Source organism: Amblyomma maculatum, chromosome 1 (assembly GCF_055883805.1).
Source record: "Amblyomma maculatum isolate TAMU_Amacu chromosome 1, ASM5588380v1, whole genome shotgun sequence".
NCBI classification, from domain to species: Eukaryota; Metazoa; Arthropoda; class Arachnida; order Ixodida; family Ixodidae; genus Amblyomma; species Amblyomma maculatum.
Window position 1 is genome coordinate 143,574,622 of NC_139344.1, and position 72,089 is coordinate 143,646,710.

General features: G+C 45.0%; 1 protein-coding gene across 1 annotated transcript; it reads right to left on the minus strand.

Moving 5' to 3' along the window:
* Positions 1-10,781: 10,781 nt before the first annotated feature.
* LOC146204213 (annulin-like) lies at positions 10,782-53,730 on the minus strand. Its single transcript, XM_084589159.1, has 16 exons — positions 53,440-53,730; positions 40,184-40,396; positions 39,654-39,787; positions 35,593-35,731; positions 33,484-33,602; positions 32,731-32,841; positions 31,184-31,358; positions 28,556-28,694; positions 26,970-27,076; positions 22,504-22,669; positions 22,320-22,399; positions 16,631-16,776; positions 16,199-16,343; positions 14,045-14,205; positions 13,492-13,631; positions 10,782-11,652 (listed from the first exon to the last, which is right to left on the minus strand). The coding sequence occupies exons 1-16, from the start codon at positions 53,486-53,488 to the stop codon at positions 11,454-11,456; spliced, it is 2,223 nt and encodes a 740-aa protein (XP_084445285.1). The 5' UTR covers positions 53,489-53,730; the 3' UTR covers positions 10,782-11,453.
* Positions 53,731-72,089: the final 18,359 nt, after the last annotated feature.

Consider the following 72,089-nt stretch of genomic DNA (forward strand, 5'->3'; position numbering starts at 1 on the left):
AGACGGAGTTGCAGTTGGACGTTTGTGGCGTTGACATTGCTTGCAACTGGCAACGTATTGTTCAACCGTCGAGCGCATTCTGGGCCAGTAAAATCTTTCTTGAGCACGGTGGAGTGTTCGAACCGATCCCAAATGCCCAGAAGTTGGATCATCATGCATAACACGCAATACGTCCGTGCACAACGTCTTGGGAACTACGAGTAGGTATCGCTGGCCGACAGGCGAATAACTCTTTTTCCATAGGAGGCCATCACGCACACAAAAACGGCTTGTAGGTACGCTGGCTTGGGCAAAGAGAGGCTGCAGACTGGTATCATTTTGCTGTTCCGTTTTGAAAACATTCGTGTCGGGGAACGCTGGCTCGAGGGTCGATATATAATTGTCGAAATCGTCGCTTTCAGGTCCAGTCGTGGCCATTGGCATGCTGAGTGAACTGGGTGCACCATGGCCTGGAAAGGAACCTTCTCAAGAAGTGGAACGGACACGGGGACGAACATGGCAGACAAGGGTGGAACTACTGTGTCTTCGGTAATACTAAAAAACTGTTTCTTCATCACGGCCACTTTCAAAAAGTGTCGGCAGATGCGAGCCATCAAAATGAACCTCTTGACTTCGGCAGTCCACGGTAGCGCCACAAAACTTCAAGAAGTACATTCCTAAAATGATGTCATGCGTAGAGTGGGGTAAGACTACGAATTCGGCTTGAAAAATTGCACCACCCACAGACACTTGCGCACTACACACACCCAGTGGCCGCAACGCCTCTCCACTCACACCACAAAACGTTGAAGCACGGTCATATTCAAACATCAGTTTGCGTCCCAACAAGCGCCTAAACTGATTACTCATCACAGACACAGTCGCACCCGTATCCACCAAAGCTAATGTATACACACCATCAATAAACACACGAATTTTGTTTTTGAGCATTGCAGTTGGTGGGATGTTGGCACACAGCACATTTCCAGCGGCCTCACCCCCATTGGTCGCGCTGGTTAGTTTTCCTGCTGAGGCGACATGGAGCGCCGTCGTGGTGATGGAGAACGACGCGCACGGAAGGCGGGTGGTGGAGTAACACTTCTATCAGATGCAGGGGAGTGGTCGCGGATATTCTGGTTATGGATGTTGCGGTAATACCCACGCTGAGTATTTGATTGTTGAAAAACGGGATTGTATTGCCGATTGTTGGGTACTGTTGGAAGCGCCGGACGGTTATAGCGAGGTGGGAACCTACTGCGGCAGTATCTGGCGATGTGACCTTCGACGCCGCAGCGGTAGCATATCGGCGGGGAAGGTAGAAAATGCTGTTGCGATCGTTGCGATCAAATATCATTGTTAACCATAAAAAAAAGGAACAAGAAAAAAAAAAACTCGGCGTGGTCGAGTGATTAGCGTGGAGAGCTAGCGATTGAATAGATGCATAGGTACCGATTTCGAAGCGCGTTAAGTGCTCTTTTTTTTACCTTTTTTTATGTACCTGACTTGCTTCGTTACTTTTTACCTTTTAATTTTTATCCCAGGCCTTTTTGTCTCCGGGCGAACAGTGCCGCCAGTGCGGAGCGTGCCAGTATGCCGCGTCTCAGTGCGCCCAGTTTCCAGCTTCATACTGAGACCATAATCAGGTATGGCGCTGGGGCGCTGGGACCAAGTGGCACTGGCTTTTGCAATAGGGTCTATAGCACTGACATGGCACTTTGAGTTCTTCGACCACTCTGATCGATGCTCAGTGGCGTGTTTAGGCCGAGAGGTAAACAACCTCTCGCTGTAAAAAAAAAATAAAACAAATCTTGGGAGACGCTTAGGCACTGCCTAAGAGTTGAAACCATAGTGTGCTTGTTTTTCCGACAAGCCACAGTAGAAGTCTCACTCCTCGGTGGGCACCTACACTTAAAATAAACGGTATGTAATTTAAAGTGCGTGTACTGTCTGTTCCCTCGCAATGTGCGCTCCAAACTTTGCCAAGCCTACTGAAGAGAACAAATCCCCAGCCAATTCACTATGACATTATATACCTACACCACTTGGCTGTTGCTGAAGGCTACGCCAAAATTTTACAATGGATTCCGGTTCACTGCGGCATTCTGGCCAACGAGAGAGCAGACGAAGCGCCCGCAAAGGTCTACAGCATCATAACTATAAGCGGATCTTTTTCACAAAATCAGATGCCCCAACTTCCCAAAAGATGTACCCAGGATGAGAAGAACCGTGTCAGGAACTTGCCAAGTCATGATTACCTCTTTCCCAATTCCATTGACCCACGTCTCAAATCAAGACTACCACTCGGGCTTCCGCGTCATCTAGAAACAATTTATCATCGTCTCTGTCTTAATGTTGCCTTTGCGAACAGTCTACGATACCGTTTCAAGCAAGCAGACAGTCCGTATTGTGACACTGTGTCTGAATATAGACTTTACTCCGTATTCTCTTCGAATGTCCAGTTTACTCCAACGAACGTGCGCATTATGAACAATACATGCACTCTGTCACTCAAATGCCACTCACAGTGGACTCTATATTAGGTCCTTTAGGCTGCTACAGACAGCAGCGCCGTGCAATGACATTCTTATTTGCCTATTCAGAAGCTATTAGTGTTCACTAACGAAATTACTCACTCAATTGATCCCCCCGCTGTACAAGCACAGTACTGGATCTCCGCCTTATCCAAAAAGCCATTCATCCATGTTCAATGACCACACTCTTTTCTAACCCTTCTTCAATCTTTATTCCCCAATACACCACCCCCTCCCCCTCCCAAGCAGAGCAGCATGACAGCGAATATTCATGCCGGCTAACTCTCTGTTTTTAAAGAGCTCTCTCTCTCCCTTTTCTTCCTATCGTAAGCGAGCCTCTGCCTTGGCAAGCAGATCGATGCTAAAAATGTAAAGCAAAATTATATGACACCACCTTCAATGCTGCACAAAGACCCAGTTGAGCCACAAATTTCGCAAGAAATCAGGTGCACATTTTTTCCGTCACGTTTGTCTTAGTTATGGGTTACGGCGATGGCGACGCCTGCAAGTAAAATCGTGTGCTCTGAAGCGAGCGATCGCGTGCCCACGGAGAGCTCAACACCCCACTCATGGGCACCATCGCGGGTACTCACGACAAAGAAAGATGGAGGGAGCGCTTTTCACCCTCGCGCGTCACGTGGGTCATCGGTGCCATCCGAGTCGCATTCGGCGCTAGTCACGCGATGAATGTATCGTGCTGGCCGCAGGCTGTTCTCGAACACCAAGGCCACGTCAGACTGGTGCACTCATTGAAGACATCGGCGGCAGTCAGCCCTCACTGTCTCATCTCGCTGCAGCTCGGCGATGTTTCGGCCATGTGCGGAACCGACACTAGCGGCACCGGCGGCGCTTAGAGGTGACAACGCCGACCCTTGGTACCATGCACTGCAAAGCTTTTCTTGAAGCCTGCTGCGGTGCTCGAGACAACTGTGGTATCCGAGTGTGGAGCGCGCCTGTTATAATGGAAACTGATGTAGTGTGCGCTGCCCCGATGGTGCCACATCGTCCCTACAGGTTCAAGTTGCAGCAGTTACATTCACCGTGGAACCACTCATGTTTCATGCCTGGCTGCTAAGCAGCAAGTGGCTATATGTCCAGCAATGGTCTTGCACCCTTCGCGCGGTGCTGCCCAGCGTCGATCTCAACGGCTCAATAGGCAACGTTATGGTCTTCATCCATCGTTAGAAACGGCGTCGTAATTTTGAACAGATCAGCTATGTCGCTATACTCCGTCACTGCAAGATGCTTGCGCCTGACAGCCAGAACAGCGAGCGGGTTCACAGTGGCCGTAGTCGACGCCGGTCACATCGTGGCCGTCGTCTGCACCAGAGCGATCTGCGCTGCCTTCGGGGGGACTGTGGCCGTCTCGTGCTTTTGACTCTAGGCTACACTGCTGCTCTAGCCCAGTCTCTTGCACGAGAGTCTCTCGATGAACTTCGTGCAAAAGGTTACCTTTAAGCCTCTGAAGAAGCGGAGGACTTCGCCGACCTACGCCCGGTTCTCGTCCGGACTGGCGCTCGACCACTCCAGCTCGCTCTGCTGTTGCATGATGGTCCACCGCGCTGGTATCCCTTCCGTGTCATCGCACCACACCTGTTGTACGATCCCGTAATGGCCGGTGCAGTCGACGGCTAACGAGTTGTCTGTGTGGCCTTCGAGCTGGCTGGAGGTGAAGATAAAGCGAGCGCTGGCACTGGCACTCAGAGGACGTTATGTGCGCCCCCTGCTTCTTCGCTCAGCCCCAAATTTTGCGAGATCATGTACTTGAAGCTGAAGGCCGCCCTGACAACCAGCTGTTCGAGGACATAAGGATTTTTGGACGCGTCCGTATTTCCACACAGGTGGACCTGGTAATGGTGTCGCATATAATTACAACAAGCTATTGTCCTTTCGGCTCGTCTGCTTTGTGTTTTTTATGTCCTGAACACGTAAATAAAATCTAAGTTCTCGAAATGCTTATCTCGATTTCTGCTTCTAATGGCACCTGCTGTGCGGTCTTCATTCAATGTGCTTCTGATATTTACTGGAATACTGTTTTTCAAAGAAATGCTGGATTTATCCAGAAACATCAGCTTTTCTATATCAAGGGGATGACCCTCATGGTGAAAGTTGTGGGCGATTCCTCTGTCCCAGGTAGACGCAGGACAGACACACACAGCTGACCGTGGAAGAAACATCTTTTATCTCACAGAAGGGGTCCATGCCGATGCGGGAGGTCAGGGTGTCGTCTTCGGGAGCAGCCAGGCAGCGGGAAGCAGGAAAAATCCAAACGCGAAGAGTGGAACCCAAGAGAGCGCGAGACACCGACGCGTCTCGTTTTGCGTCTCGTTTTATGGGGTGCCAGCGGGGACCGACTGGGGACCGGTTTACCCTCGACAGTTGAGGGAAGGGGTTGCCAGGAAGCTGCGCGCATTTCAAATACGATGCGGCGCTCCGCTGGCTTGTACGTGGAGCAGGTCCCCACAAAATGAGCTAACGCAAACACGGTTTGGCGAGCTAGCTATAGCTTTACATGATGGAAACAAAGCGCGAAATGACGTCGGTCACAGATAAGAGAAAACTACACATCTTAACTACGAAGCACGTTGCCTGCTGCACGTGCACGTCTCCACGTTTACTCTGCGTCAGGCGTCTTTCAGCGCTTAATTCACATCCTTATCAACCATCGTGGTGCCTAAAAGGCGAGACGATAAGCTTTCCTAAACTTTGAGGGCTGTGTGGTACTGATAATTTTGCTCTCCAGACATTTTTGAAAAATTGGGTGACGCTCAAGTTCGGCCTTTCGAGTAGAAGCGAAGCGCCTTGAACACCGGCTTTTGATTCCGCGAATACTTTTATATTTTTTGTTTCACTTGGTCCTCGGGAAAGGAAGGCGCAGTATGTCTGACTCCTCAGTGGGCACCAACACTCATCAGATGTACATGTGTCCTCGATTCGAATCCCTATCGCAAACTGCCCTCATACTTCACCAGGAGATAGATGCTAAGCGGAAAGTGAAATGATATGACACCACCGTAAACCAGGTTACTGAACCGGAATTTCTTCGGGTTTGTTTCTACCGTGCCCGAACCGCTTCAAACGGGTCCGAACGGGTGAGAAAAAAAAATTCTTTCTTGAGCGCTTATCTATATCACTGGCAATTGTTTTATCTGGCGTATTTTGTAAGTTGGCAGGGCTCTCTTTCATTATAGACCCTATTTACTATCAGATTTGGCGGGAGAAAGGAAGCTTCTGCTGACAAGGAGCGAAAAAATATTAAAATAATGGAGATAACTTGGCAGAAAAAGTGGGTCGCAGCCATGCTCCAAATCGGTTCGGAGCGGTTCCTCTGATTTGTTCCGGTTCAGCTTCAGATCTAAGATGGCTTTAAAATTCGGGATCGGTTTCGGTTTTCATTTCGGTTTCTGTTCGTTATCCTGTCCTGAACGTTGCATAAAGAACGGTTGCGTCACATTTCTGATATGAAATCACGTGCATATGCCCCGAGCCCTTAGCTATTACTGCAGGCAGCCGTTCGTATGCGGCCATATCAATTTGCTTGTACCGCACAGAAATCTTGTGTCCTTTGTTTACGCTCAGTGTCACCGAAGCGCGTCTTTATATATATATATATATATATATATATATATATATTTTGTGCGGGGTTCTTCGTTTGGAGTCTATGCGGCGCGTGATAACCTTTTCCGGTATGTAAGCGCTGGCGGAATTCTTGATGAGCTCTTAGGTATGTTCTTTCTCCTTTGATTACACAGTCTCTCTAAAACGCACGTGATGGACCGACGTTGTGAATTTGTTGTTTCTGCAAAAGGCCACTTCTGTAGTTGATTGTTAATTGAAGGAAATGATAGGCACAAGCCGAGTACTAACTGAAGGGACACTCACTCTTAGTGACGTGCTTTGCATTGCCTCTTTTCTAGAGCTTTATTGACTTGATGTGTCCTATTGCACATCGGGTTGATTTGATCAATGCTATTTTCCTAATAATTTGTACACAGTTCATGCGCATAGAACCAACGTTACCATAGAACATTGTTTCAGTGTTATAAATACCATGTCGAAAAAAATTGTTAACTGACCTTGTCGGTAGCTTGTTTGGCTTGCAACCCATTAGTCGTGAATTAGAATCTCGCTTGCGATCCCAAATTTTTCTCTAAGTGAAATGTATTCCATAAACGAAATCAATTGCTTTATAAATTTAATCACTTCAGACATGCGCAGCTTTTAATTCGTATTGAATGCCATCTTCTAAACCCTTTCATTCCACGCGTGGCGTGGCGTGAGGCGAGGAGCCCTTTCGCCTTTTGCAGTGGTTGTTTCACTATGGGGCTGAAACATGTAGGTTAACAAAAAGGGTTCTGCTCAAGTTGAGAACAACCCAGAGGGCTATGGAACGGAAAATGGTGGGTGTAGCGTTAAGAGATAGGAAGCGTGCTGAGTATGTCAGAGAAATAACTCAAGTTGTGTGAGATGGACAGAGGTGACATCGGACTAAGGAAAACACCTAAACAGGCTCCTTATGGTATCTCATAAAAGAGACCAAGAAATGAATTTAATCAATGTTTTGAAAAGATGGCAATGCCAAAAAAAAAGGAAAAAAAAAACGAGAGACAAGGACCGAGACGAGACGGCAACGACAGCGTCGAACGTAATTGTCCATTGCTACATTTATTGTCCATTAATCACGCATATATATCTTCTGTGCAAACCGTGGTTATCTTCAACACATGCGCAAGTACGTCAGCTCTTTGTCGCACAAGGTAATAGATGCGGTTCCTGAGCGTCTCCCAAGATTTTGCATGCGACACCTTTGAGCGCACGCTATAGGTTGCCGGCATAAAGATTATTACCGAAAGGGGGAGAGCACTCTTTGGGATTAATACTCTGCTTCACGAGTTGTGTGCTCGACTGTGAAAGGTAAGGCCGGCTTGGACCAATGAGGATGTCGCTGCCTACGCGATAATGTGCGCGTCATTTTGATTGGTCCATTTAAGTCGCCCTCACCTTTAGCAATGCTGCAAACACTTCTGAAGCGGAACACAGAATCACCGCATCCACTTCTATGTTACAGGTAAATAAGCTTTGTGTCAGTGCTTCTTGACAGCGTTCTCCGGAGCGGGGAGTCCGAGACTCGTTTGGGCGCTCGTCAATCGGCTCGTAAGAGCAGGTGGTCTTGGTGCTGATGCCGTCAAACAAACGCGCTGCACCGCTCTCTTCCTTCCAGCGCGCAGCTCTACAAAGGCTGCAGGGACTGTAGCCGCTGCAGGCTGAAATACGCGACCATTTAGTTAGTTTTTTTTTTTTAATAGTCTTTGTGAGGCTGTGGTGTTGCTGCATGTTTTTATGGTTACCGCAAACGGCGCTGAGTCATTTTACCTCGAATAATCATGCACATATTCAGCCGCAACCACGAAAAACTTGTATCATAATTCGATTTCGTTAACTGCTAACGTGTTAACTAATGTAGTGCTTTAATAAATGTTGTTCTCTACATTCAAAGTTTTTTTTTTCTCTTGAATCCTAAAAAGAGCGCTACGAGAACAGTAACTCTAGCATGACAGACGGTAACGTAAGTCGAGGCTTGGAAATGTCATGATTTACGGCGTTATCGCGTTGGGTACGTCCGATTTCATGCTTCAGACGCAGAAAGAATATAAAAAGAGTGGCATTTCAGTTCTCCGGAGAGCCGTAAATTAAAGATCGTCGGTGTTTGCTTGTTTTTCGATCCCGCGCGTCTCTGTGTGCGTGCGTGCGTGCGTGCGTGCGCGCGCCCCTCTCCCAATCGCCATATTCGCGCTTGTGTCTTCTATGTTTCTATGTACATACAATGTCGCGCTCAGTATGAGTTGCAACACGCGTTGAGCGGTCTGAGATGATTCTATGACGCACCCCTTGACAGCAGTCGGTCGGGAATATGGAAGAATTGGCGGTTCCAGGAAACGACCTCGTACCCTTAAAGGAAATAAGCTCGCTAGGTACAGTCGCGGACAGAAGGTTATGGACCATGTGCTGGCGTTCAGCCTTCTGACGCGTTAATTAACAAAGCAAAGCTCATTTTTATTGCATACGCTTGTAGTATTTACTTTTGTCTTTGCACGTGAAAACAGCAAACATATTTATTTCCATTAGACGACGGGATAGAAGCGTGGTCCATTTTAGTCTGCCCGCCACCGTACATTTTCTCCAAACAAGGCCTTCTACCTCATCGAATTCACAAAGGGGATTTTGTTCCAATTGGTACAACCGGACTCTAAAAGTTACCTAGATATTTCCTGCCAAAGGCTCGATTAACTCTTCAGTGCAATTTACTTCAAACTTATTTCAATTTGAAGCTGGCAAATTAAATTAGCTGACCGCGCTTCAGTGCAGTCAACCTTTTTGCGACCAGCCGAAATGGTTTTGGAAACCATATTCATTTGCCTCCTAATAAACTCAGATGACCCAATCCCCAGTCATTCTTGTCAGGTGAACGCTTTCTAGCACGCTGCATTCTTTCTGAACCCAGTCATGATGTATAACAAAAGAAATAGTTTTTGAAGCTTTGTTTCGCTGTTCGGTAGAACACGTTAGCGTGCTCTAGTCATAGAGATTCTTATCACGTGATTTCGCTCGCGCACTGTGGAAACGTTTCTACCGAGGCTTGACGAATATCAAACAACCCAGGTCTTAAAGCCCTTTCGGGAAATCGGCATGACAAGCTCACATAACCTCATCACTAGTGATCCTGGTTAGGTGATTAGTTGGGCTCGAGTAGGTTGGTAGCATTTCGTCGTCCGCAGCGGATGGTTTGTTTTCTCGTAAACACAGCCACGAAGCTAATAGAGTGAATAAAATATTACGATATTTTTATCAAATATGCAATGATGATTATTTTGGTTCTACTGAATGTCCATTTAAGTCAGCGAAGTGACTACGCAAAAGAAATTAATTGTATGCTTTTATGACCTCCTTAACCAAAAATGTGATGCACATGTCATTTAAAATGCCCTAAATAATGTGTTCGAAAACACTTAAGTGCTGCATTTGGTTCTTATAGGTGAGGAAACGGAGGAGGAGGAGAAAACATTTATTTACGATGATATGATTTGGGAAGGGAGGTGCGTTTCGTTGTGGCGCTGAGTGGCAGACCCTATTCCGGGACGCCATTGGCACCCGCCGCTGCTCGAGCTCTCTGAACCAGGGCACGCTGGGCCTCCAGGTCCGAGCTGGACAGGGCCGCCTCCCAGCCCTCTCTAGTTGGCTGTTTTATAACTTTTATATTCGTATTTTGCTGGCAGGCCCACACCATGTTGTATATACTGCCCGGAGAATTTGCACCTACCCGTGTATGTCGGGTCTACGTGTTTTAGTATGGCGGGATTTAGAAAACACCCGGTTTGGAGCCGTCTAAGGTGCCACTCCTCAGATCTGTCGAGACCTTTGGCGGGTCCCGGGGGTGCCCTCCTGCAGAGGCGTAAATAATTTGTAATGTCCGCATAAGTTATGAGAATTGTAATATAATTTGTAATTGTAAATAATTTGTAATGTCTGCATAAGTATGAGAACAATACATACACATTTACGTAAACGGCATTCCGATACCAGAGGTGAGCACACTTCGGGTATTGGGTTTGCAAATTGATAACCGGGGTAACAATGCCACAGCCCTGAAAAAATTAAAGTTCACCTGCGAACAAATTAGTAGGATGATCGGCAGGATATTCGGCAAGCACGGTGGACTTCTTGAAAAAGAAATCGTTCGCCTGGTTCAGGCGTTCGTCGTTAGTCGTGTGGTGTACGTGGCGCCCTACCTCAAGCTGAGGAAGAGCGACCGTGGCACGCTCGACTTCATGATTCGGGCGGCGTTAAAAAAGGCTCTAGGACTCCCGGCCAGAGCGTCTACAGAGCGTCTGCTCCATCTTGGGACCCATAATACAATAGGGGAGCTGATTGAGGCCCACAGAACAAGCCAAATTGCTCGGTGACCAGCAATTTGGCTCGGTGACCAGCTCGGTGACCAGCAGCGGTCACCGACCCAGTCGGTGACCAGCACCGGCAGGCAAGTCCTCCGAGACCTCAATCTAGGGCTCCTCCCCACCACAGAAAACAGAGTGGACATCACGGAAGTGTCGAAAAATACTTTGACGGTTAAGCCGCTACCCAAAAACATGAATTGGGAGTATAATCAGGGAAGGCGTGAAGCCAGGGCAACATTTATACAAAATAACTATGGCAGTAAGACCGGCACATATTACGTGGATGCAGCGGGTCCCACTGAGGAAACGGAACAGTCCGTAAATTTGCTTTTTACTTTATTTGCCTTTCCTTGAGCTGAGACACAATCAACCATTCCAGTTCTACATTTAGAACATGTCGTAAAACAGTATCGCGTTTGTGGTTTGTTTGCTTTTTTTTTTGCCATTTCAACGCTGTCGCTCCCAAAATGTTTACAAAATAGGTGTTCACATACACTGGTCTGAACCGCCAGTAACAACCAAGTGCGTACATGCAATGAACCGTGCGGGTCAGCGCACAGTAGTGCAGGAAACAAAAGTTAGCAGCAACAGCAATTATATACGTGAACGACTTCTCACCCCATACGGTAAAAATACGAAAGTGCTAGAAATACTGCAAGAACGAAGGGAAATGAGTAAACTAGTTGCAGCCTGGATCTCTACCTCGAAGAACAGCAAGTGGAAAAAGTTAGGAAGGAAAGGACTGAGCAATGTGCTTGGCTGCACACATATCTAGAACTCAGACATTGACTGCAATATTTCGGTGTATGGGAGGGAGGGGGGAATGGCAAGCATAGGCACAGCGCAAACACAGCACCACACTGGAGGCATCGGTAGCCCAAAGCCGCGCTCACATGATTTTCTCATTGCGCGAGTAAGCAGCTGGAAAGCCGAATACGGGATCACAGAGCTGAACGCCACTCGGCTCAAAGCGTGAACGGACTGTGGTTTTCTACTCGGCGGTGGCGGTGCCGTTCGGTGCGCTTGTGATTTCCGGGGTAGAGTCGTCACCAGCCTTGACGACAACCTCCAAGAAGCCCTCCACGTCGACCAGCTGCTGCGAGGAAAACTTGGCTGCGATGGACCTCGGTCCGCTCGTGGATGGCGTCAACGCGAAATCCATCCAGGCTTCACTCATCTGCTGCACAGGTCTGGAAAGTAAAGCAAGAGGCCGATATGTTGTCAGAGATGAAAGGACGAGCCCGCCGAGCGCTTAACGGCAGTAGTGCCATTTGTTTTGCTGAGAAAAGGGAAGGAAGAGCACTTTTTGTGTGTTCTTACCGTGTGTGTAAGAGAGAAATTTTAATGCGAAAGCATTATTAGGCTATATCGTTGGGGTCTTGTGTACAGAATGTGTCCGCAGCCATTATGTCGCTCTCATAAGAGGTAGGATCAAACGTATGGTAGTGATCGATAGAGGATGATGTGGTGATACTGCAGAAAAAAAATTACTTCAACAGGATGATTAGGTAATTATTGAGAGCCAAAAACGTAAAAGTAAAATAAATCAGACGTCGAAAAAGCCATACGGCTAATGTCGACGTCCAAGGGGTTTGACGTCACGCCAGCCGGAAGTAGATGTGTTTCTGACTCAATGGGCCATATCAGTAGTGATCAGAAGTGTGTAAATAGTATGAATTAAAAAGAATCTGAGATCACTGCAGAATCTACACTAGAGAAATGTTTAAACCTGAGCGTTGATGTGTTGTCCGGAAGATATATCAGCGAGATTCCGCGAGTGACAGGTACTGCGCATTTCCTTTCTTGTAAACCCGTTATAGAACGCCGGTGAACTTTGATGCGCTCAACAGAACGTTGGCTGTGTTCGAAATAGGGCGCGCGATGTACCGTGTGGAGCAGCAACGCTCACGCTTTCGCATTTCTCCACTGCGGATCCTGCAGTGCTTTCAAAATTTTCATTATCTTGAAAGCAGCAGCGCGAAAAAACAGGGACGTGAAAGGGGACAAGACAGATGCTAACTTGCAACTAAGGTTATTGAAGAAAACATGAAATATATACAGAAGTATATATGTTTGCTTCAAAAACTTTAGTTGCGAGTTCTCGCCTGTCTTGTCCCCTTTCACGTCTCTGTTTTGTCGCGCTGCTACTTTCAAGATGACATCTTAACAACTCACCCCAATCGCCGTCCTTCTGCATAAATTTTTAACTGCTGCGTCTACTGAGTCACCATAGTGACCAATCGCAACAGTGGAAGAAAAAACTATGGGGACGCTTCAATCACCTTAAGTGTGGAATGCAGTGACATCAGAAGCAATGCTGTGCCATAGGTTCCTTTCACTGCAGTCTGATACAGTCGTCGTCGTCACCACTCAAGGCGCCTCCAAGCTTGGCCATGTCACGGCCAAAACACCTGCCAACTTTGCTATGTCACGTGGACTTGTCACGTCGAGCACCTCGCCGAAAAATCGATACTAAGAGCTCATGTCATGTTACTTGGTTACCTGATCGCCGAGCACTGATTGGCTGAGCGGTCGATGATGCCACATGGTCACGTGACCTTTCTTGATCACCCAGAAAATTTTGCTATGGAGAACATGAGGTTTATGGTCTGACAACTCTAAGAATATCCCTTAAATGAATACGGATAACAATAACATAAAAATTAGAAGAGTTCAAAGCTGCTAAAAATATTGAGCGAAAGCAATAGCTGCTGGTGACCGAGTATTCTTCTAATTCTTCTTCTTCTTCCCCAGCCCACGCATAAAGCCCCGCTTTAACCAAGCCGTATGAATGTTCCTTAGTGGCCTAGAAGGGTAACGAAATGCTAAGGTCCTGGCAGGCTGATTCTGACATAACCGTCCCATGTGAAACGAGAGACCCAAGTTGGCAGCTCCTGCCAGCTTGGGGTAGTCTACGGGGGTCGTATAAAGGTCAAAGGTCACCGCCGGGCCACGCTGACGGCTCAAACTGCGGGCAGTATTGCTTTCGCAATAAAAACTTCAATACAAGCAAGTTGAAGCGGACTAACTCTTTCAGGGCAAGGTAGTAGGGTCGGCTCAGTCCAGGTCCCTCGATGGCGAAGAAGCACCGGGTCAGTCTGACCGGCAGAGGGTTCTGAAAGCTCGCGCTGAACTTCTGTCTCTTTCCCACGACGACGTCGCCGTATGCCTGCACGAGTGGTGGGAGCACGCGCAGAAAGGGCAACCGTCATCTCCGGTGAACGAGCAAGGGTACGAAGAAGGGTGGCATTAATATTGCGACCGCTCATTGTGACTTGCCGCTTTTCTTATTTTTGCGGATCAATATGTATGGCATTAAATCGTGCACGTTTCATCTTGCCAATCGCTACTGGGGCCATTCAGACTGGAAATATTCACATATTCTGGCTGACCGCTGCCTATTCATGCCATTCCAGCCCGTAGTACGTTCCCGCATTAAGAGCGTGCATCAATTGTCTCTTTGTAATCACAAACCCTAACGCAACTACTGGCGGAAAAGCCAGCCATGCTCATAAGGATGAATTTGGGGGCCAAACGGGAGACGCGCGTTCAACACGAGGCACGAAGATCAGAGGAGTTTACCTTGATCTGAATATCTGGCATGGTGAGCATAAAATCTTCTTGCGTAATGTAGTCATACTTGACTTCTGGAACACTCGCCATCATAGTGACCTTGAACGACGCTTGGTCTGACACATCTCTGTTGTAATCCCTGTATCCTATCTCCAGGGAGAGCATCTCCTCTGCAACGAGATAAAAAAAAAAATGACATTTCGCTGTGCTGCCACCTCCCGCCATTCCGCAGTCACAGCCGAATTCCCGTTCAATCTTGGATTAAAACAATTATGTTTCAAGAACACAAATGACTGTAGATCACAGCGCATAATTTTGATTTGATTTGATTTACTTTTACGAACAAGTAGGCAGAAAGTAGTTGGGGAAAACAGAAGGAAAACGTTGCACAGAAAGCAGATTGTAAAGAATAGAAAGCAGGTTGAGGGTAATGAGAGTACATGGTATATTAATAGTTCTAGCGCAGACGAGGGGAAATATATTCTCTCTTTCCCGCATCAGTGTGAGCAGGACTTAAAATTTAGCTGATGGGGCTGTTCATTAGAAGAACTGCGAACGCTCGTTTTGCCTCCCACGTAATTAAGTACTCCGATGAATTTGAGGCTTTTACTCAGTCTTTGAATCTGCTCACAGCTTCCAGAAGTCATGCAACAACATAAAAAAAACACACACAAATTGCCATTTTTTATATCTGCGTTTGAGTTTTTTCTTCTTATTAAAAAAGAAACCTGGTGGGTTGCAAGATAATAACATTATGCTAATTAACTGCATGCTGAGGTATCCCTCCTCATGCCATTTCGTTTCTCAAGGATTGCGTAGACATCCCGCATATATATCGCAGGTGTCATGGTTGAATGTAACAAAGATTTTAAATAAAGATGCAGTGCTCTACCATAGCGAAACCAAATGAGAACTGTTGAGGGTCGCGTTACCTAGTGTGTAGTATTTTCTTCCTCGTAATTTATTTCATGAGTAAAAACTAACTGGTTAATCTTTAATAAATGGCTTGAAGAAATAAAAAGACATTTCAGGTAGATAATAATTAAAAGGCTAGCATATTAGCCTTTACTAATAATATTCTTCATAGTACGAAATTAATACTGCAGACTATGTCACGTAACTCTCAACAACACTCAGTTGGTTGCCCTAGGCTAGAACACTTCGCCTTTTTTTAAAAGCTTGGTTTCATTTAGCTGGGACACCCGGTATAGGACACGCAGCTCCTAAAATTCTACCATAAGCAAGAGTTCTGTGCGTGGAGACCTAATAAACGGTCTCGTGGCCTTCACAGTCGAAAATGCGGTTTTTCGAAACAGCACTGCGCGGCCGCAAAATGACATTTTCTAGAAGTGTATTTGCGATAACGCCTTAGGTGATCTCATTTCGTGCTTACTGCAGTTCTGGCGCAATTCTTACCTCAATATCGACCTGCAGGCACGGGTTTAAAACCTGCACTTGAAACAAGAGAGTACATTCTTATACGCAGATCGTGATATTTGGTTATGCTTAAAAGCTTGCCTGAACTGTATAGCAACAGTCACCCCGAATAGACTCACTTGGGGTCGTTGAACGCTTTCTAGCAGTAGTTGTACAAATTTGTCCTTTTTTGTTTAAACAGATGCCTCACAGTGGCGCAAGCAACTTCAATTCAAAAATAACACCTTCTAGGAACATTTACATGGAGACGTGAGCCAAATATTTATTTGTTAATGAATGTGGAACTATACGTTCGGCACGCTACGAATTCCCAACGTTGAGTATTGACGAGTCAAGCAAAATGATAATGGCAGTTGGTCACAGGTATGCCGTCTTGTTGTCATGGGTACACGTCGCTGTTATGCCTAATGTTGCGACCCAAGCAATCCTCGCTACTCAACGTACCCAGAAATTCTGAATTAATTCTTGGAGGTTTTTTCTACAATTTCCTTTTTTTCACGTATTGCAAGACTGCATCATACTAATAATATAGCTGCAAATATTTTCTTAGTAAATTTGAAGTTTCTTTATCCTATTTATTGTCAAAAACGTACCTCATCGGCAGCCTTGAAAGGCAATTTACCTTTGTTTCCTTACAATTAAAGTGACGTCACAGAAAGCTTAGCTTGAGACACCATTCGACAGGATGCGAACCGAGAAGAACGAATCCAGGTTAGGCTCACTTACCGGCACCTGGCTGCAGGTTGATCGGAAAGTGCTGGTGCTTAAGCGCTCTTCTTGTGGTCCCGGTGTAACTGACCGTCTCTATGCGCAGGATGACCTTGCAATTGTACTTCTTGTTTGGGTTTTTGTTGATGGCTTTAGCACGCACCTGAAAAGCAGAGCCAGAATATGCGACTCTGATCGTTATAATAGGTTCAATGCGTTCCAAATTATTAAAGTGCAAGTTTCTTTATCCCATTTTTCTACGTTTAATTCCTTCTAATCGCAACAGACTAGTTAGAATGGTGTGGCCGGAAGTATAGTGACACACGGACAGAACTATCTCAGTAATCGATTCACATTTAACAACTCTATCTCACTTCTCTTTACTCCCTTCAATTACGGGGTTGTACAAGTTATACTCGCTTTGTGTCACAAAACATACGCAAAACGTACTTTTATCCCAGATCCGACAAGCACGTCCTTGATGGGCATGATGGTAAATTGCACATCGTCCATAGCCGCATTCAGATAGAACCGAGAGTAGGCATGGTTGTTTTCTCTTAGCGCTTTGAGAACAATGTCCCTTTCCTCTTGGGAGCCTGCGTGGCAAAAAAAAAAAAAAAAGACACCAGTTAACGAGCTTCAAGTAAAAGCCATTAATTATTCTCAAAGCGAAAGTCTATTTGCTGCAAGCAGGAACTAGACACCTCGTTTACCTTCTGTGCGTGATCATGGGAGCCATTATTAATTTAGAGTTGTTATGGGAGTTGCTATTTTTGAGTAATGTTAGCTGGGAGCTCAAAGATTCATCAGCAATAGTTTGCCGAGGTTTACCGGCTGTCGGAAATAATATTTAAGCGTGCCGTCTTTGCAACCGCGTTTGTTTTAGTGGTTTATCGAAGCCCTCTCGTAAGTTTTAAATCTGTCTAGGGCAAAGCGAAGTCCTGTCTTTAGTTTTTCTAGACCATTTGGTATTTAGGGATACCGTAAGAACCCCATTATACCGCTGAGAAACATCGTCTGGGTACCTTTGTCAAGGATGGTACATACTGAAAGCGTTGCTTCTATTATTAATATATTTTCATTTCATCGGGAATCTACCGAACTTTGTCACTTTGCCAGCAGCCTCACTATAGTCAAACTCATCCCAGTACTAGTTATGAGGATGTTTTCGGGCCGGCTATTTCCATAGTATTTAAACCTAGCAACCTTCTTATCCCATTCATTACTGCCTTCGATGCCACCGGGAGGCAAGTCTATACGCCAATTTTGGATTTATTGCGTGGAATAGGGAAAACTACAATCGAGAAACACAAAATTTACGCGAATGTTCGTCGTACCCAGCCATAGGCGGACTTGAGCGGCGGCGGCACGCGCGTAGTACACCTGCGCAACGGGGGTGTTTCCAGTCTCTCGCTGCTCTACGATAGTGGTGCTGCCACCCTGCCCGTCTTCCGCGATCGAAATGGCTGCTAGAATGCAAAGCGCGTTGACGCTTTTGGTCTGAGATCGCCTTTTTGGTGCGCTACAGACTGGCTTTGCGTGTGTAAGGACGTTAACTAACTCCATCTGCTGCCCCGAGGAGAAACGCATGCCTCAAAAGAAAAAGACTGGTGACAGTGAATGCGCCGCTGAAGGTACACCAAAAGTGCGACAAGAGTAGATATTTCACACTAAAGTTAACAACAGCACATACAGTGGTCCAATGACCATCCTGACTCTCCGACAGGCACGGGGAGCCACCGAGAACAAGGGGCACGTGCGGAAGTAAGCAGAAAAGCGTTCATAAGTGATATGACGCCGCCGCTATGGCATGTTTAAAGATAGTGCACGCAGGATCAGCTCGTACTCCCCCTCGCTCAACCGCTAATTGAAATTGGCTGGCAAAGCGCATTGCACCGCATGGAGACAAGAAAAACTGCGAAAACAGAAAACAACGCGCTGGCTCGTGAACAACAAGAAGGCTCGTGAGTTTTGCGCTTCTGCAGCCTTGCCATCACACTTCTGATGATAAAAGGGCGTGCTTTCTTCTCATACTATATAGTAAACAAGGCGCCTGCAGAAAAAGCAGCTTTTGTGCGATCTCACGGAGCTCACCGTTAAGCTTACGCTCAGTACGCCGCCCTTTTAATTTGCGACGCACAAAAATTATCACCGGAGGGGTTAGATTTTGAAAAAGCGTTTAAACACAAGTCATTAAACCGTTTTAACTGAGAACATATACTGTTTTCCAGATCATAATGTGATCAACTTGACATAAATATATAAAGTGAGGACTACATGCAGTTATTTGAGGATTTCACTGACTCCATGAACTTAGTATATTTCCAGGGCAAAAAGAATTCGTTTAGTGAAATCATGGCGAGCAGTGGCATAGACAGAATTATTTTTCGGATCGTAAAAGCAGGCGAGAAAAAGGACGAAAAGACGCGGTGGATGCACCACTAAGAAAATTCCGGGTAGGGGGGGGGGGGGGGGGTTGTTTTGACACTGAAACACATCCCTAGCTACGCCCTTGCGGGCGAGTCATATTATCCAAGTCACATCGTAAAGGGCCCCGCCGGGGTGGCGCAGTGGTTACGGCGCTCGACTACTGTTCCCAAGGATGCGGGATCGAATCCCGGCCTCGGCGGCCGCTTTTCGATGGAGGCGAAAAGCAAGGCACCCGTGTGCTGTGCGATGTCAGTGCACGTTAAAGAACCCCAGGTGGTCGAAATTTCCGGAGTCCTCCACTACGGCGTCTCTCATAGCCTGAGTCGCTTTGGGACGTTAAACCCCACAAACCAACCAACCAACATCGTAAAGTTACCCGGAGCTTAACTCCGCTTAGACCGATTAAGACGTGCGAAAGCATCATTGGCATGGCTTCGCTTGGCGGTTAAGAATCGAAAGACAGGCACGCCTCTAGTTGATTTCATTTCTGTGGAAAAGAAGGACGCAGTATCTGTCTCAATCCTCGGCAGAAACCTACTCTAAAAATAACAGCGTGCAATAGGAGGTACATATGTCATCGGTTCGAATCCCCTCGTAAAAAAGCCTCCAAACCTACAAGCAGATGAATGCTAAGTGTTAAGCTAAATGATATGAAAGCACCCTGAACGCTGCACTGACGAGGGTTGCGTCACTATTTCGATAGGAAATTATGTGAAATATTTGTTGCCACCTCCTGCTCACGCTAATCAGAAGGCAAGTATAGCTTTCACCCTAAACATTTACATGCCAGATTATTTATCTAGCATATATTACTTCTGAGGCATTCATCGTTGATATTACTGGCTTAAAGGGGGTGTCGATGCAGCACACCCTTCGAAACAATCCGCACATATGCGGCTAAACTGGAAGCGAAGGCTCGCTCCCATTGAGTCTGTATTCCTCTTAATCTTCTTTAAAGAGCTTGTTCATTCCGGCATGAGCCAGCCTTCGCGTTCAACTTACATGTAGCGAGGGATCAGCATACGAAATAAATCAAATTACTTCCCCATTTAAGGTTTCGCAGGCCGTACAAAAGCGTGCACCACTGCTGCTCAAGTGCAGCCCTGACAAAGCAAACAAATAATTTGTTTATAACAATGCGTATCGCACTGCCTTGCCTATATTTCTAAAAAAAATATTAAGCGGAAAGACTTACTATGCTATGTTGTGTCGTCAGAAACTGAGGCCAAAAACTGAAGACAAAATGTGTCCGCAAACGAAAAAGAAAACATGCTCATTGATGAGACGATTAGCGACAAGAAAATTAGGGATGATGGCATTAAATAGGAAATAGGTGATAATGAAATTGGTGATACGAATATTAGTGATCATGAAATTAAATAGAAAATGGGCGATAAGAAAGTTATGGATATAAAAAATAATTATACGAAAATTATCGCTCAACGAAATCAGTGAAAAAGAAATTAGTGATAAGAAAAGAAATTATAGAAATTGGTGGTAAGAATGCTTTCGCATTTCTCTATTGCGGGTTACCGTAGTAATTTCAAAGTTTTTTTTATTGTCTTTGTACATCGGCTGCCAGCTTAGAAATCACATAAGGTATAGTTTTCCAAAGGTTGAGATAAAGATAAATTGAGTGATTATAGGCCTGCTCTGCGAACGTCTCAATCTTGTAAATTCCTGAGTACATATTTTACCAGACACAATTGAATTTCTTGAGTCCAACAAATTATTTAATTTTCGCCTCAGTTTCAGACAATGACATAGTACTCTAATCTAGCAAACCTTACGTATGACATCGCTCAAAGCAGCCGTTGTGGATATCAGGATGACGTCGTATCTAAAGACCTATCTGAAACATATTCTGCACAGCACTTCACTTTATATTCCGGCGAAAGGAATCCGTAATATTATATAATCAGAGTCTTGTTTATAGCATCGCCATTTTTCTTCTTCAGCTGACTTAGTTCATACCCGTCAATGGCGTCAAGTCCACCGCAATCAAAGCAACGTCAGGTGTCCCCTAATAGTTTTGTTATGGGACCATCCTTGGTTTTGGATTAGTTGATTTCACATGCGACATCATCCATAAGATTCATATTCACGCCAATGACCTCGTCTTCTATTACCCAATGACAGCTTCCAGTATCACAATCGCGTTTCTGACTCATTTTCAAGTTTCAGTGCCTGATGCGTTAAGCGGCGGATAAGGCAAATTCTTGTCCACTTTTGGCAACGGATCATCTCCTCCAATCTTCAGTTATTCATTGGACGGATGATTGCAAAACCAAGTTTCCGTGCCAATATCCAGGGGTAAATTTTACGCTTTGCATGAAGTGGTCTGTGGATATTGATTCAATACGCGGCAATGCTGTGAAAAAACTTTAACTGCGCCGCACGTTGTGTACCCCCCCCCCCTCCTTTTCCGAACCTTCCTAAAAACGAAAACAAAAACTTCTTTATGTAGGTAGCTTTCCCAAGCATGCGCCCGTAGTCTCTAGCCCGCAGGCAGTAATCGGATATGAGACAATTGACGCTTTGCTCCGGCAGACAGTTTAACTGGGTTTTCCTGCTTCATGACCATTGTTTCTCCCCTTCTTCCGCACTGTGAATTCAGTTCTATTTTCATAATGCCGTCACATCGATGCTTCGAGATTTTTACGCGGTACTGTAAATTTTATTTTTCGGCTGTCCCTAACCTGTAACCCAATGTCCCCTCTACCATCCTCCTAAAGAAGGTAACATCCGCCAACAGTGCTCCTTCTACTCGCATGCGAGCGTATTCAAATGTAACTCTTTCCTGCGAACTACAAAAGAATTCTGATCACCTTATTCAAGTACCCGCGTTCTTCCCCAGAACAAGTTTAATTCGAAGTGAAGCTCTTATTGTTTATTGAAGACTCTGAGGCAGGTAGTACGCAGATCTTCAACCGAGCTTCTCACACTGTTCACCTATTCGGAATAATGGCGTTCCTCCAAACTTCAGGAACGGCGAAAGAGGGGAAAGAAACCCTGTTCGATGTGCCTGCACCTAGGTTTAAAATTTAGTATCTTTGTTGATGGACGCGCAAAATCGACTACATCTCAGGACACGTACGTTGGCTACAAAAAAAAAAAAAAATTCCAGTCAACGTAGCACATAAGCTTCCGTCGATAGGAACACATGTCGATCGGCGAACTTAGGGAGGACGTTGCCGACTGTGAGATGTAAGGGGAAGGGATATAAGGCAGAACGAGAGAAAGAAGATGGCTAGGCCGTATGAAAGAGCACTGAACAAGAGTTGAGGGGGAGACTCAGTTCTAAAGCCGAGCCAAAGTTTCGACAAGATGACTTGTCTTCGTCTGGGCAGCGCAAGTGAGGGCAAGGGATGAAATAACAGCATCTCAGAAATGAAGGAGGAAATATCTTTCACTTCTACAGTCACCTTTTTGTGTTTTTGAGGTGATAGCTTTATGCGATAGCTATATATCAACAGTCTTATTGATAGCCTTAGGAAAAGGCTGACTCGGCGCTGTTTCTCAAATTCAGAGAATTGTTCAGTTATTCATTCATCACCAAAGCAAGCCACTCAAGCTGAGGGTACGTGTCCTTCGTCGGTGTTTGTCTGAGAAATTTTCGCACAGTTTGAACGAGCGCAAACGAGGCTGTAGTCAGCACGAAATGTTTGGCATCACAATGAATCTCCGGACATGTTTTCACTGCACGTACCTTCCTGGAACTTGTACTCGTGAGTGATGTCTTCCCTTTCCCATCGACCCACGGCCTTCGTGCTCATAAGCTGTCCCACCCTGGAAGCATAGAAGAGATCACACAGTGAAAGTTTCACTGAAGGTAATTAAAAGGCGCTCGAGTGTTTTAAAAAGGAGGGATTTTTGTGGTTTCGGAAACCTACTGATTCGTTATTTTCTTCACCATCTTAAGGGGTTTCCTGGGGCTTTCGTAGAACCAGTAGGTTTGGTCAGCGTTCACTTCAGCGAACACGAAAGTGCAATCATATGGCCTTGCAAGCTCTCCCTCTTTGATAGCCTTCACACTTGCGGGTCCACAGCTGAAAGTACCTGCAACAGTGATACTGGCAGTTTAATGGCCGTAAGCATACCTTGTGCATTGCTTACAAAAATGAACGCGGATGTACTTAAACACTCTAATTTAATCCTATATTTGTTCTACTTTTCAAACGCTCCTAATAAGTAGTTTCTGTTACTGTTGCTTGTACTATGAGCGCTATGTTGCTGTCGTTTCCGTTGCTGCCATGTGGCACCTGTGCGCTCACATAACGTCAAGCGCATGCAGCGGCGCTAACAAAACGAGTTGTAAACAACAAGCTGAAACGTCTTTTAAGTTAAACATTGTTTTTTCGCTTGACACTGTACCACTGAGGTAGCAAGGCTACTTCGGAACAAATCATCGCGAAATGAGCCCACATCATTTGATATGTGCTGTTTCCTTCGCTCGGCATCAATTTGATTGATCACTATATAATTCCGTCGTAATCATCTCAGGTGAGTTGCAGTTTGCAACTGCTAATGATCATAGTGGCCTGGTTATGTTTCTGCGCATGCTTTTAAATATTCAGGATCCGTTTTTTTTTTATGTATGGCCCATTTCAGGTGCTAAAACCAGAAACAATTTACTAAGCGTGCGATTTTCTTGTTTGATAACGTTATTGCCAGCCGCCAGAGCAGTGGCCGAACCTATGAATTCGGTGACAAGAAGTGCTCGCCACAAAGGGTCAGAACTAGGGCTATATATGTGGATCCCCTCAGAGCACACTCATCTGCAAAGAAAGGTATCGAACAAAGAAGAATGATTAACTAACTGCAAAGAATTCTGGCATACACACGTGGCTTTGAACGAAACGAGAGCGTGCAACAGTCTTAAAGTAGAAAACTCAAACTCTGCAAAAAGTACAGGCGGCTCTCTACTTCATATGCTGGTTCGGATGCAATAATGGCGTAACAACTCACTAGAAAAGCGGCTGATTGATAGGTGAATGCAATATAACTCCTATTACATTTCTGATCGAGTAGCGTGCATCATCAAATGAAGCGTACAATAAATACTGAAAAAGCCCTTGTCTTCTTTGAAAGTGAGATGGGAGTAAAAAGTGACTACCTGGAACACTTGTCGCGCCAGTAAGACATATTCTTTTTACTCTCAAATAGTCTCATTGAAAGGAACGGGTACATTATCGAAGTACAGCGCCAAGTTCCCTTTTTTGTTGGCTTGTATGCACAATACATTATCCGGATGGAGAAACTGGCGCAAGCCCAGCATCCTCTTGAAGTGTACTAAATTGACGTATATATTGCACTAGAAGACAGGGAGAGAGCACTGCTCATTATGGCATACGTGTGAAGGAAGCGGCAGTCACAAAAACAAAAAAAAAGCACAGGAAATCCTTCTTTATTTTCCTTTGTCGTATTACTCAAATCGAAATTATTAAGTATTCATTTTCCGGCTGAAAGATCATTGACTAAAATGCAGAAGAAAAAATAACCTCAAGCCGCCGGGGAAATACGAATTTTTTACCGCCCACGCCTAGCAAAAGTGTTCGTTGCTGGATTGTTTTCAGTGACATCTCTGCAGTGAATCGACACTAAACCCGCACAAAAAAGTAGAAACGACCCAACCACGTATATGAGACCATGAAATGCGTTTGAGCAGCATCCTTCCCTGTGGAGCTTTATATCTCAACAATTAGAATAGTAGTCGACCAAGAAAATGCAATGAAACAAATATGGGCCTTGTATGAACTATTTAGGTGGAGGCGCGGAGGCTGTTGCCCCGTACACCAAAAAGAAGCATAATATGTGGCACATTTACGAGGCAGACGGTGAAACGGAAAGTTAGGCCATGAAGGTTAGAAAGTTTCATTTTTCTAGATTTACGCAGTGAAAGCAAAGTGTAGAAAGACTAACTTCTGAAAACCACACAATGAGCTGCAACCTGCGATTAAATATTCCGCATAGAATACAAGCGAATCAGCATATAGCACAGCACTATTCAAGAAAATAAACTGACCATTTCCTCTCCCCACCCCGAGCTCTTCATCTCATCCATTCGACCGCTACTTAAAATTAAACTTAATGCTGTTTATACACCAGCTGGGGGATCACTACCGCCATCGAGATGCAACTTCGTGTCCCCGCCTCCCCCCCCCCCCCCCCATAACACTGCTCCAATTCCGCTGTCACTGTGTCTTTAAATGGCTCTCAGACATTACACGAGGACACAAAATTGTCCTATCTATCTATCTATCTATCTATCTATCTATCTATCTATCTATCTATCTATCTATCTATCTATCTATCTATCTATCTATCTATCTATCTATCTATCTATCTATCTATCTATCTATCTATCTATCTATCTATCTATCTATCTATCTATCTATCTATCTATCTATCTATCTATCTATCTATCTATCTATCTATCTATCTATCTATCTATCTATCTATCTATCTATCTATCTATCTATCTATCTATCTATCTATCTATCTATCTATCTATCTATCTATCTATCTATCTATCTATCTATCTATCTATCTATCTATCTATCTATCTATCTATCTATCTATCTATCTATCTATCTATCTATCTATCTATCTATCTATCTATCTATCTATCTATCTATCTATCTATCTATCTATCTATCTATCTATCTATCTATCTATCTATCTATCTATCTATCTATCTATCTATCTATCTATCTATCTATCTATCTATCTATCTATCTATCTATCTATCTATCTATCTATCTATCTATCTATCTATCTATCTATCTATCTATCTATCTATCTATCTATCTATCTATCTATCTATCTATCTATCTATCTATCTATCTATCTATCTATCTATCTATCTATCTATCTATCTATCTATCTATCGGTCTGTCTGTATGTCTATGTATCTCTTTTTTTGTGTGTCTTTCTGTGTAGGTATTTATGTATCTACAGTCATGGGCAATATGAGCTATTGAGCAATGTGAACTTGTAGAGATCAGTGATCTTGTAAAGAAACTGGCGGATGGGAGTAATCACTAGTTACGGCTCCTTTTCCTCTGCTGCAATGAAGCCCATGTCGGAGCTATTCCCTTTTCGCCTGCTGCTTTTCTTTCCTCTTTTTATTATTCTGGCTTCAAGCACAGCTTAACAAGGTTAATGCTGTCTCTCCTGCTTCCGGGCCCATGTTGGCCTACATTTCTTTGTTCCTCAGATAAATATTTGCGAACGTCACGACCAACACCTTTAGGGTATGTAGACGTTAAATGCATTCAGGGTTGCATTAAAACTTGCTCTGGAACCACGCCAACAACCTACTATTTGCTTGCTGACCGGTTGGCTCATATGCGATGATGACCTTCCTAGTATTACATTTTTACTCGAGAATGTTTCAATTACTGTTATGGTTAACCCGATTGCCGTTCTCAACTCCATCCATGCTGTTCTTCGATTCATCCTCTTTGTCCTTACTCCAGCTGCAGCATCGAAGTTCAATGTACCTCTTCTGCTATAAAAATCTCTACATCTTTCGTACCTTTTTATTTGACTAGATATAGCTCACTTACGAAGTTTGATAAAGTTTTGTACAATTCAGAATATCTTAAGGAATCAGTATTATGCCTAATCGGCTTCATCCAATCTCGGGTCGACCATCATCTGTATGTTGAAAAGCCAAGTTGAGGGCTAAATAAATTATTTGATATTCATCATAAGCAAGGTCATGACTGCCACCACTTTCCTGGAACGGTTGCCGTTGTCGCTGGTCCTGGAGCCTTTCATTATGCCTCAACCACTTTTTTAACTTGACTGCTCTTTTTTCCTGAGTGTATTGCCATACCCCTCTCCATTGCGCATGAACGGCCTTCATAACTCAATTTGAACGAAATAAAAAGTAACAAATGAGTTATAGTAACGAAAGTGTAAAGGATGAACTAAGAGTGTCATATCTATAGCGACAACGATGAAGTGGTTACGAAGACTCAATCTTGGTTGCAGTCCTTTGCCACAGAAAACTGGCCTGCTTTAAATAGTTGAGTTTCTCGCTCGCACAATAGCGGCGTATTTCGGAGTACGAGATGCAGCATTCGTGCTCTTGTGGCTGCACTTCCACATGTGCACAAACACTACCATTGAAATTTCCCTGCTGGTGTGATATTTTTTTCTTTCCGCATCGCAACCCAGTTCTTGCCAGCTCGCCCCGCCTAAGTGGAAGAAATGCGTCTGTAGGCAGTTTTTTTCCCCTTAATTTTTTTTTTTTCGTTCTTAAAGGAGACATGCGGAGAGTATAAAACAAAGGAAGAAAGATATAGAGGTGGAAGAATGGCGGAGAGGGCGTATCGCATAGTGGGATTACCTCCAGACATTTCCTGAGGTGTGGCATCAATAACCTGCCAGCCGTCGTAACCTTCTTTTGCAAGATCTGGTCGCTTCATCCAGACTTCGTTCCACACATGGAAGTTCCTGTGGTGTATGAAGCATGGTGCATATGTAAATTAACTAATGAAAAATTGATGACAACTGTCAGCACTCAAAGAAAGAAAAGGTCGATGAAGTATTTTCGTGGAAAGGAATGACTTCGTTTCTAGTTCACATCGTTACCACACCGTACCATCCATTATACGTGAAACCGACATAGCTCTCTATTTCATGCTTGTAAGCACAGCTTTGTGCAGTGCACGAGGAAGGAGGGAAAAAAACCCTTTGACGTTTTATTACAGGAGGCTGCACTACTGTTCAGCCATTTCACTCGTTCATGGGGAGGCAGCTTATTTTCTTCCCAGTGGGAAAAGCTTTGTGGTTAGTGCAAGCGCTTATGATATGCAACAAAGAACATTTGAAATAAATATGGGGGTACTTAAGCTCTGCCTTCAAGGGTATGACGCGATAGCGTAGGCTGCCACCCGACATATGAAGCACCGCTTTAACCAAGCCCTACTAATGTACCTGCGTAGCCTAAGTGTAGAGCGTCTGACTTGGCATCCAGGACCACTGGGAGGTTGATTGTTATTCCACCTTCCCACATCACATGAGCAACCCGAGTTCGCAGCTCCTCGCCAACAGTCTTACCAAGTCGCACCATCAAATAATCATTGCCCGGCCATGCCAGCTACAACATGCCAGCGACCACCTGCCAGTGTCATGCTCGTGAATTTTCGCTCGCAACGCAGACGCCAACAACGTCGACGCCGGATTTTCTGGTGAATGGGATCTTTAACGTTATCATATTAAAAGAAAAACCGCGATGCGAATAACTGCGAGGCTTCGGACGCAGGATGCACCGATAACGCCAAATATTCATAGCGAAGGATTATTTGAGCTCGTATAACGCGATGTTCAGTGTCAGATTTAAGGCGTAAAATCTGCCTTTTACAGACAAGGAGATGTCTGGTCTTATCGAGGTGAGGTAAGCTCTTTTTATGGCATGCTTTGATCAGTCATCGGCAGAAGACGTGCATCGGGAAGAACGATTGAATTTACGTAACCACTAAAGCAAAAGAAAAAAAGGTAAGGATCGCGTTTTGTAATAATTATTTTTTAAGGTTTTTATTTTGGCTTTTACCGTTGACGAGTGCCGGCCATGATGTCAACAGAAGCAAAATCAGTTTCGGCTATCAGCCCTGGCTGACACCACAGGCTGCAGCTGCCAGTAATGGAGAAGCAATAAAATGTGGCTAAATATTTTTTTTTTAAGTCATACAACCCAAGACAAATTCAGACGTCCCTGAACTCCGTTCGCTAAAGAAAGCTAGGGTGCGAAAAAGTGGATGTTGTCTAATAATTTATCCTGAACAGAAATTCTGATTTGCATGTTGACATAACACGACCGAAGATTATCACGGCATAAGAGGCTACGTTGAAAAAGTACAAAATTTGACACACTAATTTTACTTTTCATCTGTGTTTGTCGCATACTTCGACATCTACCTCATGATATCTCACCAGATGGAGTCGGTGTTGAGCTTTTCAACAGGTTCTCCACGGGCGTCGTAAAACTGATCCACCGTCGCGCTGGCGTGAGTGTCATGGGCCGAGTAGTAGTTGGTCACAGTTCTTGCTGGGATGCCGAGTGCTCGACACACTGCAATGGTAGAGATCATGCCCCTTCTTTTATACCAGGGTGCACTTGTGGATTTCGCTGCCCGTGCAGCACAAATTAGCTGTGGCATAAAAGCGCCACGTTTCAAAACGAATGCCCCATCCATCATGTTATAAGAAATTGTCGTATACTGCTCAAAAGTTCCCATCGAATGATTTTTAATGGGAAGGGTCTACACAGAAAGTATGGTTAATGGGGTTGAGCGTCCCAAAGCTATAGGCTATGAGAGACGCCATAGTGGAGGACTCTGGAAATTTAGATCACCTCGGGTTCCTTAACGAGCACTGACATCACAAAGCACACTAGCACCTTGCGTTTAACCACCATCGAAAAGCAGCCGCCTCGGCCAGGATTCCCTCCCGTGTACTTCGGCACAGTAGCCGAGCGCCCGAACCACTGCACCACGCCGGCGAGGCTACACAAAAAGTTTCTGGAGTTGCTCGCCCCCTCCCACCATTTTTTTTTATATGCCTGGTCGAGTTTGTGACGTCTTTACGTTTTTAGCTTTACACTACAGTAGGAAAAGGTAAACATTCCTATCAGCTCCCATGGGCTTTCACATCATGACCGCGAGAGCTGACACTAGCCCCGTGGTAGAACTAGATATCTGCCTAGCGCGTGCTTCTCAAAGAATGTCGACGGAGGTAACCATGTCATATCTAAACCGATGGCGCCGTGATGAAAGAATAGATACCGAGAAGATAAGCAGACATACGTAACCCATGCTATGGCAGTTTATCCACAGGTGGCGGGAGGGTGGGCATTGACTCGTGATATGACGCGAGGTGACCAAATGCCAAGTATGTGCGCTGGCATGTGCCACGCTTGTGAAGGTGCACGGGGCTTCCAAGCGTGCGTCTCGTTGTTAAGCCGTTTCATTTTTCTTAGCGAATCTCGTGGCATCGACGTCGGCTCGAAAACGGTGTTCCTCTGTTTTTATACCATCTGCAAGCGAGTGCCGCTTCTATTTGTGTGAAGCACAGCTCTTTGATTGACCACAAATGTGTGACGACAACATGCAACGCACGGCGCCAGAGAGCGGCAGTTGAACCCTTAAGGTTTTCGGCTGCGGTATTTCCCTGGTGCTTCAAGCAGCAATTAGCGAGGCTCATCTGTCCGTGTCGCTGCGGGACCGAGCCCAGTCTGGGCCGTACCTAAATTATTTTATTTAATTTTGAGAACAGAGAGAATACACAAACCGACTGACTGACAGAAAACGAATTTTTGGCTGAGTGGAAGCCATAGTGCTAGCTCAGTAAAAAAAAATAAATAAGTAAAGGTCTTAAAAGAACATGCATTCAATAATTACTAACACAAAAAGTAGTATCATGAGAATTTTCGATGCTACCTAGGTACATGAAATTTTGAAAAACCAGCAGCTGGTTCCATTATAGCGTTTCAATACTGCTACCAGAAGTAGCCGAAATTGAAAATTTATGATGCATATATCGCCTATGCAACGTGTTCCGTCATAAGCATGAAAAGAATGCACATAACAGTGGCACTGTGGAGCCGAGTCTGTAACATGTCGTTGTGGCTTATAGCACGCTATAGGATATTTTAATATCTCGACTTATATTTTTAAATATGTGGAAGGTGTATCGGTGTGTGAATGTGGCAAGGTGGACTTGATGGCCTTCATGTAATGCAACTAAAAACAATTTAGTAAATACAATTACCTAATCAACTCATTCCTAATCAATGCTATACTATGCTGCGAAGTTTATGGCCATCAGCACTGAATTTCAGACAAGTAAAATTTCAAAATTGTCACCGCTGCTCCAGGTACTAAACCTGAAATGAATGAATGAATGAATTAATTAATTAATTAATTAATTAATGGGAGAGTAAATTATGCTGCATCTTATTCTCAAAACGTAAGTCAGGAAAAGCGCATCGTTTTCATTCCTGATTAGTCAGTCAGTCTAGTCAGTCAGTCAGTCAGTCAGTCAGTCAGTCAGTCAGTCAGTCAGTCAGTCAGTCAGTCAGTCAGTCAGTCAGTCAGTCAGTCAGTCAGTCAGTCAGTCAGTCAGTCAGTCAGTCAGTCAGTCAGTCAGTCAGTCAGTTTTAGTTATGTGACCGTAATCATACAGACGCCGCCCATGCATGCCATGAATAATGAAAAACGATACAAAAGACTCAGAAATGAATGTTGTTTTGCTCCAGGAAAATTTAGTCCTCTACTGCTTGAAGAAAACAGCCACAACTACTGACGACATATCAGGTCACTTTCTAACAAGCCACTCGTAAAAGAGTTGAGAAACAAGCTCTCATATGAAGATGGGAAGAATAACATATGTGGTTTCTTCCTGAAATAAATGATAATGTGTAAATAACTGCCAGCTCAGGGCTGGGATATTTCTAAGCCACGCCTGTACCTGGCACTGATGCGAAGTTATGCGTTCCTAAGGAGCAAGCTGTTTACTACACGTAGCGTACATGGTCCGCAAACAAGAGTACGCATAGCTCACCAGCGGTAGTAACTCCGGCAAAGACCCAGCACTGTCCGTATTTTACAGGCTTTTTGGTCTTGTAGTACTGTTGGAGGATTGGATGACTGCCAGTCCATGAGATCGGATTGACTCCGCCAGCAAAGTTGGTGGTCCAGTTTCCCATGAGTACGCCCTGATCGTCCGACGAGTTAACCTGTGGCATCGATACACCGTTAATCTCACGCACTATGCAGATAGGTGTTGTAAGCAAGGACTGTATTTTTTTGTTTATATTATAGAAGAAAAATATTGACTCGAATGCACTTATTAACGCTATATGTTAGCACGTTTTGGACGTAGCTCTGAATTTATGTTGACGTCTAGGCGAAAAGTACACTACGGCATTTTTATATTGTGGTGTCGAATTATTAATTCAAAAAATAATCTGCATTCGAACACCATTTCGCTACCAAAAGAAGAATTAGGGACATGTGGCATGATGAAGGCATCAATCGTGTCATGCATTTTTTTTTTTTTTTGCTCCATCACTCCCAAAAATAGTCGCCAAGCAGTTGGCAATGGCTATCTCTATCCTTGCATCAAAAGCGGTTAAGGAAAAGGATGCACCTGCCTCGCTAAAAGTAACTAGAGAGCCTGGTTTTCTTCTCTCTCTTATAGTGAAACCCTTGCATTATCTCTAAAAACCAAAAGGTCTCTAAAGGCCACGAGAAATATTCCAATTACTCTAAACAGATTTACAGCGTAAAGGATAAATTGCATTATCTACTACAAGGCTCAGAAACCATCACCGCTGTTTGCTTATTTTTCGCAAATACCGTGCATGACACGCACTAAATCGCATATATGCTCAAACAGGGCGCAACAGGCACTGCAACACATCAGCAGAGGTTGCGTTTGCACCGATCTTCCTGTGCATCTATCTGCAGCGCTCTGTTCCCGATTTCTTTTTCTTAATTTCTTTTTTTTAAGGGGGGGGGGGGGGGGGGGAATAGAAGCGCCGCACTTCTTTGCCCTGTTGCAGGGTTTTTAGAGAACGAGATTTTTTTTTTCTTCGTTAAAATCTGATATGGTATAGTCTAGTGCGCAGTCACAATCTCCCCACTGGAACGAACCACACAGTTGCGTCGATTAAAAAAAAAATTGTGAGTTTAAGTTGACCACCTATGTAAATACAAGAGTTGTTAAAGTAAATCACGTCAACTGCGGCTGAGAGTTTGCTCCTGAACTTTATTCGGTGTTTAGCTCCTCATTTCTTGCAATTACTGTGTTTGTTGAAACATCCGGTATACTTTGAATTAAAGGTGACAGCGTTTATTTAAGCATGTTGCGTGCGAAAAAGCTGATCAGCATAGCAACAATTATTTTTTTTTTCATAGCTCTTCAATATGGATTGTGTATAAAACGAGGTTTAATAAACAGTGCTGAAATGCACTTGACAGTATTGTTATTTCACTGTACAACGTTCGCACTGCTCTTTCTATTTGTACCAGTAAAAGATTCTTGATCTTCAAATAGAAATGTGTTATTTGGTAAGTGCGAAGAATTAATGGCACAGCAACACTCACCACTGCTGAAATGTGGCGCGCAACCAGGACCGGATTAGAGCAATCCTTCACAGGCAGCTTGCCAACACGCCTCAGCAGGTGCAGACAGCAGTCTAGGACATGTTCTTCAAACTGCAAGTAGGAATCGGGGATGTTTATGCCTCGAATTATGCTTTACGTGACTTCCCCGTCGTTAGCGCAAGATTGACTGCTACAGAAAGAAAAGAAATTGTCCCACTATGCTTTAAACTACGAGTGGCGCAGAACTGCCAGCGGTCTATCTTTTTGGAACATCTACGCCGTGATTTAATGAAGCAGTTATGAGTGTATTCATAATTAAACGTTCATAAAATTTATGAAAATACAATAAATGGTGTTCTTTATTTTTTATACGCTACAAAGGTTCAACTAGGCCATTGTACGCACTTCAAATGCTTTAAAAGTTGAACATTCGGATTAGCTAATCATTTAATAAGGAGTAAATGTTACTCGAATTTGCCACGTGCCACTTCCAGTACATATGCGCAAATTTCCTTTTGACGATGCTTACCCGTTCTTTTAATCCTCACTCACGTTATATAACATGCCCCGGATATATTTATGAAAAGGCGTCATTTTTTGGCTATTTGGTGTGCTTCTTAAAGCGCATCTGCTATGTATTTGAACTTTATCAGTAACATGCCACAGTTTTGTTGGTGTTCTTACTTGTTCGGAAACGCCGGTGAACTTGGTCTTACCGTCGCGCCCAGGTAGAACGATTGTCAGTGAACTTACATGGCCGTACTTCCAAGGACTGGGCCTCAAGTTCTCCTTGCTTCCACGATAGATGATGCCGGTATGGGCAAGCACGTACTCGAACCTCCATTCGGCATTTTCCATGTACACGAGGTCATCTGAGCATTCGGCAAAATAAAAAACAGCTTTTTTTATTGCTGGCCTTCAGCTCATGTGTCCAAAATGGTGACGACTGAAGTTTTTCTTGCTATTAAGCTTCGTTCGCTTACTCTGATCGGAAATGTTTAGACTCCCACGAACGCGTTTCCTAACTTCCCTTTGAAGGATTTCATCATTAAATCATTCATACAATTTGAAAGCAACTTTGCAATAGTCATGCAGTTACATCGCATCCAGCTTTCTTGGACGCATTTTAATAGGGAGGTAAGTGTACGATATCACAAGATACTGGTGTGCACCTATTTATGGGAATGACCAAAGCTTCTGGTGTGTGGCAAACATTTGCCTTAAGTGTTCTTCCTGTGTTCCCGCCGAGTAGTTGAAACTTCAATACAAAAGCAATGGTGTGCGTTTTTGGAAATAATTGTGAGGCAGCTGACACCTTTTGTGAACATATCGATACAAATGGCCTAATCTTCCGATACGTAGCGAAATTTTACTTCTTATGTTTGTCCTGTGCTCACAACGAGTAATTAAGACTGGAATACAAAAGCACTGGGGTGCGTTTTTTTGAAAATAATTGTGAGGCAGCTGACACCCTTTGTGAACATATGCATACAAATGGCCTGATCTTCCGATACGTAGCGAAATTTTACTTCTTATGTTTGTCCTGCGCTCACAACGAGTAATTAAGACTGGAATAAAAAAGCAATGGTGTGCGTTTTTGAAAATAATTGTGAAGCAGCTGTGGAATATTGTAAGGTAGTCTGAGTAGCAAAATTTTGCTTCTGAAGTTTGTCCCGCGCTCACAACGAATATTTAAGACTGCTATAGAGAACCCGTGGGGTGCACTTCCGACAATAACGATGGAACTACAACACTGCTAAACGAATATCTGGTGGTATAATCATTATTATGGCGCAGTTATGCGATCTGTAAAAGATATATATATATATATATATATATATATATATATATATATATATATATATATATATATATATATATATATATATATATATATATATATATATATATATATATATATATATATAAAAAGGCCTGGCGCGACCCCCTTTTACGTGACGTTTCAGAACCCCTGCGTCCCAAATATCTTTCACGGGGACACCTATGAAGACGTCGACAACTGGTTGCAGCACTTTGAAAGGGTAACTACATTGAACCTCTGGGATGACGCCGCCCGGCTCCGAAACGTCTACTGCAGCCTTGAGGACGGCGCTCGGACGTGGTTCGAGAACCATGAGGAGCAGCTGTCTTCTTGGAGAGAGTTCAAGCGTCATCTTGCGGCAACTTACGGATAGCTTAGATCGCCGCGAACGGGCCGAACGCACTCTCGAATCTCCAATATATATATATATATATATATATATATATATATATATATATATATATATATATATATATATATATATATATATATACATGTGTGTGTGTGTGTGTGTGTGTGTGTGTGTGTGTGTGTGTGTGTGTGTGTGTGTGTGTGTGTGTGTGTGTGTGTGTGTGTGTGTGTGTGTGTGTGTGTGTGTGTGTGTGTGTGTGTGTGTGTGTGTAAAGCTTAAGGGGTCAGTTTCTAAGCTTTGCAGGGACGCTACCAAGCCTCCTTTCGAGAAATTTGAAATGCTGAAGGTGACTCGCGCTGCATTGGTGTTAAGCAAACCCTGTGCGGCGCATATTTTTGCCGAACAATATATGTACTACACGTAAGCTCAGTTTTTAAACGTACGCATTTCAAATATAACGATTACGTAGAACCACAATCGAGATTTGCCGGCGTATTAAAGCCTTTCAAATGTCATTAAATACAAAGTGCACTGAAGCATTAACTTTCCTTCTGCCAAGGGTTCAGTTCGGCATTATTTCAGCGACAAGTACAGACATTATCTGCAAGGAGCCTAAGTTTTTTTCCAGAGAGGGTGAGCATTTTTTTCAGCTCCCAGAAGCGAGAGGAGGTTAAATCATGCTCTCTACCTTTGTTCCACGGGTTGAACAAGATGTAGATAGGATCTGGGTATGTATAATTGGCGCCAGGTGCTTCTAGTGCAGTGCGCATCTTGGAGTCAACATCCATCACCCAGGACCCGACGATGCAGAATACTGGAGTCATCACCTGAGGAAGAGAGAATGGTGGCAACGTGTCTGGTGCTGCGTTTCTCGCTAGACATCTCCCGTGGGATATGTTCGAGCATTCAAATCTTGAAGCGCAGCTCGTCAACAAACTTGTGCACGAAGATTAGGTTTGTACTGTTGGAATAAGTGTGCTTGCATATCAAAGTGAAGAATATGCCATCTATATGAAAAAAACAAAACAAAAACAAAATATAAATAAAGTACGTGCTATGTAATGCGATAAAATATTCAAGAGGGAAATATATGGGCTTAGCAGTATTACTTGACGGTTTTAAATGGGGATACCATATTGCTTAGGGAATACGGGATTAACGGGTCGCTAGTAACGAATTGCCATTTTGGTTTCTTTTTTATACGTGACCGACGCTGAACACAAATAACGATATTGCATGAAAGGATGGAGTCGGGCAACATGGCGTCTGTCGAAGTGGCCGAAGCGGGGGTCGCTCACTTCAACACCGATTCTCTTAGCCTTTGTAGCGTCAGTGTTCAATATTTCTCGTGCTCACGTGAAATAAAGTCCACTTGAGGCCTTTGATTTGTCTCAAGGCATCCCAATCTCAATATTCCGACGACTGCGCACCGGAATTTTAAGGTTGCTTAAAACGTTTGAACAGCCAAAGGTAGCTTTCATGGACATCAGTTTGGATTGTGCGGCAACTGCTGAATATTGTAAGACACTGTTATAATTGAAGTGGCCCAACCTTCCAATTGGTAGCCAAATCTTGCTTTTACTGTTTCTCCTTCACTCGTACTGAATGGTTAAGAGCACCAGACTACACGAATTGGACGCGTTTGCGACAATAGCAGAAAACTGCAAGTGTTCCGAGACGGGTCTGTAAATATATTGATTGTAACGGTGCAATCTTCCGATACGAAAACAAAATGCATTCATAAATAAAATTTCTACTTAAAAATGCGCCATTCCGGAACATCTGCGTATGTTCTATATAGGCTTCGCGAGCACGCGTTGCTTGGTTGCCATGAAGGTAGGTCCGAAAATGCACAATATTAGAACATATTTTTGTTTCTGGCGCAAAAACAAAAAAGGGTTACGAAATATGTAACAGCTTTTAATAAGTAGTTTTATCATTTTACTGCTTGGTATATTGGCTGGGAGGCACAAAACAATTTATAGACACTGTTTAGAGTTTCATGCTTTGGCAAAGTCACACACTGCCGTAATGCCTCAGAAAAGCCGTACACATTGCATATATAGAGCATGAATACGACCTAAGGAAATTACGAATGATTTAGCTGGTTAGGCCACATGCTAATTACGTCGGGTTTCACTTCAGTTTCGGCTCGAGGCTCGGTTTTCAAGGGCATGCAGGCGTCAGGCAAAGATCGGCGAAATTGTGATTTGGGACCTTAGTGGGATAGTGGATTATAAAATCTGGGCGTCGCTTAATGCGCCTTAACAGGACAGTGTGGTTGCAGCGTGTTCTGGAAAGACAACGACATGAAAATAAAAAGGACAGTGCGATAGATTGGTAGTAAATGCACGGTATCTCCAGATGAGGCAATGGCGCATTGGTAGAATGCAGAAGCCAGTGAAGCTGATCTGTTCCCGCCGCAGCGCGACTTAAACCCACTTGAGTGCAACGGTGTTTCCCTTTATTTCAAGAAGCTTCGAACAGACAAACATAGGCAAAATCTAAGGTTAGGCGTCTTAGACTTGATAACAATAGCTGTGGTTAGCGGCGTCCTCCATTGCTGACAACGAAGAAAAAAAACAAAAAAAAAAACATCAGCTTTGAAATGGTTGACGATGTCAAGCAACCCACCGAAATATACTTTCTGAGCATATTCGAAGGCATGCCATGAATAACAAGCTTCGAAGAGTCCTAAAATTGCCAAGTAACTGTTTCTGACAACGCAACTATGAGTACCAAATACACGCTAGTTTCTGTGCGTTGCCTTCCGCTTTGCGTGCTGGCGAACTACATTGTCATGAAGGCCAATTTTCGGGTTCAAATCCGATTTCACCCGATATTTCAGAAGTCCTCTTTGGGCGACCGGAATCTGGTGAGACCCAGTTTTACACTAAAAGCAAAGGGCCAAAATTTTATGCATCCGGTTCCAGCGGGATATGCACCAGTTGCGGTAAATCTAATAATTTATTTCTCAGGAGAATTAATTTGAAGACCCCTGGCGGTTCTTCCCGGATTAGGCCTTTAGTCCGGAAATCATTGTAAACGTGCTTGCCTTTCATGCACACCGTATCGCATTAACTAAAAGGGGTAACCGAGAGGCTTGCCGCCACGGTGGTGGTGTCTGCGTCAAAATTAAGGGCTTCTGCGAACTGTCAGCATTTCCAAACGCTGACTTTGCGAATGGAATGACTATTCTACTGGAGCAAGGGCAGCTTGGCCAAAGGGCACCGCTATATAACGTTTCCTCGGTCAACAGAATCCGGTAAAAGACCCCCTTTCAAGTATTTCACTTTAGAGAAGCCGAGCACCGGGCGAGGTGAAAAGCTTGTACCAATTGTAAGGGCGGTGTGTGGCTGGAGATTGAACCACGCAGCAGTGGTCACTACTTGGCCCCTACTAGTATAGTACGAGTGGAATGAGGCACATATGCTCATTCATTTCTTTCTCTTTAGGAGTTGCATACTGCCGACTATGCCGATATGCCGGTAGTGGGATGCCGACTAAGCCCACACCAGCCACAAGGCAATCTATCAGGTTTAGTGAAAGCTAACACCTCTTAGAAACCCCTAGGTTCCCTAGATGCCTTAGATACGAGGGGGAGCCTTTCTTGTAAGTCTACATTCTTCCTCGGTACCAATAACAACCGACTAGAGAGCTTTTTGAAGGTTTCAATTTAGCCAGAGGGGAGAGCGTGCGCATACGCGGACCTTCAATATCTGTGAAGAAACCACGTGTTGGCCTCTAAAATTTTGCTAAGTGACTTGGTCCGCCGGGGTAACTCATAGTACGCAAACTGCACTGAGTGTACCACGCCAATGCCTATGCCCTTTTCTTGTTGATGGTTCGTTTCGGGAAATAATGCATAAAAATAATTCCTGCACAATGAAGGCACTTCATAGCTTTGATATGCTTGTTCTTGTCGTTTTTAAATCCCCCTGTTGCTGTCCGTACCGAGAGTAGTGCACTACTGAAGTTAGCTGTACAATAATGCTCATAGTTAAGGCGAAAGCCTTTAAAGGCTCATGACTCCACAGCGCGTCCGTACGTGCGTGCGTCCACGAGAAGTGTCCCACTTCTTCGCGAGATTCTGCGCGATACCGCGAGACTGTGACGTCATCATCTGGCGACGTCATTACCGGATGTGACGTCATCGTGACGTCAGATCCGGTCGCGTATAGCAATTGGACCTGACGTCGTCATGACGTCAGTCTGGTCATGACTGATGACATCAACAGGCGATTCACACATACGAAGCTGACCTCGCCTGGCGTCCCATGCGGGCACCGGTGCTACGCATTTCATTTGGCGCTTCCTCGAACTCCGCACCACACAGCATACAGAACGAGACGCAGTACAGCTGATATCAGCGGCGTTTCGAATTGGTTTACAGGAAAAAAAAAAGACGCAGTATCTCTCACATTTATCTGCGCACACCTGAACCGGACTCTAAGGGAAGGGAGGAAGGTGGGAGTGGAAGAAGAAAGAGAGAAAGAGGTGCCGTAGTGGAGGCCTACGGACCACCACGCTACAAAATGTTATCACCTCACGCACTGTATTGGTCCAGAGTGCATTCTAGAATTTTTACGCACATTAGTAATATATTCCTTTTTTCTCTTCTTTAAGCGATATGTATGTTCTTTCTACATAAGTGCGTTAATACTTTTTGTACTTTTGCATTGACATGCTTAACAATGACTACACGGTAAGCATTAATGCCTGGATAAAAATTGGTTGTCATTAAGGTACCTCGACAAGAAGGGATTTTTCTTCTGACTTTCTGATAGCGGCACCCCATGCAGTCGGCGGCAAGGCCTCCGCCACTGTTTGTATGGGCACCAGAGAGACCGTTTCCTTGCCGTACGGTGTTGAGCGGTCCACACCTGGGCAGAAAACGAGGATGGAATGATCACTGTAACAGCATCCAACGCGGCGCTTTTCTGTTGACGCTTACAGTGGAGGAAGCAAAGGCAAAAAAAAAAATACACAGCAGCAGGTCATGTTTACCTTGAGATATGAAAACTTGGCAGGTTTGATTAGGCAACAAAAGTTTTCATACGGGCTTAAGTGTAGGGCTAAATATGAGCTCTTATACAGATTCTATTTGAGTAATTTGATGTTTTGTGTAGTAGACAATCTGTATGAGCGACATTTAACTGCAAGGGACATGTCGTTACGCAATGTTTTCGAAATGTTTAAATTAAAAACAATGTTTGTAAGCATGCTGTTGGTTTGTAAAGTGGTTGTCTCGTCCCTTTTTATTTTTTCCAAGGACATACCTTCAAGACGGAAGAAGAGGGACAGAGCGTCGGTCTCCGGATTGAAGGGCCTGTTGAGGTTGATGACTATGGTGAAAGACTGCCCCCGTCGAAGCACGGGGGCTGGATTTTCCGTTTTAGTCCGGGCGAATCCTCTCGTGAAGTGGTTCTCGGCGTTATATGTCACATACATATCCACCGAGCGCACCTTGACCACCTCGTCTGGGTTGCCGGCTGCACAGAGCGCCCACCGTAAACAGTCAGCGCATGTATGCTTAAGTTATTGCCGAAAATTTCACAGAGCAGGTGAATTCACGAAGGTCTCCGCACAAAACATGGGCTGGGCCAGTACCTTGGCTACCGCCTCTGGCACTAATAGAAATATTGGAGGAAACTCAGCCAATTCGGAACTTTAGTACAAAGGGCTTCGTGAATTTGGCGCCCATTCATTTTCTATTTTGTTTTTAAACGTTCTTAGGCTATGTAGCGAGATAATTTTAGGAATTATTTGATAATTGTTCGTACTCGACCAATCGTTCACTGTTGATTCTGCGGATAATTTCGGAAATAACAGTATATTGCATTACTACACCACTGTGGGACCGATTAAATAAATGATGAGAATAAAAATATCTCATGCCGGATCTTGCCTCCTGTTCCACCAGTGCAGTGTTTATTAAACTGCAGTAAGGACGGCTTCGTACTACGAACAGTGCACGGTTTATGCTTGCTCAGCAGTCCTAAGTGAGGCGTGGGGCATTGTGAGAAAGGGCCACTGGTCAACTCACGCTTCCATTTTGATACTTTTTTTTTTTCGCTTTTGAAAACGTATTTGACTGCTTATGGTGAAGCCGAAGCAAGTCGAGCCACGCTTTACACGCTTATGCGTTTGGGAACTCGGGTATACGTTACAACGGCGCCGTTCAATAGGTAGCGACGTGTGTCGCTACCTTTGGACTGTTGTGGTAACGTCGCAACCTTCGGACCGATGTGGTGACTGCAACTGTTTGGATTTCTCTATCGAATTGCTAGCGTGTCTATTAATGTATAATATTCAGTCACTCAACGGAGACGTGCTTGCACCACGAGCTGCTGTAGAAAGTACGTAACTTAAGGACAGAAATGCTTCGTTAAGCCTTTTACAGAGTGCGGACATAGTGCGCTTACTGACACCACCTCATTGGAGAGCAGTGCTGGAGTTGTGCACATTGGCGCATTAAGACAGGCGTGAAGAGCACGAGACCAAAGGCGCATACCGCAACTCAACACTCCTTAAAAGAAGCTAAATTGCAACCTCCGACTCTATTCCACCCCTTGAGCAATATTTTGCCGCAATTATTTTCTTTGTTCATTCCTTCGCTACTTTGCCACTGGCCATTCCCTACTTTGGTACCAAAGCCGGTCATTAATATTGGAGAGTGTTAATATGAAAGAGGCTATTAAGGTAGACGTATACAGTAATAGCGTACACCTACTGCGTCCGAACAGTTGTGGTTGAGTGTCTCAGCTTGCTCCGCGTTCTGCAAATGTGCGTGCGAAGCAGCCATACGTTATACCGGTCTTCGCGAATACGCTTGTCGCTATTTCACCAGCAAGTACCGCCTCGGTAGCCTAGAGGACAATACTGTCACCAAGAAGAGTAAAGATGTCACACGGAAAATCATGCACTCAGAACGGATTACCAGACTTGAGGAGGACTGCGACGGCACGGCTTCTAGTTCCCTCTCAGACTAAGAGCTGGCCTGTTTGCGCATGCATAAATGGTTACCTTGCCTCAGACAACACGTATATTTGTATATTTTTGAGACGGACGTTCATCAATAAAAGTCTCTCGGAGCTCACCGCTCTTCTAGTTTAGCCTCTTTTCTGTCGTCATCGTTTTTTACGCTACGATCATTTTTGACAAAACTTATTTATTAGAAAGTGTGTAAAGGCGGAATCATACTAGCCTGAGCGTAATCCTGATTATTGCACGTCGGGTCGCGTAACTGAACTTGGCGTGCACAGTAGGCGTATATATATAGGGAGGGGGTTAAAGCTCGAATGGGTCCGGTAGGGCATAAACGTGAAGGAGGTGAAACACGGTGGAAAAACCTCGGCCGAAACGTCGAATTAAAATTCGTGTTTCGGCCGGGCTCCGGCCTTTGTCAAGGAATATATATATGCATATATATATATATATATATATATATATATATATATATATATATATATATATATATATATATATATATATATATATATATATATATATATATATATATATATATATATATACATCACGCTCGCCGTCGCGGAAGACCATCTCCGTGGTGCCGCTGCCCTTCCAGCAGCCTTCACAGCCTTGACCAGTGCGTATGACGTCAAATTCACGACGATGAGGTCGCGGCCCCAGGCTCCAGATGAAGACGTCGCCCTATACATTTACGACAAGCTCCGTCTTCTTCAGGCCTACAATATCGAGTAGCCCGCGCCCACTGCTAAGCAGTACATCGTCGACGGCTTTCACGATGCCACCTCCGCATTCATTATGACCACAATGGACACCGACAGCCTGTCCATCTTTGTCCATCGGGTGGCCGCCTTGCATGACACCGCCAGTCGTAGCGGGGTTCTTGCTGCCGCCGGGATATCAGCAACACCCCAGCATGCTGCCCGCCCATGCATAAATTTCCAGAACCATCCTCTTTCCTTCCTGCCGGGCAATGTCGACCGCATCGGGGAGTTGACCGCATTGGTCGACACCGGCGATCAGCAACACCAACAGGAAGTTGTGCAGCACTCGAAAAAAGCCCCTGTTTCCCGAGAGCGGATGAATGGAACAGTGAAGTGGTTTAACAGTGATCGGCGGCTACGGCTTCATCAACCGCACCGGCACTGGTGAGGACATTTTTGTCCACCGCACCGCGTTACAACACTCCCGTAAACTTCGCCGCATCCGGAAAGGGCAGGAAGTTGAATATGAAGTGATTCCAGGGGAAAAAGGCCTCACTACGGCGAATGTCTGTGTGCTAGACGTGAAGTCTGCGCAGAAATGTCGCGAGTTCGTCAGGAAGCAAGGAGCCCACATCTACCGGCGTACTCAGGGAAGCCGTGCACGGTACGGTGCTTCCGGTGGAAACGGGGGCAACAACAACAAGTATTGCAGTGCAGCTTCTTCAATTTCTGTTACCATTGTCAATGCCTCAAGAGGGCAGTTCCAGATCGAGGAAAACCATCGGATACCGTGCAAGGAGAGCAAGTCAACAGCAAGTAACTGGCATTGGCGAAACTTTCAGGAGCATGACTGTCATCAAGGCCTTGGCAGAACGCCGAAGTGGCAATTACCCAAAGAGTCCCGCACAGAGAGCAACGCACCACTCACTGAACCAGACAATAAGCAAAGAATATCGATGCGAATATCATCATGGCTCCGCAGGAGGACAGCCCGAAAAAAAAAAAAGAATGCCATTGCAGCAGATGCGACAGCGATGTGATGGTGCTCCATTAAAGAACGAACGCAGGCGTGGCCGAGTGTGATGTACTAGGCGACGACGAAGTGAACAGTGCAGGAGCGAAGGTGGAGAAGATGATGTAGACAAATAAAGCAAATATATACAAATATATACAACATACAAGCAATATATATATATATATATATATATATATATATATATATATATATATCAGAACGAGCATTGAGGTCCCATGACCATGTTTTGTTTTCAATGAAATTTTTATATGTGGTGGGCAAATATCTCGACACAAAGAAATGAACCTTAGTTTTGCAAGGTATGCAGCAGATTTCGGGGAAAAAGAAATGTATATCACTAGAGGTGGAAAACGCCGCTTTTGCCATTTCAAAAAGTTGCAAGTTCGGAGCCCGGTTGAATGCACATTAAATATTTGTCGTAAATTATTCTTTTAGCGAATACGTTTACGCAACTTTTACTAATAAAAGAAAGCATTTTGATACAATATGTGTTTTATTAAAAAATCGTGAACATTGGTTCAGGAGCAGAGCGCTGCACAAAAGTCAATTTGCAACCGTTTATTCTGGCATGATGCCCCTAAGGTTTTCCGCTGAAACTTTTTTCCTGCAATATGGAGGTTATATTCTCTATTTCAAGCAAAAAGTGCAGTTGTAAGGCTGTAAATGTGTTTTCCATGGCGCTTTACAATTTGCTGAGGTTCAAGAACGTCAAAAAATGACCAAATTTGATTTGAATAAAAAATAAAATCATCTTTGCTTTTTTTAAACATTTCTCAGAATAATTTCACATGTCTCATTATTATAACGCGCTGAAATTGTGTCGCATTGTATTGTTTTAAATTATAAAATAAATACAAACTTAGGATGTCTTCATTCATTGGAATTTCTTCAAATTTGCTCTCGGAAAGCGTCTTCTACATACATACATACATGATCTTTGTCTACGCTAATAGGCCTCCGTATGATAAACTGTCTATAACAGATGCACGCTGGAGAGAGAGCCTGAGCATGAGGATAACATAACTGAGAACCAAGCCTTTTGTCATTGCGTTGAAACGTTCACTAGTGGACTGGCGCTGCCGCTCATCACTTTTTCACTTTGTGTTCGTACTCTAGTAAAGAGTTAGCATAGCGCAGAGATATAGCGTGGACGTGCACCGGATTAACGTATGTCTATTTTGCATCTCCAGTTTCAGAACATGGAGCAAACAGGAGGGGGAGGGGGGGGGGGGGTGGAGAAATGAACACCAACAGCTGTGTGTTGGTGTTCAGTGTGTTGGTGATCCGGCGATCCAATATTGTCCTACGTTATGGCAAAACTGTTATTCCGTCTTAGCTACTCGCGATGATATCCCAGCCTGCAACTAGCACCTACGAAGGAGAAAGGAATGAACATGGACAAGAGTCGCTGCAGTGCTGTCCTTATGCATGTAATGGGCGATTAACATGCATTCATTTTCATGGCGTCCGCTGACAGCATCTCGTCATAAATTTTAACACCACGAGACGAAAAGGAAAAGCAGAAAGAAAGAATCAAAATAAAGGAACAAAGTAAGTAAGTAAGTAAGTAAGTAAGTAAGTAAGTAAGTAAGTAAGTAAGTAAGTAAGTAAGTAAGTAAGTAAGTAAGTAAGTAAGTAAGTAAGTAAGTAAGTAGGTAAGTAAGTAGGTAAGTAAGTAAGTAAGTAAGTAAGTAAGTAAGTAAGTAAGTAAGTAAGTAAGTAAGTAAGTAAGTAAGTAAGTAAGTAAGTAAGTAAGGAAGGAAGGAAGGAAGGAAGAGAGGAAGGAAGGAAGGAAGGAAGGAAGGAAGGAAGGAAGGAAGGAAGGAAGGAAGGAAGGAAGGAAGGAAGGAAGGAAGGAAGGAAGCAAGGAAGGAAGGAAGGAAGGAAGGAAGGAAGGAAGGAAGGAAGGAAGGAAGGAAGGAAGGAAGGAAGGAAGGAAGGAAGGAAGGAAGGAAGGAAGGAAGGAAGGAAGGAAGGAAGGAAGGAAGGAAGGAAGGAAGGAAGGAAGGAAGGAAGGAAGGAAGGAAGGAAGGAAGGAAAGGGAAGGGAAGGAAAGAGACGGGAAAAGAACTGGAAGCAACGACAGTAGTCGCAGGTAAGCAAACAGGGGCGAAAGACGAGTGGTGTTTTTCAGCCCGGGGCATATTTAAAAAAATAAATACTTTAGTGCTACGACGTTTCCGTCTTGGTTATAAGTTGCATCAACCATGTCGGACACTAGAGGCGCACGTGGCTGACTGCCATAATGCGGTTGTCATAATCGTTGCCGAACTTAGGTGCGGTAGTTAACTTTTTACTGACCTGTTTTAAAATGAATGCTGCGATTGCAACTCTTAAACCCTTCATCATGGCGAGCTAAAGCAGGTAAAAGTGGTATGAAATAATTTATGCATTCATGACAAATACAGGGACAATTCATTGCCTATTACTCTTCCAATTATGAAATTCAGTTAGCAGTGGTAGCACAGAACATAGCACAGAACGGAACGTACCAAAAACGTCAGAACTTTGCGCGCATGATACTACTATTTTGTGACGTTGAAATCACCGCATCCTCGCCGCGTCACAATGTGAGCAACTCATTGTGCTGCAAACAATAGCTAAGCATCTAATTAGCAGGTTTACTTCAGGTCCCGCAAACGATTGACTGTCTGTGGCCGATAGATTCGATGCGGTACACTCAATACCCTCAGACAGGTGCATGGTGTCGTGAAAGCGCTGCAAGTCCAGCTCATAGCCTTTTCTTTCATTCGTCATGCTGTGAGTTACGGCGCAGCAGTCGGGCGGGAAACATCCAGTGAAAGTTTTCTATCACCCTATATATCGACCAAGGCGCGGCGGGCCTAAAAGGTCTGTCTCGAGTATCTCCCTCAAACCAGCCATTCAAACCAGAGATTCAAAATGTAATTGGAATATATGTTAAATTATCCACAATAAGAAGACCTAACAAATTTTCGGCGACCCTGGGATCATGAGAGTTAAGCCCTTCTTTTTATGACCAATATCTTTGTCCTTTACAAAATGATCTCCCAGTGTAGCAGGCTTGCAATTCAACCTCAACGCCCCTGAACAGGGCGAGTTTGTGCTGGTTCAGTTGTAATCATGCATGGAGCGCAGCTCTCGACTGTATTGCTGGACATTGTGCTCGTGCAATTCTTTAGCGTTCGCTGCTCTTCATCGAGCACTTTGAAAGCAGCCTGCAGTGAACTTGGAGCCATTCCTTGAATTTAAGCAGGATCGATGTCCAGTTGAACGATACAAGGTTCACCACTATTCCAAGGCAGCGAACACGTGTAAGAGACGTGCGCAAAACAGCTGCGCCCAAAACAAAGGGGAGAAAATAGTCTGCCTCGACTGCGAATGTCGCCGCAGTGTCGGCAACGGAACAATGGCAGGACGCAAATGGCCAGCGCTCGCATGTCTGCGCGACCAAGTTCTTTTTGTGTGACCTTGAACGCTAGTGGGCTGAGTCTTTAGTGTCCTATGTTACTCATTTTTTTTTCTTCCGCTTAGCATAACGTTAGGCTGAGGAGCAGCATGGTTGCCGATGGTATCATATCCTGCTACGTGAGTCCCCCTCACTTGTTGACAAAAATGAACTTCGCTTTTAAGCCTGTTTAAAATTTCTGTAATCTGCTTAACATAGTGTGGCTGCTGAGGTTTAGCTCTCCCAGTGCTTATTTTTTAGAGGTTATAATGTATTGTGCTTAGTATCCAGGAGTGACTCTGTGCATTCGTAAGGTTCGCCTTCGGTGCTAAAAGACCGAGCGCATTCCAAAATAAAGGAGCGAACTTTGCAAGCTTTGCTTTTATATACTTCGACACTGCCATGCTTATGCTCGCATGCAAAAATTCATTGGAAGCATTAGACCAACTCTTGTGCAATTCAATATAGCAATAATCTTCAAAATGAAATACATTTTTTGCTCAGTCCTCCTTTTATTGCCGGTGCCTTACTGAAACCTTGATCCTGTACAGTTACAAGCGGCACCGCATCTCATTTGCTGATCTCTCAGGCAGGAAAAGTTACGGAAGACATTTAAGAACACTTACGTGCTTTAGATGCGAAAACGTAAGGGGGGGGGGGGGGGGGGGGGGTTCAGCCCCAGCCACTGTGGTCACTTTTCAATTATATTGAAAAACAAGGCGCCCTTGTACTGTGCGATGTCAGTGCACACTAACGAACCCCAGGTGGTCGAAATTTCCAGTACGGCGTCCCTCTCAGCCTGAGTCACTTTGGAACGTTAAACCTTATAAAGAAACCAAACCTAATGCCTTGTTGTGAGTCCAGTTGCGACGCACAGGTGCGGACATAAGTAAACGGAGTGCACGCTTTTCCGTTCAAATTAAGATCACGCCTTCTTCACTTGATATAAGAAATCAATATTGATCTACATGAAAGGACACTGGCATCTACTACCGGTTCGCACACACCACGACTGCCAGTTTCAGTTATGTAACGCGTGAAAAATGGTAGAAGAAAGTGTGCGCCGTTTACATTTGTCGGCTCCGGTACATTGACCACGCGATAATTATATATATATACGTCCGCATGTTCGCAAGTCGAGCAAGCGTACGTTGCGTGACCTGCGGCTGGGGCGTTTGGCTCGAGGCCCAAGAGTCGTGGGTCCGAATCCCGCCTGTAAGCAAAAATGTTTGTTTTTCAGCGAGCTCATTTCCTCTATTAAATTAAATCATTTGGAACAGGTGACAACCTTATGGTTCCTTTTGCATATTATGTTTTAATAACTTTTCATCTTATGCGTGACGTCCATATCGACGTCAGTGTTGCGGGGTGCCCGAAATTCACGCACGAGGGCATGTTACAGTGATGTCACGATGCTTCTGCCTCCGCTTTTGGCTGGACACAGGCGATGGCTTTTTTGGCCCATTCATGGGGCACTTAATGTTTTCGAATTAATAAAGAAACTTCGCGAATCAATATACGCAGTTTATTTTCATTCATATCATCCAAATACGGAACGTGGTCATATATGTAAGCGCTGTTGCTTAATGTCCTACCTTCAGCAAACTAAAGGTTCTCTCGAAGCTCAGAAGAATAACTAATACCCTCGAATTCGTTCATGATGACTCCGTGCGATCCATTCTACATAACTACGATTGCTTTGCCAGGGAACTGTCAATGAAAAGCGTATTAAGCCGACCGTCCTTCGCTTTTTGTAAAAAGTTTTCTCGCATTTGTTTATTCCGCAAAATTTTTCAAGTTTGCCCCGACACTTGTACCATATTCATTCCTCAGCATTATTCATCTCGGCAACACTGGACCTAAAACACAAGGTTTCAATCATAACATGCGCGACAAACAAGCGCTGTGACTACTTCATACTACGCACCTCCGTATGGAACCCCCGTCCGGGACCGACTACTAGCACTGAAAACATCCATAATCTGCGAACTGTGTCAGCTAGCACAGCATATGTAGAACATTGACTTTTCTTCACCTAGTTCTTATTTTTATTGTTTTGTACTGACCACTTCTCTCTCTAATATCTCAAGCCTTGACGGTAGCCACAAACAAACTGGTAAGCTATTTATTTATCACCCTTACTAGGGGAGAAATGCCAATTATCAGCTTGACCGCAACCTATGATGTGTCAGACATGAAGGAAGGATACACCTTACTGTAATTTTCAAGTTTTCATCTCAATATTTATGCAGGGACCAGCTTGAAATCAGGCGTATAGATTAAATTAAGAGTAATGCGAAGACCAATTCACTGGTTAAATTTATTTGGCACGGTAAACTGATGGCACTGTTGATTAAGAAAATGAGCGAATAGAGCGCAACCAACTCCGGCTAAGTGCCTTTGTTTACGTCGCTTTTATCAGTAAATATTTGACAAGGGTTCCCCTTTGATCATTTCTATGATCAAGCAGAATTTTTAGGGGTAAAATATTAGTCGATTGCTTATTCAATTTGTTATTTTGATACGTATCCTAACAATTAGTAACGCTCTGCATGATGTAATTGAATTCACTAGCGTAGAGGGTGGAACGATGGAGCAATGCATTTACAGAGCATAGCGGCAGCTTAGGGGTTCAAAGATGCCCCGTTCCCTTCCACCCCTATTCGAGTGTTTAACAATTATTCCTCAAATACGAATAAATAAACAGGCCAATTGCGCTATTATGTGGCCCTTTCTGCAGAAGTTGAAAGAGCACAACACTTTCAAAATTTAATGGTAAATTATGCTTCTCACTTCTGTTCATATATTTTAAAACGTCTATGCATGTGTCCTGTAAATAATGTACTAAGAGCAGTAGATATTCTGTCCCGACATCCGACATGCATGCTACATTTAACGGGTTTTTATTATTTCAACAACATTCATAGGAACATACGCAACAATTCAATTGACCAATTAGGCTTTCATATGTTTAGTTTTCAGAATATGAGCCAGCGGTATACAAGATATAAATTTCTGCACAATAATTAACCGTTTAATACATTCATGCATACACAAACGTAATGAAAAAAAAAACTGACATATTATAAGATGGTTTGCATATAATGGTGTCAAAGACATGACAATACTGAATCTTCTTGGCATGACTTAAGAAGCGCGGTGTGGTTCTTATTTCTGGTTGCAAATGCTCGCGATAGGGCCAGATTGTTTAGTACCGCGTTTGGTGTACACATTTTGAGATATTGGCTCTATAAACAAAGATTGTTTAAAATACAGGTTGGTCCACTTGTGTTCTGTGCTTGCTTGTCTGCCCCTTAATATTCCGATAATGATTCGGATGATGATCATTCAGCAACTGGAACTAGTGGTCGAAGGTAAGCATACTTTAAATTTCAGCTCGCTCTTGAGTAGTTAACCCGTGCTCACTCTGTGCTCTCGCTGCCTTATGTCTATCCGCCAGTGTCTCAACAGCCTACTGCAGAATTTCAATAACAAGAAAAGCTGCGGCACGGGTGATGGCTTCTCCAGAACTTCCACCAAGTGCGGAGCTCTTTCAGCCACAACGAGCCAGGCTTTGACTACCTAGACTTCAGGAAAACCGATTCTTAGTTTTGATGACAAACAAAATCGACTCCCGCACACTCTACAATAGTTATAGAGACACCTAAGTTCTGCCTTAACGGTAACAGGCGATACCGGTTGGCGGTCCTCTTTGGTGCTCCCGCGTTGATATTATTAAGCATAGATGCGAAGTTTGGACTCCAAAAACTTCTTTCACTTAGAACGCGGAGGCGTCATCTGCCTTTGTTATAGCACCGCTGGTCGCCAGCACCAATGTTTTCGACGCATTTCTCACAATCATCGAAAACGGCAACAGGGCATCTTTTGAGCCGAATGGTCCGTATACGCTTTCACGTATAACATGCCGCAAAACATGTCGACTATGAACACAAAATATACGCAAACGCAAACATTATAAGCTACACTATGAGCGGAAAATCAAAAAGCAGCAGAAGGCGGAGCTGAAAACAAATGTTTTAGCATTTTCGCAGTGTTTCAGACGGATAGTTATCATCACATAACAAATTAAACCCATAAAATTCTGGTGTCACGACATTTTGTTGGAATAATTATAAGAGTGTGTGCATCAGACTAGTAACAACCGCCGTAAGAACTCGATAGTGGCTACTGCTTTCGAACAACGCTAAAAAAAAAAAAAAGAATAGAAAAGGAAAGGAAAGAGGTTTGAAGGCCAGCGCGCCAAATTTTCACGACTAAAGGTAAAGACAGTTTAGCACATTTTTAACACTCTTAATTGTTTTATTGCTATTTTTCATTTTTGTATTGATTTTGGTTTTGGTTTTGGTTTATGAGATTTAACGTCCCAAAGCGATTCAGGCTATGAGAAAGGTCGAAGTGTAGGCCTCTGGAAATTTCGACCACCTGGGATTCTTTAACGTGCGCTGACATAGCACACTACAATGTCGCTTTAATTTTAGCCGGCGCCAAAAAGCGCTAACCGCGGCAGCGTTAAAACCGCGTCCTTGGGTTCGGTAGTCGAGCTTCTTAACCACTGAGCCACCATGACGGGCTTTGATAATCATATCTGACTACAGCAATGGATGCATTGCTATTGTATCTTCGATAGAATAGTCAAGTGGAGGAGCCCTAAAAGACCCGCTGATGCTTCAGAAAGGCTTGCGTAAGTTACATTATCTCCATGCTCTTTATGGGCCATATAGAAGCGAGCAGCCACTTGGTCCTAAAACTTTGCACTACTCTCAAAACGCCTCGTGCACTGCGGACTAAGGACACGCAGCGAAGCACTGCCACGTAGGGCGCTGAGATAACAGATGTTAAAAAGCTTGTTCGCTATTTGTCATCCTATAGAGGCGCGCGCACACAATGAACATGTTTTTCTTGCCCTCATAAAAATGACGCACATCCACAGGGGGTATTGGCCATTTAGCCCAGGACAGTAAACGTTATAAAATTATATATGAGACCTTTCGCGCTCGTCTTCATCAGAGGAAGAATTTGCTCTGTGCGTGTGTGATGATCTGACCCACAATAAATAAATTATTGACCAATTAGCTAACTCGCGAAGTGGAAACTTCTTCAACGCTGACAGCAAGGGGAAAATTTCAGTATTGATGTGCGCATCCTGACACAGGTGTACGTACTGTACAGAGTAGTGAGCAAAGCTGATATACAGCACTATATAACACTCAGCCTGTGACGGAGCTCGGGAAAACGGTATCGAAATCCCTCTGGCGACACCGACAGGGACAGCGGCAGTGACACATACATGCGGCTAAAATGAGGCACCTCCACGATCGTCTCGATCTCAGATAGCTGTTGCTAGATGAAGTCGCAATGCAGTTTTCTTGAGCTCTGCAACTGGCGGAGTGTTGTACGTATACCACTTTTGATCACGACTGTACTTCCCGAGCAGCACATTGTTGCCGCAGGCTATAGGGCAATACAAGTGCAGCAAAGATTCAACTAACAATCACAGCGCTGATTTTAGCGTGCTCCGCTCATATGCACCAAGAGACTTCAGACTAGCGCTTTCGGCTCACCGTAGTAGGTCGTTATAATAGCGCCCAAAGTGGCCCCGCGCCTCACTTTTTCATGGTACGCCTGCTCTTTAGGAAGCTTTTTGCATCGCCGTATAAGCTGCAACCCTTTAATAAAGGACTTTTTTATTTACTGTAATAATTTAAACTTCTAAAGCAAAACGTTGGTAAGATGTCTGAAATTCTACATTTACTTTTTATCTGTTGTGGTAGAATACAAAAAAAAAATAGTTATTTTTAAGGGTCGTTCATCTTCCTGCAGACATCCTAGATGACAGAGACAAAGTAGGTGGCCATCTGTAGTGAAAACTAAACACAGGGAAAGGAAGTATATGCATAGAAAGAAAACGAAGGACAAGGTGCAAAAGCATAAACACTTGCCCGTTGTTTTCTTTCCGCCGCCTTCTCGATATTGTCGTGTACTATGTGCTAATCTGCAACTGCGTGCCACACTGCTAGTCACAAACTGTACGTTAATGCCAGCCACCCTTGGTGTGGTGAACCATCAAAATAAATTACATGCACTCACGCTTATACTCAGCTTGAGTAAAGTTTTAAGGCTTAGCCGTTTTACCGCAACAGTGCCATCCATTAGGGTGGTATTAATTGTTTTCAACCGATAACCAGGGCGGGACTGTATGTGAGAGGCGCTCATTCCATATGTCATTATACTTGACAAAATGAGTGCGTGTTTTCGTGCACTCATTTTGCCGGTTGCGTCGCATTCCACGTACTCATTTTGTTTTCGAAGAATACTGCTTGGTTATGCTATATATTTCGTCCAGGAGCCGTTACTCACGTTGTCCATCGTCATCGTTGCCCTGAAGACGACTGCTCACATCCCCCATAGTTTAAACCAAGAGATCCTGACTCGAAGTCCGTCGATAGCCTTCCGCTGGTGGGAAGGAAAAGCGCAGTTGTTCCTCAGTGGCGGTGACTACTCTGGTGACAACGGTGAAGACGCGAATGCGAAGGCCGAGCGGCGTCGTTATGCACCTTGCAGGCGCAGGGACTTCCAGGACGAACGTCGAGTAGCAGCCTGCAGCTCAGGGCGCGGACGGCGGCGAACTAGCGCCGGGGGCGTGCACGTAGTGCTGGACGCAGCTGACTCCGGTAGCCAACCGCGGCCCGGCGATGATGCATCGCTTGTCAGGTGCAACAACGGCGTTCGACAAGAGCACTGCAGCCGGCCACTGGCGTTAGGGGCTTTGTGCACTGTTTTTACTCGGAATGAGAGCACTGCCGCGCTTTCTGTGCATAACGGCTCATATTTACAGCCCGCGCGACGCTTTAGGCACGAAGACTCATCGCTTGGAAATGTTGAAGGCCAATCATCCTGAGGAGGCCGATTAAAAAAATACAAGTGCTAGAGGCTCTTGCTAAATTATGCATCTAGTGCCAGTAAAGGTGCACGCACCACTTTTTCAAGACTCTTATCCAGCCAAATTTGTAACTAAAAACAATAACGCACAAATTCATTGGGAGGTGGCATTTGTCGGCTTTTAATCAATACGAAGAATGCCGAATGCATATTTTTCGCGGAGAGCTGAGCTCCGTTATAAGACTCGTCTCCTGGAAATCTGGGAAGGTTCTGCTTCCGTTCAACACTTCTAACTAATGTTAATTGAAGTATAAATTAATAATACCTTCTATCGACTTTCTTGAAGCCCGTTGTGCTTCTTCTTCACTACTTTGCAGGGTGGGCTCCTAAAGCAATGCTTTTAGTGAAATGCGCTTTCTGCCCCTTCTTTTGTCCCGCCAACTCTCCCTTGCATTAGGTGCAGTTGTTGATTAGTTATCACAGTTTTAAAACAATACGAAGCAGCGATTTTTAGCGCATGGGCTTCTGTGGAGGAAGTGGGGTTCAACAAATTAGCTGTGACTCTTACGCTTTTTACACCCACTTACGCTGAAGAAATAAAACAAATAGACTGCGACTCTATAAAAGACGATTCTATAATCATGTCTCCTTTAACAATAGTTTGCAGCGGGGTTGTGAAACTGTTCGTAAATTTTCCCCTGCTTCCAGCTCGCATAAGTCGGTGGCGTCACAACAGACGTCACTGCCATGATAACGTCAGCCGGTCGGTCGCAGACAGTCAACTTATCTCGCGACGCTCTCCTAATCCTCTTCGCTTCGATTATAAACATGCGTTCTCACCAACAGCTGTTACTTTAAAAAGGTCTCAAGCAGTTCGTTGGTAAGACCGTTGTTAAGAATAGCTGAGCAGTGCGATACACTGGACGACGGAACAGGCAGACCAAAAGAAGGTCTTAAAAGTGAAACGCAGTTTTTGCCTTTGTCCCGCCTGCCTAGAATATTCTTTATTGTTTCAAGCTGCCTTAACCCTGACATTTCACCAATGACAGAGTATACCCTGCGAGGCGCTTTTTATTTTTGACGCGGGAGGGGAAGGGGGGGGGGGGGGGGGGTCCCGTTAGATCCCAGCTCATGTCTACATTACTGATCATCACTCTTTATTGAAGTATGACAGTAATGAATATTCGCGATATTGTACACCGTTTTTTTTTTTTTAATAACCCATGTGTTCTCATACTGCTGACGGGAACTGAGTCGGTCGGGTGGGAGCGACAACCTGGCTTCTGCAGGAGGTGGGCGATAGCAGACAGGAAGGTGACGTGGCACAGCGCGGCCAGCTAGGCCTCTGACCTAAGGGTTTAGCCAGTGCTGGTTAGCTGTCCTTAGAAAAAGGTCTAGTTCTAAGACGACGTCTTGCCACATAGGAGATCGCTGCAAGCCTTGCTTTGGCACCTAACTCCCAGGTTCGACGCGTTACGCGCAGCGGCTCGCCCCGCACGCTGTCACCTTTGTTGCTTATAGCCCAGGCACGCGCGTGGACGAAACCTATATCAAATTCATCGCACAGCATTAAACATAGTACGTTAATTTAGGCTAATTTAGCAACACAGCGAAATGGTCCGAAGGATGGTTAATAAAGGTAAATACTAAAAATGCAAATAGAGGCAAGCTTCTGTGCAGAAAATCTACCATCCGCCACCATATTGTATCGACAACCTCTCACTACAATAAATTGCGTCAAATAAGGGCCTTATGGATTGTGTCCACGAAGAAAGCATAAACTGTTCTCTTCATACCGCTCTCATGATTAACGAAGATAATCGCACGCGAGGATATACTTACGGCCCAATGTCTTAAATGCTGCTTCTTCTTTGAAGCTATTGTTATTTGAATCACGTATTTCCTCTGCCCGTATTAAAGCGATACCGTTGATGGCTCCGTTATCCAGAAAATCCGGTGTCAGTGTCGACTTTGTCCCCGTTGTGAACAAAAAATTACGAGTGTATACCTCTAACAGGTGGTAGTTGGCAGGTGATAAGGCGGCAACTGGTTCGTGGACGATCTATGTGACGTCAAGGGTAACTATGTGACATGGTGGGTTGGCAGGCGCTGCCAACTTGTGCTTCCCCATTTAGATAGAAAAGTGAGATGAGATGAGAAAGTGAGATGAAGTGAGTGAGAGGCACGTATTTGTGTACATGTAAACTTAAGGCAGCGTACTTTTTTCTGTTTAAATAAATTACAGCTACTTTTATTCTTTAATCTGGTTTGACTCGCTTTAGGGATGAATTCAAAACAGAAAACCACACAGCCAATGACACGGCCATACTTGTAGCAGAGCAGCCACCTGAAACAATGCTACAGAAAAGAAAAAAAAAATGGTTGTTGCTACATGGGGTAGGTTTTACCGTGATTATTTAGTTTATTTATCAATTTCATTTTATTTGAAACGATTTGGTTCTCTCAAGTATAGTTTTTAACAAAATCTGTGTATTTGAGTCAATGAGGCGTTCTGCACGCGACTTAAGCGGCGCGGCAGTCGCTGTGTTTATAGAGCTGCATAGAGTTGCTATACTAACTGTAAATTGTGTACACGACATCAGTATTCGCCGACGCGGATTACCACTGAGAAAGCGAGACTAGCATATGAAAAAAAATTAAGTTTGAAATGGTTCTGCCGTGTTTCTCAGTTCAACAGTCGGACATTCGTCAATTTGGGGATGGATGTTACAATTGAAGCAAGGAAAAAATGTCGAAAGATTCAATAGACTGTCCATTTAACGTAGACGCGATAGCGCCCTTTACACCACCTTTTCATTCTGCGAAGTTTCGGCATCGAGAGGCTGGAACAGTGTTTGACCAAGTGTTAAACGTCTCTAGATAATAAACAAAATAAATAATCGGTTCACAGGAAGGAAAAGGCGCAGTATCTGTCACACTTGTTTCTGTGGACACCTGACCCGCGCCGTAAGGGAAGGGAGGAAGGTGGGAGTGGAAAGAGAGAAAGAGGAGCCGGTAGTGGGGGGCTACGTAGTAACTTTGGCCACCTGGGGATCTTTAACGTGCGCTGACACAGCACAGCATACGGACGCCTCTTCGTTTCGTCTCCATCAAAACGCAGCCGCCAGCTCTAGGTGATTGGGTTTTTTAAGGAAATGAAGGCGCAGTATGTGTCTCTCACCTCTCAGTGGACACCTGCACTTACAAAGCAATTACAATCAACGACATACATTTGGAAGCACATATGCCGCCAGTCCCCATCGTAAACTCCAACTTGACTATGCTAAACGGGAAGCGAAATGGTGTGGCACCATTTTGAATTCTGCAAAAAAGAAAAAAAAAACATTTGCGTCACAATTTTGATACGAAATTACGTGCATATTTTTTTTACATGGTTTTCACGATTCTTGGTTACTTCTACGGCACTACCTTTATAACCGAACGAGATATATACGCTATCGCGTAAAATCGTGTGCTCAGAAGCGAGAGATCGCATGCCCACAAAGAGCTCAACGCCCGACACATGGGCACCACTGCAGGTACTCACGACAAAGAAAAAGATGAAGGGAGCACGGTCCACCCTCGCGCGCCTCGCGGAATGCTTGTCAACGGTATCATCCGAGTCGCACGCGAGAACGTGCCGGGTTGGCCGAACACTGTTCTCGAGCCCCAGGAGCCACGTCATTGATGCTGTAGTGCTTGAAGGCATCGGTGGAAGTCTGCCCTCACTGACCCCCTCTCGCAGCAACGCAACTCTGACGCTCAGCTGAACCGACACCAGCGGCACCAACGGAGTTCAGAGACGACAACGCCTACCATTACTACGGCTTCAAAGCTCTTTTTGAAGACTGGTGTGGTTCTCTAACCTACCGCGCCTGTTCTGATGGGAGTCGTCACTGTTCCCTGCTCCGATGGATCCGCATCGTCCCTACAGGTTCGAGTGGCAGCAGTCGTATTCACAGTGGAATCACTCCATGCTTCAAGCCTTGCTGCTAAACGGCGAGCGCCTAGATGTCGAGGACGGTATTTGCACTCTTCGCGCGGTGCTGCCCAGCGGTGATCCCACCGGCGCAATAGGCAAAGTTGTGGTTTTCATCCAGCGTTTGAAACGCCATCGTGATTTCGCACAGACCAGCTGTCTCGCCATACTCGTTCACTGCAATGTGCTTACGCCTTACAGCCAGAACGGTGAGCGGGTTCACCGTAACCGCAGTCCACTCCGGGCGCGCCGTGGCCGTCGCCTGAGCCCGAGCGATCTGCATCGCCTTCGAAACGATGGTGGCCATCTCGTGCTTCTGACTCTCGGCCACACTGCTGCTCTAGCCCCGTCTCTTGAGCGAGAGTTTGTCGATGAACTTGGTGCAAAAGGTTGCCTTCAGGCTCCTGAAGAAACGGAGGACTTCGCCGACCTACGCCCGATTCTCGTCCGGACTGGCTCTCGACCATTCCAGCTCACTTGCTGCTGATGGGTCTGCTGCGCTGGTACCCCTTCCGTGTCATCGCACCAGACCTGTTATACGATCCTGTGGTGGCCGGCACAGTCGACTACTAACAAGTTGTCTGTGTGGCCTTCGAGCTGGCTGGAGGTGAAGATGAAGCGCGCTGGCACTGGCGCACAGTGGACGTTATGTGCGCCCCTTGCTTCTTCGCGCAGCCCCACCTTTAGCGAGATTGTGTACTTAAAGCTGAAGGCCGCTCTCGCCACCAGCTGTTCGAGGAAAAAATGATTTTTGGACGCGTGCGGACCTCCAAACAGGTGGACCTGGTAGTGGTCTCGCGTAGAAATATAGCAAACTGCCGTCCTTTCAATTCGTGGACTATTCTGTTTTTTACGGCCTGAACATGTAAATAAAATCCAAATTATCAAAATTTCTGTTTCATTTCCTGCTCCTTAAAACACCTGCTGGGGGGGTTTTGTTCAATATGTATATGATATTAACTGGAGTACTGTGATGTACCTCTTCCGTGGCTGTCTGCGAACGTCAACGAAACATAGCCGGAGCACTGGTTCCAGCGCGCGGCTCCTTTATGGTTGTCTGCTAACAGTCTGGCCTAAACGACACGAAGGTGTCGAGTGCATTTTTAAGGGTGAGGTCCCAGAAGGTGAGCCAGATATGTATCGGGGGTGGTGGAGGAGAAGGGAAAGCAGGGGACTGGAAGGATACGTGGCATTGTGTGAGCCAATGTTTTATATTTGTGGAGGTATGCACCCGTACGAATGAAGTTTACCAGGTGTGTGAAGCAGACAAAACAGTTGTGAGGAGTAGAAGACGAAGCGAAGCAGCAGAGAGAGAGAGAGAGTGAGAGTGGAGAGTAAACTTTAATTGGTTAATGGAATAGCGTGGGTAGTTTCCTCAGTCCAGAATACCATTTGCTTGGGCTGCCTCCCGGGCCCTGGTGAGCAGGCTGCGCTGCTTAGAGAGACCCGTGTGGGCAAGCTCTGCCTCCCACTCCGCTTGGCTGAGTGCTCGAGCTTTATAGTTCTCTAATTGCTCTTTGCAGTTCCAAAGCAGCAAAAGAAGGATCAGCGAGCACCGCCGGCTCTGCCTGCCGCACTTGCGAAGAAGCGGGCGGCGCCGGCTCCTCGCGCAGCACCTGAGGTCAAACTTACCGCACCGATGACTGGCTCGACGATTATAGTCAAGCGCTCGTTTTAAAACTACACATCCTAACTGTGGGGCCCATTGCGTGCTTCATGTGCATTTCTCCACGTTTACTCTGCGTTCAGCGTCTTTCAGCGCTTTCTTCACATCCCTACCAACCATCGTGTTGCCTAAAATGCATCGAAGGTTGTTAGTGATCTGGTGCAGATAAATTTGCACGCCATATATTGAAAAACTTAGGGACAGCTCCTGAGACTGTTTATGTGATGTGAATGCGAGCAGGTATGCCCCGCTTGTTCCCAAGCTGTGCAAGCGTGCGCTGAGTGACCGAGTCGGTAGCGTGTTTGGCTTGCAGCCGAATGGCCGTCAGTTAAAACTTCGCTTATGACTCCACATTTTTCTATAAGCCAGATCTGTTCTTCAAATTAAATCAACAAAATTATAATCTTAAATCATTTCAGACATTCAGCGGCTTTTAATTCGCACTGAATGTCATCTTCTAATGACTTTCATGTGAGCCAACCAGCCTTTTCGTATTTTGCGGCGGTTGCTGACTGGTCTCCGGTGGGGTGACGTCGCTGTGCTGTTCGACCAATCTGAGGTTTTGTGGACCCCACTTACGGCGGCTATAAACGTCGGATTTCGTTGATCAGTCACCCATATTCTGCTTTCACCTAAAGTAATCTAACGTATCTTTCGGCTCCTCGAATGCTTTAAGCGGTCTACTCAATTCGTATCTGGAGAACGAAATGCAGACAAGGGATGAAGTACGCAGAGAAAAGAATACGGCTGTTGAACTGGAAATATTTTTATTGAATACACTTCAAGATGGACAGGCGGATTAAGGTCCGTAGATACAATCGTCGAATAATTTTATATGACGGTTTTTTCCCACAACCCAATAGAACCTGAGTTCGCTCAAGCAGCAGTGAATTTCTTGAAAATATCAGGTACATGCTTATGCGAATAATTGATTACTTATAATAAATTACACATCCTTCGAATTTTCCAACGCAGCGATTACATTTTGTGTGGTCTAAAGGTCTCTGTGATTGGTTGTTTTTAGTATTCGATTACTAGTCATTGTAACATTTTTCGGTACCTGTAGTGTGTCGAGTTTTCCTCGCATAATGCATGAACCTAGCCGCAGCTTTTACTTCCCCCTCCAGCCTCGACGAGGTATTGGTCCTCTGGTCATTATTTTCAACACCGTTTTCAAAGTCGCAATGCCTATAGAGTGTGCTGTCACCGCAGAGGCAATGGGAAATACCAATTGAACTTTCATGCTCGCCTGCTTAAAGGAATAATTTCCCTTGTTCTGGTTTCCGTTTTCATTTTTCATCACCGGACATTGGGTAATGTTATGCACCTTTTTATGGCTGCTTGGCACGATCAGCGTGCGGAGGTACGGCGTTATTAGCGAAATGACTTTGTTGGGATTATGGCCGTCATTGTTCTGTGCGCTTCGAGGTTATTTACCCTGAACTTTTCAAACTCTAAGGTGAAGATGAGAATAAATTTCGTATGTACGTGCAGTAATATCTCGAAGCATTTTATAATTATTCTTAAAGAACTTGCGTCGAAATTAAAAGCAGATATGATTTCAGATCTATAGTTGCTCTTGTATATTATCAATAATGCGTAACAAATATTTGTAGCTGCGCATTTCTTGCTTCGTGGAAAAAAAAAAACAGACCAATGGCAAACACTTGCAGAAATGATGTATCGCTAAAATTTCTCTGACATACATCGCGATCGATGATCGATGCTGTATAGTGCTCAACGACGAGAGCATCGTCTCCTATAGATGAGTTCCTAGCAAGAAGGAACATAGAGTAGGATTGATAATCAATAAAGCAGCAGTGGAAAACAGACGAGTCACTCGGCATTGAAGAAGCCGAGATAAGGGCTCTACGCACAAACATACAGACGAAAAAGTCAAAAGGTTCTGAGAAGATATCGAGATAGCCACAAACGTTTAAAAAATGTTATTCACAGTTCAAATGAGCGACTTCATTACAAAATTAACAAGTCTTTTGGGGCTAGATGGTGCATGCTGGAATTGGTGAAAAAAAAAAAATAGGAGTTTACATGTAACGCTGCCGCTTTAAACTGGTGTTTACACTGGAGCATTTGCTTTGTGTTGGCAAATACTTCCACTGTTGCGTCAATAGTTACAAACGTGCAGCAGGCCCATATAGGGAATGGAGTAAGCGAAAAAAAATAAACTTAGAAAAGAGGCAGCTGAAAATTTAAAGCGAGCTCGGGAGATGGATCCGTATGCTCCCTCACGAAATGTTTGCGCTTACGTGGTAGATAGAGCTTACGCCAACAATACTAGCATCGAGCTCTCAAAGCATCTCGTACTAAAAAAGTGCTCATCGGCGGCTCGCGCTGCTCACTTGAGAAGTTGCAACAGCACCGAACATAGGGAGCAAGAGTGCCGTTTGACAACGCCCTGTTCCTATGCGCTCATGGGTTGTTAGCGCTAGCTTTATGCACAGTGCCAAAAACTGCCCAGAGATTACATTACTTCCTAATGCGAAATTTGAGCGCAGCTCATCAGCTGTTTCACCTTTTCGATAGACTGAGGCAAAGATTTCGAGCAAGACACGTATGACAATTACAGAATACTTTTTTTAATTCTTCGCACATATTTCTTCAAGAAACACTCCACTAACAGTTCTTGGCTGTCATGAAAGAAGCTTTGTGGTCAGAGAAATGAAGAGAGCAATAAGTTATCGCGAGGTTCCGGGAGGCAGCGCGTGTGCCCGTAGGAACGTTGAGCGACCAACAGATAGCAGCGACTGATTGATGCCGCTGACGCCGCTAGCGAGTGGAACGGGATGCACGCACAGTGATCCGCTGATAGCGAGCCGGCGTTTCGGCAACCGGAGAGCACCCTCGCCGCCACGCAGGAAGAGGGGGGGGACCCCCTCTTCCTCTTTCTGATTGGCAGCACCGGTGTTCTACGCAGTCACGTTGTCTTGATTCGCTATAGCGGCGTCAGCGGCATCAGTGAGTGCTCCTAGCACTGCCTCCGGCGAGCCCTCCCCCCCCCCTCCCTTCCTTTCTTCGTGTTCTTCGGTTGCTGCGCGCGCTCCTCCCCCATCGTTCGCCGCTAAGTGTACCCCCCCCCCCCCTTCCTTCTTCCTGAGAGGCTCCAGTTGCCGAAGCGCCGGCTCGAACTGGGCGGATGAAAGGGGAGCGGAGCTGGTTACGAGGCCAACGCGGCCGACGCCGACGACGACGCGAAGCCCAGGAACGGGCGCCAGGGTGGTTAAACGCACCCATGCGGAAAGCTAAAGTAATGACGTCCCACCAACACCGTTACTCAGTTCCGCGCTCGCCGAGTGGAAGAAGTGAGAAAACTAGCGATCAATTTTGACAATTACCTAGATACACTGCGGGGTTGTCAGATAAGTCATAACCACTGCCAAGCCATGCCTAATCGTTGCTAAAAAAAAGTTAAAAACAAGCAAACTAACAAAAAAAACATTCGTGATAGACGCTTCCTGCGCACGTGATGACTGGGGTCATGGAGCCGAGCTCCTGTTTACGAGGCGGGCGTAGCTGGGCGGCCAGAAGGGCGACCTTGGAGCGGAGCGAGCCTTCTCCCACAGGCGCAAACCGCAGCTGCGCGAGTCCTCCGCTTATTCCTGCTTGGCACTGCCTCATTCGTATGCCGTGGCATTCCCATATCGCAAGGACGGGACAATGAAAGCTCCAATAAAGCCAATGGTTAGCGACGCGCGAAACCTGGCCACCGTTCCCTCGACGCATTGTACTGCGCTGCACTGCGACCCTGCGGATAGGACACCTGTGCCGGGAGGCCAGCTGTGCTTTTCCGCGGCCGCCCGCCAACGCACGATCTGCCTGCGCCGTGCGTCTTGCGCAAGAGGGAGGCTGCAGCTGCACAGACAGTGCTCCGCAGTGCACACGCAGCCGGACAAATAATCCCGCGACAATGGAAGAGGCACGGAAGCATTGTATGGTAGACCGACTTCATCGCTAGGCCTTGTCCTTGCGCTATGAGCATAATGCTTCGCTTATGACTGCAGATTTCTTTGAGTTGGATTCCGTCCAATTTAGGCCTTTTTGCGTGTGATGCTGGGGAGAGCAGTAAACACGGGAAATCGCTGAAGTAAAGGAAAGGAAAACGACGTCAAACCGAGCTATTAACAAAACGTATTCTTAGCCATTCGCTATTAGCCACTTGTGAACATTAGTGGCACGTGAACTAAGAGTTAAAAATGTACAGGATGCTTAATTACATTACGTGGCGGGGACGTGATAGCAATAAAATCTGTCATCCACTCGGCCTGATTCTCCTCCTCCGTCACTGTTTCTCGCCGTGTAGACAGAGCTCCCTGCAGTGAGCTGCCGACACTCCACCTTCAGCGACGCACTTCCGTGGTTGCCCTCTCCACCTGCAGGGATTTTCCACTACGGTGAACAAAGGCGTTGTTGATATCGTTGTTTCCGGCTCCATTCCAACTCGATAAGCACAGCTTTCTAGACACGTCTGCACAACCATTCGCAGCTACCAACTGATGCCGAGCCCGCTCCCGCTGCCGGCCATGTCACGTGGACAGTGCACCTGCCAACTTGGCCAATACTGCGGTCTTATGACGTTGCACACACCGCCGACCAGTCAGCAGATTTTACGGCAGACGGGGCTTAACGTCGCAGACCGCAGAGGAATGTTTACGGTAAAGATATTGTTGTGTGGGATCATCAATACTCTTCAATTTGCGTCGCAATATGTATAGGGTCGTCGACTTCTAGCTGTGACACGGTCACTGCTTTCAGAGTCGCAATGCGTCCGACCCCGTGGCCGCCAAACCACCGCGGTTCTTGTGGCGCAGCGAGACTAAGTGGCAGGCCCTGCGAAGTATCGCCTCCGGGTCCCCGTGTGCATGTCGCTTTGCTTCGATATGCGTCTGAGTTGGATGCAATGTTGCTTTGAAAGCAGTGACCGTGCTATAGCTGGAAGTGAATGACCGCGTACACTAGACACTAGCTGATAAACTTCCATGAAAGAGAAAACGGCGTGGCAAACTTGATCACGATTCCTTTAGCAGCGTGACAGATTTTATGAATGAACTACGCAGCTACTAGCGGTGGCAAAACACCACCACAAAAGTTCGTAGGTGATGTCACGGTACACTTCCTTGGCGACAGTCTTAGTAAATGTATTTTGCTGTTATCGCAGTAAAAGTAGCAATTGGCGAAATTGTGGTGTTCCCTGTGTGAAGCCTTCACCCTTCAGGAGAAACACACGATAGCCTCCCCCTTCTCGAACCCACTTTTTTCACTCTATTCTCCAAAAGCGCCTCCTCCACCAACCCACGTAACTCCACATCCGCAAGCCCTCCACCCAGCAGAAGTCCACGCATCAGAGCGACGATGAAATCAAAGTCACAGGTACAGTGGGAAATCCAGCTGCCCTCCGGAAGCAGCAGTCACCTCTCCATTTTACCTCACCCTAAAACTACCACCGCACGTCACCTTCACCTAATTAGTAAAACCCCACTTATTAGTAGAAGCATCTACTAGAGAGCAAATCTATAAATTCCTCGTATCAGGTCTCGTTATAGCCATGTAATCTTTTAGCGCGACGAATTCTTTACCGACCTCAATCAGCTTTCGTATTGTAGTACTTATCAATGTAAGGCTGCTTGCTTGCGGAGCGTCGCGCGCAGGTGCGCATGTGGCCCGTCAGACCGTCGGCTCTCCGGCTCTCGTTCGCCTAGCGGGCGGCCAGTCAATGCACCATGTCAACGAATCCGAGGTTCCATAATGCGTATAGAAGGCCTCTGTTTGCGAAACTAAGCGCAACAACATGGCATGGCAGCGGCGATCATCACGTCCTCACTCTAAGGTGTCGACTTAAGGAACTCGAAAAACTTACAAAATTAGGACTTAAGTCCTGAAAGAGATAAGAACTTGCATACAAAATTCCTGTTTAATTTTACACCCAAGAAACAAAACATGACGACAAAATTTCGATCCACTTAGTACCGCGTACACGTGTGTGAAAACGAAACCAGGCTTGCGCAGGTACACCGGTTTCCCACACTTGCTGCTGCTGCAAGCGTCACTAAGCGACCGGTTGCTTAATGGCTTTCTATATAATTGGAGGCGCATGGGTCGGTTTAAATCTCCATCTCTCATTAGACTAGCAGATGCATGCCACTTTGGCAGCAAAATGATATGACACCCCCTGGAATGCTGCAAGAAGATTGATTGCGTCAAAATTTTGATATGAAAAAGGAGAAATCTGGCACCACATGGAGGTCGCTTAGTGATGCTTTTGGAAGCAAATGGCGCCAGAGACGGCAAAGGGGGGAAGGGCACTGCCACAGGAGTGTCTGTTAATTGCTTCTAAACACTTGTCCATGCCATTGTGACACTCACCGCTTCGGTGCTCGACAAAGGCTGACGTCACGGTTGCTATGACAACTGTGAAACTAGCGAGCTGCGACGGAATATGCTGTGTTTCTTAGCTCTCGTTACAGAATACCACCCCCTCATCCACAGTATATCTAATTACCAGAAATAATTTCTACTTAAGACATCATGTCCCTTCCCATGACTCTTGGTACCACTACTTCCAGCGACATGACCTACGTTGCATGGGACTATAACAATTTTTGCCTGAACAACAAACAACGTCGAGCCTACGGGTAAATAAAGTTTACTCAAAATTGACGAACTGCGTCATGTATATTCATACTGTGTTGCACTTTATAATGAATGCTCTCGCACGCCATAGACAACGCCTGTGGTGGTTTCTGCGACAGTTTTTATTCTTTTTCTTGTTGGCCATTCTTGTTGGACAACCGCGTTCGTTGCGACAGATAAAAAAGACATGTCTCAATCATTTGCGACTTTCCGCAGGTCGGAAACATAGCATAGCGTTCTTTCGCGCTCATTTACGAACAGCAAGGGGTCGGCTGCTTCTCCAAGCGAAACACTGGATGTTTGTGACCACTGATGAGACTTAAAATAAAAATTCTATGGGGCACTTGGAACCACTAAACTGCGATGAGGCGAAAACCTCTATCACGCGGTAGTCCGAAGCCCTACCCTACCCTAGCACATCTTTCTCTGTTTTTTTCACTCACACATTTCTCCTTTTCCTTACGGATCGGTTAAGGTGTCCGCGGAGATTTGTGACAGATACAGGGTCTTTTCTTTCCTGTAAACCAATTTGAAACGCCGCTGATGCCTTCTGTACAGCGTCTGCTTCTGTATGCTGTTTTGTGCGGCGTTCGAAGAAGCGCCAAATTAAAGGCGTCGCACAGACGCCTGGATCGGACGCCCGGCGGGGTCACCTTTGTATATGCATGAATCGCCAGGTGACGCCATGACCAGCCGTGATGTCATGGTCGTATGTGACGTCATCGTAACGTCAGTTTCGGTTATTAGACATGGCCGGAGACGACTTCCAGTGGATATAACGTGAACCCGTTCAGTTGACACACATTGCCACCCAGATATTTAAGGGACGCACGCGAAATATTTATTACTGATCGTAAGGGTGGTGTTGAGCACCATGAACAAAACAGGCCAAAGCTTTGACAGCGATTCATTTTGGCATCAAAAGCAATGTCCTATCTATCTATCTATCTATCTATCTATCTATCTATCTATCTATCTATCTATCTATCTATCTATCTATCTATCTATCTATCTATCTATCTATCTATCTATCTATCTATCTATCTATCTATCTATCTATCTATCTATCTATCTATCTATCTATCTATCTATCTATCTATCTATCTATCTATCTATCTATCTATCTATCTATCTATCTATCTATCTATCTATCTATCTATCTATCTATCTATCTATCTATCTATCTATGTCTGTCTGTCTGTCTGTCTGTCTGTCTGTCTGTCTGTCTGTCTGTCTGTCTGTCTGTCTGTCTGTCTGTCTGTCTGTCTGTCTGTCTGTTTATCTTGGATGCAGCTTTTATTGCGGAAGCAATACTACTCTAGGTTTCGAGCCTTCAGCGTCGCGCGGCCGCACCCACGTGACGCTATAACGTTACACCCCATGTGACACTAAGGTGAGAGCTGCGCTACCAACTCAAGCAGTCGGCGTAGCGTGGCCGCACCCACGTGACGTTGGGACGTCTCACCCCACGTGACACTAGGGTGAGAGCTGGGCCACCAACTCAAGCGGTCGGCGTAGCACGCTCGCAGCCATGGCGCAACGCGTGGCGTGACCCCCCACGTGACACAAAAACTCGGCGTGGCGCGCTAGAGGCGCAGCTGGTGCTCACGTGACGTCAGGCACGTTCATGCGGCTTGTTTAAAGTTGGGATTTATATGTGGTCTGGCAGGAGCTGCCAACTTGGGTCTCTCGTTTCACATGGGACGGTTATGTCAGAATCAGCTTGCTAGGACCCTGGCATTCACGTTACCCTTATAGGCCACTAAGGCACGGTCATACGGGTTGATTAAAGCGGGGCTTTATATGTGGGCTGAGGAAGAAGAAAAAGAGAAGAAGAACGCTCGGTCACCCGTAGCTAATGCTTTCGGTTAATATTTGGTTCAGCAGCGTTGAACCCTTGTAATTATTTTTTTCAATGCTGGGCTTGTCCCTCAGAAAAAGAGCAAGATCTCAGCATATGCAAAAACACTGACTTCATTACCCAAAACTGAGAAGCTGTAGATTTGGGTTATAGAACACTCAAAGTGGCTCCGGGTTAAGGACAAAGCGCAGCGCGGACGTTGCTCAGCCTTGCTTCACAGAAAAGCAGATTGTCGCGGGATGTCGATGATGACTATTAACAATTAAAGTTGAACAGTTGCGGCAGCAAAGTTGCACACCATTCAGTACAACCAGCACAGCAATTCCTCACTCTAGAAAACAAAACAGGAATAAATAGCAAACATGATCAAAAGCCTTCGCAAGTTCTATCTGAAACAAAGCAAGCTGATTAGGAGAGCAGAAGCAAGGTTCGATTAATGTACTCGAGTAAAAGTAGTATAAAAAGTAATGTACGCGAGTAATGTGTGCATTACTTTTATTTTAGTGGGATCGCAAATCAGATACCTGGTCACAGCCAATTTTAACCGACATTGCGAACTGTAGGCGATTTGATAAAGCTAAGGTTTAGTAAATCACGAAAATTTTGTAATCCGCATTGGGAATTCTTGCAAGTAAACTTAATGATCCAGTTACCCCCCCCCCCACTTCCCCCCTCCTCCTAGTGACATGTTCAGGTTTTAATGAACGCCTTTTTATTAGGATTTATGCAGAAAGTATATACATCTGCGTGGTTTTTTGGACAATTTGGTTTTCCAATGAATGCTTACAATCTTTTTCGAATATGCGTCTAATTAGACTCTAGATAAATGTTCTCTTTCAGCCGCCATCGTATCGGTCTGTGTATATTGGCCTCAATGGTCATACTGCATCAACATGAGTGTGGAAAATGCTGATTTCTCTGCACCAAATATTTTTCTATAAACTGCTGGACAAAAATGTACCTGTTAAGGTGTGGCTTCACAGAAAAAAAAAAAAAAAAGATTTTGGCTCCACTAACTTACTACTCACATTTGAGAGCCACGTTAAAGCAGGGATAAGTGGAACGTTGCTATAGCGCCAGGCCTTGAACCTTGTTTACCTTGTGTGTTTTGTACCCATAATGCACGAATGAACGTTGATGACGATATGCATCGAAAATATGCACAGAAATGACAGGCTTCGCTATGATGTGCTAAGAAGCTAGTCAACAGCTAATGACACAAAGAAAAGCACAGATTTTTTTTTTCTTTTTGCGTAAATTAGTGAAGTACAATTGTAGTTGTGGAGATAATCGATTAGAGAGTAGAAGAAAAACAACCGCGTGCAGGCGGTGGGATGCGAGCCCATAACTTCCCGATTTCGCATCCGGTGCTCTACCGACCGAGCTGAGATTATGGTTAAGCATTGAGAATTTTTTTTACGGTGATTAGCGTGAAGTACTGGTGTAATTGTGGAGAGAATCGATTAGAAAATAGAAGAAAAAAATTGTGGGGGTTTAAGCATGGCTAGAACTTAGTGATAAAAGGAAAGCTGTGAATTTTGCAGCGATAACGTCTGTAAGACTGCTTTTCAATCCTTTTTTTTTCATAATTTTTCTTTAAAGTATATTTTGGGGACAAGAATGCGCCTTGTACTTTTGGGTGATTGCCACCGAAAGGTGGGCACACACACCTAACCAGGTCGAGGTCATGTGTTCATATTTTTTCTTGTAAATTGTGCATTGGTTTATAAGAAAGGAAAGGTACAGTATCTGTTGGAGATGAGGGAATGGGGTAAGGTGGGGGTGGAAGCAGAAAGAGTGAAAGAGGCCCCGTAGTGAAGGGCTGTGGAGTAATTCGGCCACCTGGGGGCCTTTAACGTGAGGTGGCATGGCACAACACAGAGCTGCCTCTTCGTTTGAGTTAGGGTTTTGGAAAAGGAAGGCGCAGTGTACTTTCGGGTGGACACCACGGAATTGTGGACACCCACACTTATTAAGGTCAAGGTCCCTTGAAGGTCAAATTTAGTGCCACGCGAAGACCGGCACTTTCTAGCGTAGAGAAGCTTTCGCTTTAATTATAAATTGGCTTACAAGAAAGAAAAGACAGTATTGGTCAAGGTCATTTAAAGGTCAAACTGAGGCTTGCACGACGATTGCTTTACGTAACATAGTGAAGCTCTTCGTCAAAACAATCCACGATCTCCAGATTTCGTGTCCGGTGCTTTACCGACCATGCTGCGATGACGGTTGTTCGATTTTCTGCTTTCGAAGATAATTACATTGCGTGCAACCTATCTTTGAGAGTGTTCGCCAACGCCACCCTCCTCTATAGCGGCTGACGTGGAACGTTCTACCGGCGCCATGTGGTTGCTTTTTCTTCTACTTTCGAATCGATTGTCTCCCACCATTATATCTTCCTTTCTTTCTCTCTCTCTCTCTCTCTCTCTCTCTCTCTCTCTCTCTCCCGAGCAATCGGTGACGTTTCTATAGGATCGCAGTACGGCGGCCAAAATGCTCTCGCCTTGATGCACGTGAGGTTACTTAAGGGGGCCCCTGAAACTTGTTAGAACCCACTTAGACTCGGCTAAAGTTCGGTTGGCATGCATTCTGCGTGGTTTAGCGTTTTATTTTGCATAACTCGTCGGGGACCTTTTCAACAATATATGACTTGACGTTGTAGTCAGAAGGTAAATTGTTAATGACAATTAACAAATTAATGGGTAATAACTAATTCATTATTAATGCAGTGCAGCTGTACTCGATATATGCTATCCAACATGTTAATTACAATTAACAAATTAATGGTTAATAACTAAGTCAGGTTATTAATGCAGTGCAGCTGTACTCGATATAAGCTATCCAACGATATAAAACTTGATTCCATACCGGAAAGTTGTTTTTAATCATAGTCAACGTTAACTATTTAATAATCACCATTCATTGCAATTACAACATTTACTCGATTCTAACCGCCCTTTTTCTTCACGATCGCGATGTTCTAGGTCAGGGCAAGGGCTTAGATCCTAAACTTCTAGAACCCCCCCCCCCCCCCCCCCCCCCCTCTTGTTTTCGCGCCGATATGACGAGACAGGCGCGAGAAATAGCAATTATTTTGCAGACTTGGCAAACACTTTCTATAAACGCGATTGAAGTGCGCTTGAAGTTCAAGTTTGAAGCTGCGACAGCCCTCTCCAAACTGATCCAGACTTCCTTTGCGGATTCCGAGCATCGCCGAATGGCCGCCGATTCCAGGTCCTCGTGACAAGTCGCTGGTAAAGTAATTGGGGGCGGTTTTCGCCGGCTTTTGCCGTCCTGCGCCGCCAGCTGTCTAGTAGTGAGAACACACCAACACAAGAAGCTGGGGATCGCGCCGCACCTCGAGTCCCCAACGGCTCCGGTTCGTTTGTGTGAGCGAGGGCTCTGGCAGCCTTGTCTATGCTCTCTTCCTCACAAGAAAGTGTGTGCCTAGATTCACATGCAGACTTTTTCTTCCATTTGTTTTAGAAGTTAGGGAGATGGGAGAGCTTAAAATCGCGAAAATACGGTACACTCATCATAAGCTGTCCAACGATGTAACACTCATGGCTATTATCTCGACATTGATATTATAGAAGAAGCAGGGCAGACACCAGGACGCCTTTCACTGCATTTAATCCCCGGCCGTCCCCTCGATTATCAATCTGCCAACATGGCGCTCAGTCTCTACCGCGCGCTCTCCAAGTCCCAAACCCCGTCTTCTTCCTCTTCGTTCTTATGGCAGATTCCTATGCGAATCTGCAACACGCTCCGCGCCGTGAGGTATAGGCAATAGCTAGAAGCTACTAGAACATTGTCACATCCATGGTCTCTGGTGGCCACCGTTATGAAGTGGGGGCTGACACCCCCCTAGGGAAGCTCGTCAATGATGACAGTATAGATACTCCACGAAGACTCGCTTCTAACATCCGCAACAGAACACCAACAGTGGAGAACAAGATGGATCAGTAGGGCGTGGCAGC

What these genes read in the sequence shown, in the direction of transcription:
- LOC146204213 (XM_084589159.1), bottom strand. Translation starts at nt 53,488, where the DNA reads ATGGGGGATGTGAGCAGTCGTCTTCAGGGCAACGATGACGATGGACAA. An exon ending in GTTCAACCCGTGGAACAAAG is followed by an intron (nt 33,603 to 35,592) that starts GTAGAGAGCATG and finishes CCGAATGCTCAG; the next exon opens with ATGACCTCGTGTACATGGAA. An exon ending in ACCTCAGGAAATGTCTGGAG is followed by an intron (nt 22,670 to 26,969) that starts GTAATCCCACTA and finishes TCACTGTTGCAG; the next exon opens with GTACTTTCAGCTGTGGACCC.